Source organism: Bufo gargarizans, chromosome 3 (assembly GCF_014858855.1).
Source record: "Bufo gargarizans isolate SCDJY-AF-19 chromosome 3, ASM1485885v1, whole genome shotgun sequence".
Lineage (NCBI taxonomy): Eukaryota > Metazoa > Chordata > Amphibia > Anura > Bufonidae > Bufo > Bufo gargarizans.
This window is the reverse complement of record NC_058082.1, coordinates 565129453-565190400: the sequence shown is the minus strand read 5'-3', so window position 1 is coordinate 565190400 and position 60948 is coordinate 565129453. Positions and strand designations below refer to the sequence as shown.

The following is a 60948-nucleotide window of genomic DNA, read 5'->3' as shown; positions in this document are numbered from 1 at the left end:
TCCTGCTCTGACCTTGGATTGTTCCTTGACTACATTTTTTCCATGATCCCTTGGGACTCCGCACCTTTGTCATTTGATCCCCATGGGTCAACAATCACATGAACGGAGACTACGCCAGGAGGTTCTGGCCTGGTGGTTTCCCTGCAGCGAAGTCCATATTAATGTAGAGTGAATACCTGGAGGCTACTAAGATAATGCCCTTAGTACCAGCCCCGAGTCAAATCTGTTCAAGTGGCATAGCGGATCCACATCCTCTTTCATTACAGAAGGATTCAGGGACTCAATGATGACACATTCTTTAGTAGATGTAAATGGAATTAATATTTCAACCATTAAAAAAAACTGCTATGACGGTCACATGTAAATATAATGATAATGATACAATAAAAAGTAATAAAATATTAATAATATTTAAAAAAAATCCTAGTTGACTTTTATTGAGTAATGGGGTGGTGGGGGGGTGTAGAATCTTACAGACCTGATACGTACTATTCCTCAGATCAGTCTTTTCAAATGCACATAATTCTGAGAAAACATAAATACATAGATATTCATTCTTCCCCCAAATCGTTGTCTGTATTATAAAAATAGCATTCAAAAACTAGATTTTTGGGGGGTTTTCATTAAAAAATGTCCTGCAGTTTGCCTATTTAATGTCAGTCCTTCCTTTGCCGCTCCATAGAGCTTCTTATACAAAGGAATATTTGTGAGCTGGCAAGCTCAAGTCCTTAGAAGTCTCTGTCTTTGTCTTAAAGGTTCCTGAATTTTTTAGTCCAGTTATTAAATTTTCGTATATGTATTTTTTTTCGGGAGACATCCGACAATCTGGATTTCTGCTGGCCAGCTGCCATATCGGTTATTGTCACTGGCGTGGATAATCTGTAAGAGACAAAAGCAACAGTTAAAATCAATGGCATTTTATATGGAGTACATATAAAAGGTATTCACACCCCCAACATACCTCCCAACCATCCCATTCTGCAGTCCCGGGACAGCTGAGGTATATCCTGCTTTCAAGTGTATCTGCCTCCTGCTGAGAACAGGCCCTGGAGATGGCCCACTTATCTGAGACACGTCACCCAGAAAGACAGTGTGCCAAGCCGAGAGCAAGATGGGACAAAGTGTAAAACAGGATGGAGGCAAGATGTCAGGATCATGAGCCCCACAAACTGGTCCCAGATGTACTGGGGGAACTAACCTGAACTCCTAGACCTCCTAGAGGAATTGAACATTGTTCAGAATTAAAATCGTCCGTTATACCAACCACTAGACCCCACATCGGCCGGTGCGAAGGCCACAGCTGGAGCCCTTATATGACACCCCAGCAAGGAAGTGACTTTGCTTGTTTTATTACCTCGTCGAGGCCAAGGCCTTAGGCTTGCAGAACTTATAAAAGAGGAGATAAAGGCAGCATAAGCAGAGAAATCCTGGCAGGATCAGAGGGTGCTCCGAAGCTTTGAATACCCCCTGGTCGGGAACCACATACCGGAGCAGAGGTAGGGAACTGTGCTTTGGTTCTTGATAATCCACGGTTTTGGGTTCCTCCTAGATGATGACACTGCAGGGGAGCTTCTGGTACATCACCAGTAAGTCAAAAAGCTACATCTGTCCTAACACCTGCATAGTATGCATCTAGGGGAGAGGGTTGAGTATACCCCCATAGATGGTACTTTGCAGCAGGGGTCATGGGGCTACCCAGAACCCTAGCACCATCCGAAGCACCTGAGGTATGGGCGGAGAAGCCAGCTGGCCCATCCATAGCCTGAGGTCTGTATAAGATGCTGGAGGGTCACCTCAAGTATGGACCCATCTCCTAGACAAGAGTTCGTACCGAGGAGTACAGCTACCATGAGCTCCAGATGACCAGCCTGCTGGAACCTTCACTAACTACCATGGGATCAAGCAACACAGTAATGATTAGCCCAGTTATTACCATTTCGGTCAGAAAAAGCTCAGCCTATGTGGTGCCCTTGAAACTGCCCAAGGTTCAGAGTCGAAATGGAAGCATGCCACTCCGCCTTCTCCACTAGCAATCTTCATCCTGAGCTGGTACCCTCATCATCTACCACATGTGCTGCACCAATCCATTCCAGCGACGGTAAGGAAAATTTGCCCACTCAGCCGAAGCCAGAAATCAACCTGCCCACCAGAGAGCACTAGTGCTCTGCTGCCAGCTCACTATCAGAACTAACAGACATTACTGAGTTCTGTATTGGGCAGGAAAAAAAGGAGCCCGCCATAGAGGATCCTAAGGCCAGGAAAGAAAATAAAAATACATAAATCAAGGCCCAGGGCCTAGGGTAAGAGACTGGCTCTGTAGTACTTAGTTTCACGTTCTTCATTTGTCTGTGTGAATGAATAGTGGGAGTAAAGGGGTCACCTCGCTCAGTGAGGGATGAGGGTGGTGAGGCTGTCTGTCATTGTCATTTGGGCCACCAGCTGTGGTGCAAGACTGACTGTGTGAGGAAGCCTCTGCTGTCAGGCCACTTGAGATCCCCTTGTTTATTTTTATTTTGGGGAAAGGGATATGAATATATATATATATATATATATATATATATATATATATATATATATAGAGAGAAGGAAAGTCCGCAGCACTCCTTTAAGTAAAAAAGTGAATTTTATTCACACATGTCAGACTGACATGTGTGAATAAAATTCACTTTTTTACTTAAAGGAGTGCTGCGGACTTTCCTTCTCTACTGAATTTGTCCCATATCGAGGGACCACCGCGGGCACCTGCATTATTTCTGCACTAAAGGGAGTGCTGCCTGAATCTTTTTATGGATATATAGATATATATATATATACACACTGTATATATATATATATATATATATATATATATATATATTTGTATTTTTCAAAACTTTTTTTTTACATTTTTTTTTAAGTCATGCTAGATGACTATAACAAGTAATAATTAAATTGTCGTTTCTATTTTGTAATTCAAATTCAGTATATTCCGATGCAGTGCTGCCACCTACAGGCCTGTAGTGGAATATTCCTGTGATAGGGATCGAAGCCTCCAGCAGGTTCTGGCCTATCATTACAAGGTAACAGCTTTCCCGAGTCAAAGCTGTTACCGGCTCCCGCTTTTTCACCACTCAGGTGGCGTGTTCACTTTTAACCACAGCATCCGAGGGATTCAAGGACTGTGATCAGCGTTCATGGATCATGGTCTTTGGGCACCATGTTGCATTTGAAGAGGCCCTGAGGTAACACCACAGTGAAAACCCCCAAAAAGTGACCACATTTTGTAAACTACACAACCCAAGGAATTTTTAAGGGGTGTAGCGAGCACTTCGCTCAACAGCTTCTTCATAGAATTTTTAATACATTTTTTTTTTTTTTACAAGAAAATTGGGCTGTAGGCCCAAACTTTCTTTTTCATAAAAGATAACAGGAGAATACCCCCCCCCCCCCAATTTCCTACCCACTTTCTCCTGAATACAGTAACACCCCAATTGTGGTTGTAAACTGTTATTTAGGGATACGCCAGGGCTCAGAAGGGAGGGAGCGGCAGCTGGATTTTCTAACATGGAATTTAAGATCAATAATTTTTGATTTTGGGAGGTGAAGTCACAAAAAAAGCTGTTTGGTGTCATTTTTCTATTTTATTTTTTACACTGTTCACTTGATGGGATATTTTTTATAGATCCGGTCATTATGGACGCAACAATACCAAATATGACTTTTTTTTTTTTTTTACGTTAAACACAATAAAAAAAAATTTCGAAAAAATATCATGTTTTTATGTTGCCATTTTCTTAGAGCCAAATTTTTTCATTTTTCAGGCTATAGTCGTGTGTGAGGGCTTGTTTTTTGCAGGACGAGGTTTATTGCTACCATTTTGGGGTACACATGACTTTTTGATTGATATTATGTATTAGGTGAGGTGACTAAAAATCATGTGATATTTTTGTTGAACCAATTGTTACAGACGCGGTAATACCAAATATGTTTTTTTTTTTTTAAAGGAAACATTTACATTTTGCACAATAAGAGCATTTTTTGAAATAAAATGTTTTTGTGTTGCAATTTTCATAGGGCCATTTTTTTATTTTCTGGCTATGGTCTGGCTTATTTTTTGCGGAATGAGGTGACGTTTTTATTGCTACCACTTTGGGGTACATACGAATTTTTTATTGATTAACATGTTTTTTGGGAGGTGAGCTCACAAAAAATTCTGTTTTGGCGCAATGTTTATTTATTTGTTTTACGCCGTTCACCTGATGGGGTAGATCATATGATATTATTATAGAGCCGGTCGTTGCGGACGCGGCGATACCAAATATGTCTATTTTTTTTAAATTATTTTTTTAACATTTTTTAAATGACGGATTTGGGGAGAATTTTTTTTTTTATGTGAAACTTTTTTTATTTTTATTTTTTGAAAACACTTTTTTAAAAATATTTTATTTTACACTTTGTGTCCCCCATAACGTCATACAAGACCTCTGGGGGACATTTAACTTTTTTTTTTTTTAACCATTGATTACTGACAGTTACAGAGGAAATACACCCCCCAGAGAGGCTGTACAGCATAATACAGCACTGTACAGCCGAAGTGCAGGGCTGATCGAGGTCTGTGGAATACCCGACAGCTCCTGCACTCTTCAGGCCCCGGAGGTCGGGACAGGAAGCAGCATAGCGCTTCCTGATCTGTATACACATCGCTAATGTATATACAGCGATCTAGAAGGCAGGGACACCCAGGAACGGTCCCTGCCTTCTCTCTGGGGTGCCCTGCTGTCACTGACAGCGGCCCCCCCGCTTGGCAGCTGCACGATTAGCGTGCAGCTGCAATCTCTGAATGGACGTTCCAGAATGTCCATTCAGAGATAAACCGACCGCCCAAGGATTTTTATAGTCAATGGGCGGTCGGGAAGTGGTTAAACATGAAATGCTGCAATTTGAATCAGTGATGTAGGGGAATTTCCTTTTTTTCCATAAATGGATGCCCCAGTTAATGGTGCAAAATGCAATTTTTTTACCCACCCCAAACAATAATAATTGGGGGGAAAAAAAAAATCTAAAATGTAATAATAAACAACCCAATGGGGGAGATTTTCTGTACCAGAAAAGTGGTGTTAACAAGTCACAACCTGTGTGTTTGCAACGTTTTAATTGTGACTTTAAAAAAAAAAAAAATAGCATTTTTCGAGCTGCCCTTGCCACCATTTTGAAAGAGAGCGTGACAAGAATAGTTAAGGGGCATGGTCAGCCACCACAACAAATTTATCTTCATTTTTCTGAAGCAACTGAAATCAGAAATCTACAGCAGCTCAGAACTTCTGCTGATTTCTGTTTAGATTCGTGGACTACAGGAGGATGCGCCTAATATATGGCGAGGCCTGCGCTTGCTGCTCTTCAAACTCTGGTGCTCAGCATACAGGAGATGTCTGCTCAGCCAACCACTGGTCCACAGCTGTCTGAACTGTTTTGGGTAGCAACTTTAACCTGACTCACTTATAGGGGGCATAAAAACTAAAAGGGCCTAGGGCAGCTCAAGAGCTAAATACGGCCCTGTGTATGTCCCAAATGGTTATGTACTGGCAACAAGTAGTTAACACTGGCAGTCCTAGTTAAGGTGCCAGGGGAAAAGGCTCAACCTGCCCTCTGACTTTTAGAGTACAAAGTGTCTAGTCATAAAAGCTTGAGACTACATATGCATGTGTAAGCTCCTGAAAAGTAGGTCCAAAGAGAAGCCTCATCCAGGAATACACCATTCCTGAGACTAAAAAACTGACAGAGAATTCCTGGTTGAGAATCACATAAAGGATGTGCTGAAAAGACAGTAAGACAACGTTCACTTATGGCAATAGACTTTACTGCTGAGGAAAGGGTATATTGCTTCAGCACCTATCACACTTGTGAGACGGACTGGCAATTTAGAGCTAGGATCTTCACCCCGCAGACTGGTCATTGCAGAGATTGCACGCTTGTGGTTATTGGGGAAGATTGCAAAGTGCACTTTGCATGAGACTCGGAGGACTATTACTCATGCCTATGCACAGCTATTGGGAAAAGCCTACTCTGTAATATACCTTGGAACTGTGTTCTCTGTACCTCAACTCCCATCGTCTATTCAGTAAGGAGAGACTTTATTTATCGTAATAAAAAGGGCCTGGTTGTTGACTCTTACCATCATGTGCCGTCTCTAACTACTTCTGCCCTCCTGCCTTGCACCCATCTACCTAACATCAAGCCACCTCAACCACCACCAGGCAGGATCCCTTAGAATGTCCATGTAGTCATCTGAGGAAAGAAAGGGTGAACCTTTCAACCACTACACACATGGAGCCCCAGGGAGTGCTGAGGAGAGGTATTAGCCATCTTAAGGACTACAACTATCGTCATTGATACTGCCACCACTCTCGTCCTCTCCAGCTACTACTACCACCTTGCCTCCCCCTGTAGGCCAGCAAACTGCTGGGGCACTAAGGGGGCATTACTACTGTAAAGGGGCAGCACAGCTGTGAAGGGGCACAAAGGGGGAAGCACTTTTCTATGGTGGGCAGTAATGGGGTAGCACCTTTGTAAAGATGCACTAAGAGGGCAACATTAATGTTAAGAGGCACTAAAAGGGCAGCAGTGCTGTGAAGGGACACAAAGGGGGAAGCACTTTTGTAAGATGGGCAGTAATAGGGCAGCACTGCTGTGTGGGGCGCTAAGGGGTAATAACTACTGTGTCCCCATATTGAATAATGATGTTTTAATATATGCAAATGAGCCTGTAGGAGCAATGGTAGCGTTGTTGTTACAGCTAAAGACTCAGCTCCTCTGTAACTGCTGCACCCTCTCCACTTTGACTGACAAGAGTCGGGCAAAAAAAACGTAATCAAGCCTGCCTGGCCCTGTCAAAGTTTAGAAGACTCCACAGTTGCATAGAGAGCAGAGCCTCTAGGTGTAATAGCAACGCCCCCGTTGCTCCTAAGGCTCATTTGCATATATTGAAACATCATTTTTCTCAGTAATGCGGGCACATATGAACATGGGACCAACACAGATGTCTTCAGCTGCCAAGCGCACATTTACCAGGTCAGTCAGTATCATAGGTACAAAACTGCTGACAGATGCCCTTTAAGACAGCATCTGAAGATTCTCATATTTACTGAATTTTTCACTTTATAAAACACACCTAGCTTTTAGCGGAGGAAAATCAGAAAAAAATATTTTTCATCAGACCCTTGTATCAGACCTTAGATCAGACCCCCATATCTGGCCTTAGATCAACCACCCATATCAGACCTTAGATCAGACCTCAGATCAGACCCCCATATCAGACCTCAGATCAGACCCCCATATCAGACCTCAGATCAGACCCCCATATCAGACCTCAGATCAGACCCTTATATCAAACCTCAGATCACATCCCTATATCAGACCTCAAATCAGAACCCTATATCAGACATCAGATCAGACCCCCAAATCAGACCTCAGATCAGACCCCTATATGAAACATCAAATCAGACCCTAATATCAGACCTCAATATCAGACCTCAGTTCAAACCAAAAATAACTTCTCTCTGGACGTTGCTGCCACTGCACATCCAGCAGCTCTACCTGCACTCACCGCTCTCCGTTCTTCTCCGAGCCCGTGCTGCACTGTGACCTGACACGTGAGGTCATAGCGTGCACACTAAGTCCTGACACTGTACCCAGTCAGGACCGTGCAGCCTAGCGCCCGGTGGAAGACAAGGGAGCGATGACTACAGCCAGCTCTAGCAGCGTTGCATTCACCTCTCCCCCCAACTGCATACTAGGGAGCACTACCATAATGGAAGCACTCATTAGTATTCACTAGAGTTGTTGCGATACCAAATTTTTGATTCGGTTTCGATACCATGAAAAAGTATTGCGATACTCGATACCATTCGATACCACGCAAAAAAAATAAACAAAAAAAGCCACGTGCATTCCTCATTTTTAAAAATGGCGAATCGCGCAGTTTTTATTTTATTTTTTCTGTTCCGGCATTCACCACCTAGATTTTTTTTTATATTTTAATAGTTTGGACTTTTCTGACGTGGCGACGTAATATGTTTATTATTTATATATTTTATATGTGAAATTGGGAAAAGGGGGTGATTTATACTTCATATTTTAGTGTTTTTTTTTTTTTTTTTTACACTTTTTATTTAATAACTATTTCCCCCCCTTAGGGGCTAGAACCTGGGATCTTTCATCCCTTTTCCTATTCAGCCTGATAGATCTCTATCAGGGTGAATAGGACTTCACACTGTCCCTGCTGCTCTGTGCTTTGTGCACACAGCATCAGGGATGTTACCATGGCAACCAGGGCTTCTGTAGCGTCCTGGCTGCCATGGTAACCGATCGGAGCCCCAGCATTACACTGCTGGGGCTCCGATCAGAAGCTGCCACTGCACCACCAATGAGGGGAGGGGAGAGGTCCCTGATTTTAATACTGGGGGGTTGAGATGGGCCGGCGCACTGTGCCACCAATGATTTTAATGGGTTGGGGGGCACACTGCACCACCAATGATAATTACCCCTTTATACAGGAGGCGGGTACTGGCAGATCAGCGGCAGTTAACTGCCGCTGATCGCAGCTCCCTGTCAGGGGCAGGGTGCCGGCAATGCGATTCTGCTGCCAGCACCCGCCTCCTGTATGTGTTAAAGACTGACTACTATATGGGACTCCAGACTTTCACTATCAGGCCACACAGAGCGGCGCCCAGCGATGTCTCAGCACTCACCATTAGTCCTGGGCGCCGCTCCGTTCGCCTGCAGTGCTCCATTACTGTCTCCTCTCCTGCTCCACATGCTGCTGATTACTATTGGAGCGATGGGAGGAGACATCAGCTTCACTAGTGGGCGTTCCTTCTTCCTGGCTGTAGCGCTGTCCAATCGCAGCGCAGGGAGAAGGAACGCCCACTAGTGAAGCTGATGTCTCCTCCCATCGCTCCGATAGTAATCAGCAGCATGTGGAGCAGGAGAGGAGACAGTAATGGGGCACTGCGGGCGAACGGAACGGCGCCCAGGACTAATGGTGAGTGCAGAGACAACGCTGGGCGCCGCTCTGTGTGGAAATAAACCTATCATTGGTGGCGCAGTGCGCCCGCCCCTCTCTTCTCATTGCCGCCTTTCCTCCGTGGTGCCGCCCCTCCTCCGCCCCTCTCTTCTCATTGCCGCCCCTCCTCCGCCCCTCTCTTCTCATTGGTGGCAGCGGCAGCAGCACAGGGGGGAGGGAGGACAGCTTCCTTCTCCCCGTGCTGCTGAGAGAACATGAGCGCGCCGATAGCAGCGCGCTCATGTTCAGAGATACTAGACTGCGCAGAAGCGCAGCCCAGTATCGAAAAAACGGAAATCCCGGTATCGTATCGATACCGGGACAAAAGTATAGATTGGGTATCGAAATTTCGATACCCGCAACAACCCTAGTATTCACACTGGCGTTTTTCCCCCCGAGCGAGTGAGTCTTATAAAACAATACGGTAACATTTCTAGCATGTTAGCCAGTAAATAGAAGATAAGGTTCCTCAGTGGTTGATACCTTTTAATGGCTAACGAAAAAGATTATGAAAGAATTGCAACCTTTCGAGACCACTCAGGCCTCTTTTAAGACAATATCTGAAGATTCACATATTTATACTCCATAGTACTTAGGAATAATGAGGTGGACGAGACAAGTAATGTAAAGCAGATTAATATTAGCGGAGGAGGAAACAAACAGCTGTCGCGGTAAATTGTTGTAGCAATCAGGGAGGACTACTACCATCATTGCTGCTGCCAATACACAGCTACTGGGAAAAGACTACTCTGTAATACACCTTGGAAATGTACCTAGTACTGAACTCAATACAGACAGACTTTATTTATTGTAATTAAACATATTCATTGACTCTACCATTATCCGCCGAATCTACCTACTTCTTCTGTCCTGCCTGACATCCATCTACCTAACATCAAGCCATCTCAACCACCACTAGACAGGAGCCCCCAGAAAGTCCAGGGTGTTTTCCGAAAGGAAGAAAGGGTGAACCTTTCAACCACTGCATTCACAGAGCCCCAGGGAGCACTGGGGAGAGGTATTAGCCATCATGAGGTCTACAACCACCCTTATTGCTACCACCACCACCACTCCCCTCCTATCCAGATCCTGCTGCCCCCTTGCCTCCCTGTGGCCCGGCGCACTAAGGGGGCATGATTACTGTAAAGGGGCACTAAAGGCCAATCACTTGCCACTAGGTTCTAGTTCTTAGATTCGGAACCCTTTAAACTTTATTGATGACATTAAGGTTGGGCTCAAGAATAATTTCCTCTGGTGGGCCCCAGGAACCCCAGTATGACACTGCTGGCAGTCACTTTGGGAGTAACCCCAACTTTATTTGTTCAGCCACAAAAAGCCTCTGATCCGGTCACTGTATCCGGCATATATGCTGGAAAGTGGCCAGATCCCCACTGGATCCCATTATAGAGAATCGGTGGTATCCAGCTATGCCGGATACAGTGGACTCTGGCACTCTGTTCTGCTGCCCAAACCGACTTCTGGAGTTCACAGTGCAGAGCCTAATCTTGAAGTGGGGAGGTGTGAATACTTTTGCAGTAAACCATTTTATGTTATGCCTTTGATTGTAATGAAAGTAAATGACTTTGGAGAGATTTACTTATCTGTTCGACATCTTACGAAACTAGTGGGCACAATTTCCACCAGTAAATTCACAAATTGGTCTTTAAAGAACTAAGTTCTTCTCTAAAACACTTTAGAAACAGAAAAAATATATTTTTCATTAGACCTCTGGTCAGACCACCGATAAGACCCTTAATGTTAATCAGACCTCAGCTGACAGCCCCAATCAGACCCCCAATGTTAATAAGACCCCAATAAGACCTCAGATCAGACCCCCAATCAGATCTCAGCTCAGACACCAATGTAAATGACCTCCAATCAGACTTCAGATAAGAGCCCTATGCCTCTCATCAGCCCCCATAAGCCTCTCATCAGTTCTCATAAGCCCCCATATGCTTCTCATCAGCTGCCCATGTCTCTCACCATCCCACATTGCCTCTCATCAGCCCCTAGCAGCCTCCTATCAGACCCCCATTGCCTCTCATCAGCCCCCAGCAGCATTATATCAGCCCCCATTGCTTCTGACCAGCCCCCAGCAGCGTTATATCAGCCCCCATTGCTTCTCATCAGCCCCTAGCAGCCTCCTATCAGACCCCCATTGCCTCTCATCAGACCCCAGCAGCGTTATATCAGCCCTCATTTGCTTCTCATCAGCCCCCAGCAGCGTTATATCAGCCCCCATTGCCTCTCACTAGCCCCAGCAGCGTTATATCAGCCCCCATTGCCTCTCACCAGCCCCCAGCAGCATTATATCAGCCCCCATTGTCTCTTACCAGCCCCCGCCGCTCCTCTCCTCCAGCGCGATCCTCTTCATCCTGCTGCCAGCTGTGCTGTGAACTGGTGCGCACAGCGTGAGGTCACATAGCACCCGCACGCTGTGCGCAGCCACTGCACAGCCAACAGCCGAGGACCAAGAAGAGGTGAATATGGAGCCTTCACCGCTTACCGGTCTTCCGGTACCAATGAGTGATTCCATAATGGAAGTTCATTAGTATTCATCCCATAAGACACAGGGGCATTTTTCCCCCACCTTTGGGGGAAAAATGCATCTTAGGCTACATGCACACGACCATATGTGTTTTGTGGTCCGCAAAATAGCAGATCCGCAAAAAAAACTGATGACGTTCCGTATGGCATCCGGTTTTTGTGCAAATCCGTTTTTTTTTTGCGGATCCATTGTAATAATGCCTATCCTTGTCTGCAAACTAGAAAAAAATAGGACATGCACTTTTTTTTTTTTTTGTGTGGAGCAACGGAACGGACATACTGATGCGCACAGCACACGGTGTGTTGTCCGTGTTTTTTGCGGACCCATTGAAATGAATGGGTCTGCATCCTATCCGCAAAAAAAACGGATCGGACAAGGAAACAAAATACGGTCGTGTGCATGAGGCCTTATGGGGTGAAAAATACAGTAAATATGTGAATCTTCTGTCTTAAATGAGGCTTGAGTAGTCTCGAAAACTTGCAATAGCCATAAAACGGTATCAACCACTGAGGAATCTCCGTTTTTTTCTTCTATTTACTGGCTAACATGGTAGAAATGTATACCGTACTTTTGCTTTATAAGACACACTTTTCCCCCCCAAAACTGTCAGTGTGTCTTGCAAAGTGAATACTAATGACCACTTCCATTATGGTAGTGCTCACTAGCATCCAGTTGGGGGGGAGAAGTGAATGCAATGCTGCTAGAGCTGACTGTAGTCTTTCTCCGGGCGCTGTGCTGCACGGTCCTGATTGCGTACAGTGTCAGGACGTAGTGCGCACACTATGACATCACGCGTCAGGTCACAGTGCAGTGCAGGAAGAGCAGCTGAATGTGCAGTGGTGGCAACGTCCAGGGAGGCAAGTTATTTTTGGTTTGAACTGAGGTCTGATATTTGGGTCTGATCTGATGTCTGATATAGGGGTCTGATCTGATGACTGATATAGGGGTCTGATCTGATATCTGATACAGGGGTCTGATCTGATGTCTGATATAGGGGTCTGATCTGATATCTGATACAGGGGTCTGATCTGATGTCTGATATAGGGGTCTGATCTGATGTCTGATATAGGGGTCTGATCTGATGTCTGATATAGGGGTCTGATTTGAAGTCTGATATAGGGGTCTGATCTGATGTCTGATATAGGGGTCTGATCTGATGTCTGATATAGGGGTCTGATTTGAAGTCTGATATAGGGGTCTGATCTGATATCTGATACAGGGGTCTGATCTGATGTCTGATATAGGGGTCTGATCTGATGTCTGATATAGGGGTCTGATCTGATGTCTGATATAGGGGTCTGATCTGATGTCTGATATAGGGGTCTGATTTGAGATCTGATATGGGGGTCTGATTTCAAGTCTGATATAGGGATCTGATCTGATGTCTGATATAGGGGTCTGATTTGAGATCTGATATGGGGGTCTGATCTGATGTCTGATATAGGGGTCTGATCTGATGTCTGATATAGGGGTCTGATCTGATGTCTGATATAGGGGTCTGATTTGAAGTCTGATATAGGGGTCTGATCTGATGTCTGATATAGGGATGTGAAATGAGGTTTGATATAAGGGTCTGATCTGAGGTATAATATGGGGGTCTGATCTGAGGTCTGATATGGTGGTCTGATCTAAGGTCTGACATGGAGGGGGTCTGATCTAAGGTCTGACATGGGGAGGGGGGGGGCTGATCTAAGGTCTGACATGGAGGGGGTCTGATCTAAGGTCTGACATGGGGGAGGTCTGATCTAAGGTCTGACATGGGGGGGGGGGTCTGATCTAAGGTCTGATTTTCCTCCTCTAAAAGCTATGAGGGAAGGTGCTATTGTGAGCAGTCTAAGGCACACCTGTGCAATATTCATGCTGTCTAATCAGCACCTTGATATGCTACACCTGTGAGGTGGGATGGATTATCTCGGCAAAGGAGAAGCGCTCACTAACACAGATTTAGACAGATCTGAGAGTAATGGGCCTTTTGTGTATGTAAAAAATGTTTCAGATCTTTGAGTTCAGCTCATGCAAAATGGGAGCAAAACCAAAAATGCTGCGTTTATATTTTTGTTCAGTGTATTTACTGGCTAACATGGTACAAATACATTTTTCAGTTTCCTAGAAGTCTGGGCTGCAGGGAATGCTCCTCTCAGCTCTGGGGGGTAGTTGAGCATGCTCCCATATTTTGCATTCCTACACCTCTGATTGGCACATCAAAATCCCTTATAGTGGTAACCACTGCGCCCTCTAGTGTGTGTGTGAGAGGCTGCACCTTAGATTAGACTATTCTTTGCTGCAGACCTCAATACTATTATTCCCTGTTATCAATCCCAGCGATGCAACGTTCTTTGAATGGTTTCATTTTTTCTTATTTTACCTTTTCTTTTTCGATATTTTCAGGGACTGTGCCTCCTTTGATAGTCAGGAACACCCACTGTGAGCGGAATTTTAGATTTCGAACTTCTTTACTGCCGAGGCTTTCAAAAACTTTTTTGGCATCTTCGCTTAATCTGCAAATGCAAAAATATGGGTTAATCCTATCTCTGTAGATAATTCTGAATGTAGGAAGACATAACCTGCTAAAACGTTGCTCTGCGTGAGGAAAGGCCGAGCTATGGAGGTGCCCTGTGTACACAGACCTCGTGTATGCAGCGCACCTACAGACTAATTGTATGAAAGTGTGCCGCCCCCGAGATCACTGGGAATGAACCGCAGCATAGGTACAATAAAAAGCATCAGCGCTTTATAGACTGACATTAATATGTATCAAGTCTCAGAGAACCCCATTAAAGAGTCACTGTACTTTCACACAATTTTGAAGACTATAGGAGTCTCCTGTGTGACTGTAAGTGTGATTTCCCCCTCCTTATCTATTTTGTGAGCTCCGGAGCTGAAAACAAACAAAGGGAAGTAAGGGAAAGTACGTCACAGCAGTAGATTGCTGGCAGAATACACAGAAGGGCAATGCCCTCTGCTTCTGAGTGAAATGCATCTAGCTGTGCAGCTGAAACAGGGAATGATATGGCTGAAAGAGACATTAGGGAAGCACAAGAAAAATTGTTCCTTCACAGTTTTGATTGTACAATGAAGTACAGCCATTATGCAAACGTTTTTTTTTTTTTTTAAACTGGTACGCTTTGAGGTTCATGCACAAGGGTGTAATTAATGGTCCTAGTGCAAAGGTTTCGTTCGGCTCTCTCCTTCTGCAAAGCTTCTGGCTAAAGCTCACCTGTTACTTTCATCTGTATTACTGACAATGTTCCTTCTAAGCCTTTGTATGCCTGGTGATCCAGAGCAATAAGGGGTTAATGTTTGTATGTATGGAGTTCTATGGCAGGAGAGGTGCTAGTGCCAGCATTTCTGGTGATCCAGGCAGTGAATGTAGACTAATGCAGTGAAGGGGTAAATGTCAGTATACCATTTGATCTCGGACAGTGATGGAGTAAATATAAATATCTCTGGTGGTCTAGTGTCTTAAGGGGGCTATTGTAACTAGTGGTCTACAGCAGCAAAGGAGTTAATTCCAGCGTCTTCAGAGTTCTTGGTCAGAGAAGGGGTTAATTCCAGTATCCTTCCCTGGTGGTCTAGAGCATTAAAAGGTTTAATATTAATATTCCTAGTGGAGGGCAGTGGAACGGTAAAACCACATACCTGGTGGTCTAGGGCAGTGAAGGGGTTTAATGTTAATATTCCTAGTGGAGGGCAGTGGAATGGTTAAAACCACTTACCTGGTGGTCTAGGTCAGTAAAGGGGTCAATTGTTAAAATTCCTGGTGGAAGCCAGTAGACTGGTTAAAGCCACTTACCTGGTGGTCTAGGGCAGTGAAGGGGTTTAATGTTAACATTCCTGTGGAGGCCAGTGGACTGGTTAAAGCCACTTACCTGGTGGTCTAGAGCAGTGAAGGGGTTTAATGTTAATATTCCTGGTGGAGGGCAGTGGAATGTTTAAAGCCACATACCTGGTGGTCTAGGTCATTGAACGGGTTTAATGTTAATATTTCCAGTGGAGGACAGTGGAAAGGTGAAAGCCACTTACCTGGTGATCTAGGGCAGTGAAGGGCTTTTATGTTAATATTCCTGGTGGAGGCCAATGGACTGGTTAAAGCCACTTACCTGGTGGTCTAGGGCAGTAAAGGGGTTTAATGTTAATATTCCTGGTGGAGGGCAGTGGAATGGTTAAAGCCACATACCTGGTGGTCTAGGGCAGTGAAGGGGTTTAATGTTAATATTCCTAGTGGAGGGCAGTGGAATGGTTAAAGCCACATACCCGGTGGTATGAAAGGGTTCGCACCGAGGGGATCCGCACCGAGGTATGTGGCTTTAACCATTCCAAGGGGTTAAAGGGGTTTAATGTTAGGGGTTTAATGTTAATATTCCTAGTGGAGGGCAGTAGCAAATATGTAAGACATATTACTGATGCTCAGAGGATTGTCTAGACTGGATACTATTGTAGCGGAATGCCAATATACTGTACATGTTTTCAGTTTCTGGATGTAAACAAGAATGTTCCTATTCACTACCAGCAAGCAGAGATCTTGAAATCCATAAGGAATTGCAACACAAGTGTATTAGAAAGCTGCAGCCTGTAATCCCCCCGAGCCATCTGTAATTCTTTCACACAACATTGATTTATTCTTACTTTGAAGATGCATCGTCATGACTGACGACCAGGATGATGGAGCCACTGGCGATCTTGTTGATAAACTCAACCATTGGTCCAGAGAAGTCTGAAATGAAACACAAAATGTGGGAAGACAGCCATGTGCAATTCCGTTAGATGACTGCAAGCAGTTTCTAGCACAGAATCCCATTTATTTCAATGGATGTGCAACGCCCGTACATGCGACTGTAATGTAATTTTTTGTGACGCCAGTTGAATTTGAGTAACAAGGGATTAGATTCCCCTAAGTAGTTGTCACTGGTGGTACCCAGGTGTAGGAATGCCAGAGTGGTGTAAGGGTTGCCTATAGTGTCCCTTTAGGTGCGGCTTTTGCACTTGTCATGGTGCTCCTACTTGGATATCCAAAACCCCAGGCGTTGCCGGACGAAGCAGAGCAAATAGGGTAAATAGGTGGTGGAGAGGATGATGAAAGAGATCGAGTCCAGACTTTATATGTAGTTCAACTGCAGCTTTACTTTGCAAAAACGTTTCTTCAAACAGTTTACAGACTTAGTCTTGGTTTCCAGCAAGTTTTAGCATGAAGATGGCAGGCAAACACTCTCGGCTCTGCTACATCTGTCAGGATTTTGCTTTCTGCTGCAACTTCTGTCTTTCTGTCTGACTCTATGGCATGGCACAGGGCAACTTCTTCCTGGCTAATGAGACTTCTAGCAGTGGTCTCTCTGCTCAAGCAGGACTGGAGGTGTTCTGGCTGGTGTGGGCAACACACGTCCAGGAGGGACGATGCACTGCGACCTGCTTCCTTAGCAGGGGGTCAGCTAGCACTAACTGGAACTCACTGGTCCCCACTCTTCCTGCAGGACATGGGGCTTGCCCACTCCTCCACAGCGGGGGGTTAGAATGGAATGGAAGGTTCCACTCTATTCTATCTACTGCTCTGCCATATTCGCTGCCACCTGCTGGTGAACCTGGCATATTACATTTGAACAGAATTGCCGTTTTGGGGGTGACAGAAGCCCTTTAAGTCTTAAAAATAGATCTGCCTTGAAACTAATTACCCTTCGTAACCACACACAATTGAGCACACAATTGTCGGGAAGGAGGCGTTCCTTCCCGCCTTAACTTCTACAGCACTCTGATGAGGGTGGTGTAAAATGGCAAAAAAAGTTGCCAATTTTGGTGCAAAAAAATACTCGTACACCAGTGAAGTACAAAGTCAATTCACCCTATGTGAACAAAAATGATACAAAATATTCATGTAAAAAATCATGTTGCTTGCTCAATAAATAAAAAAAAAAGTTAAACTAATGCATACAAAAAATGTCTGGACCTGAAGAAATTACCCTGGTCCTGAAGTTGTACAAGGTGGACAAAACTTTTCAAACTTTTGAGAATACTTGTAGTAATGTCCCATGCCCACTAGGTGTCACTGTGCAAACACATAAGTCTGAATAATACAGCCCATCTATGGTAGCACAAACACTGGAGGCACAGGAGTAAATGACAGCACAATGCTGGGTGTAGTAATAAAATGCGCCGCGCTCACACAGAGCGGCTGAAGATCATACCTCCATCATACATGTCAAATGTCTTGGTGTCTGTGACCTTCATGGACTCCCCTAAAAAAGAAGAAGAAATATAAGACACATGGCAAGAATGTGTACAATATATCAGTATAGTATCATATAATATGTTATAAGCATCACTATCGAGCTACCTATGGTAGAGCACTAAATGGGGCACCTGGGAGAGGCACTAAAGGGGGAATTTGGGTGAGAGGTACTAAAAGGGGCACCTGGGGAAGGTACTAAAAGGGGCACCTGTCATTGCTGTACTAGAGGGGCACGTGACGCAGACACCTTGGACTGGGGCACTAAAAGTACATCCTGGAGCAGGAACTTAAAGGGGTTCGGTCTTGGGGCAGGAAGTAAAGGACAGCACTGCAGCAGAAAGGGCACATACCCTTAGCTGTGATAGGGAGAGAGCTGCAGCAGAAAGGACACACTCCATGAGCTATGATAGGGAGAGGGCTGCACAGAAAGGGCATGCACCTTGAGCTGTGATAGGTAAAATGCTGCACAGAAAGGACACACCCCTGAGAAAGGACACACCCCCGAGAAAGGACACACCCCCGAGAAAGGACACACCCCCGAGAAAGGACACACCCCCGAGAAAGGACACACCCCTGAGAAAGGACACCCCCCCCCCCCCCGAGAAAGGACACCCCCCAAGAAAGGACACCCCCCCCCCCCGAGAAAGGACACACCCCCCAAGAAAGGACACACCCCCCAAGAAAGGACACCCCCCCCCGAGAAAGGACACCCCCCAAGAAAGGACACCCCCCCCCCCGAGAAAGGACACACCCCTGAGAAAGGACACACCTGCGGAGCTGCCATTCTTTAGAAAATCTAGCAGAGCAATTGGAGCAATGAATGGTGAGATCTCTGGATCCATGTCAGGCACAGGGCTGGTTCTAGCTTTGTTAGAGATTGTCATGGGATAACCCCTTTAAGGAGGTCCCTGGGTGCATAAATCTCCAGCAGACTACAGGGCCACATATCTGCCACCATCATTCCACCCTGGGCCAGGAGGGGTTTGTTCGGTTCATTTTGTGAATCTTCCATTCTCATGATGTAATGTAGGATGACATCACTATATAGATGTAGGAATTAGGTAAAATCCACGTACAAAATCCACGTACAAGAAAGTGGACTAGAACCTATGTAGCACAACTAAGGGGATTATGTTTAATCAGAAAGGTGTTTTTTAAGGAGAATATAAAATAAAGTATTGCATTTTAAGAGTGCAGAGGATTTTACGTATTTTTGCGATTTTAGGAGTGTTGAGGCCAACACAGCAGGTTTCCTCTGGAGCACTTCTACTAATTGATTTGGATGGAGCGATGACCTGAAGCACCAAGCCCCTCTGCTGCCTGCTACTTTTTGTACTGCATAGATCTGCAGGAGAATGACTTACAGCTGACGACAGCGATGTTTATCCCTCTATCTCCTGTCTTCTTAATTCCACCCAATAATCTGAAAGACAATGAAAGCCACATGAGTCATTCATTTCACATCTCATTGTCCTAGAATTATGTGAAGTATCTAACTCTGCCCCTGTCAGTTCACACATTGAAGAAGTACTGTACCCAGGATGACTGTACCCAGGATGACTGTACCCAGGATGACTGTACCCAGGATGACTGTACCCAGGATGACTGCCATACAGATAGTCTAGAATGAAAGGGCCTCCCAGGAGTGAAGGAGAATACCATTCAGGGTGGACCTAGTGTTCTCCATGGCTAGAGCAGTCTGACTGGGACTCCATCAGGGTGGTGTCCCTTGGAGTCTTGGCCATCGGCAGTTGGTTTCAGTGTCCACAGTGACAATATTGGGGGAAATTTTATGCAGGCAAAAGGGGTCTTGTTCCCTCCATCTTATTTTTGCTCTCAGGGGTTAGGTATCATGTTAAGTGCTGCTATAATGAGCTGGCAAAGTGGTCAGAAAGTAACACACGATGAGGTACTAAGGGGTAATAGGATAATATATTGTAAGTAAACACTGTGCCAGTACAATATAATAAGGCACATGGGCATGATAACCATAGAGGAAAATGTATCTTTGTGGCACTGCCATGGGTACGACAACTATGCCTCATTAGCACCTGCAGCTGTGTTTCCTAAAAATCAGATCCCGATAATGTAACATCTACTTACATTTCATCTTCCAGACAGATATCGGGTAGAATATCCTTTCCGCCACCACTTCGTAGGCGGTACACAACCTCGGAGGAGGGGCAGGTTCTCCATGCGGCACACTTCTGTTTCATGGGCAGTGGAGCTTCAATATAAATATATATATATGTAAATGTTACAGTCAGGATAATCTAAGTAGTTGTCAACATGACCACAGACATTTCATTTCAGTAGGCAGAAGAGACTTTGACAGGATCAAGTGGTGAACAAACCAAGAGTCCTTCAACGTCTCCTCGTGGGGAATCAAGAATCAAACAAACTGGAGCTCTACCTGTCTGGTGCCATAAGCAGGGGGTTTATCTCCTGCATCCCTTATAGTCTACTTAGTCCTTCTAGTGAGTGGAAAAGTCATGTTATTAGGTAAAAGAAGAAAGTTATGCGCAGCATAAAGGGGTTTTCCATCATCACGAGTGCCCTCCATAGTGCAACCACTTCCTCAATAATGAGCTGCTTACCACGGGCCTGATGGGACAACCCTATTAATCAAGAGTCTCTAATAGTAGATGATAATATAATGCATATTAGTCTTAAAGGATACAGCTTAAGGGATCATGCACATGAACGTATTTTCCTTCCACTTCCGTTCCGTTTTTTTTTTTTTTACTGAACGTATGCGGAACCATTCACTTCAATGAATCCGCAAAAACAACGGAAGGTACCCCGTGTGCATTCCGTATTTCCATTCAGCAAAAAAGTTGTGCATGTCCTATTATTGTCCGCAAATCACGGTCCGAGGCCCCATTCAAGTCAATGTGTCCGCAAAAAATACGGAACGCACACGGAGCACATCCGTATGTCATCCGTATTTTGTGGATCCATACTGTAGAAATGCTATGCCCAGCCCATATTGCTCATGTGTTTGGTGATTAATCAGTTACTGTTTCCGTTTCCGATCCGCAAAAAAACGGATCGCATACGGAAACCATACGTATATGTTTTGTGTAATAACGGAACGGAAGAGGACTTTAATCAGAGAAAAAGAAAAAAAAATCTGATACGGAACAACGGATCTATGAAAAACGGACCGCAAAACAACAACGGTCGTGTGCATGAGCCCAAAATTCTAGAGTTGGAAATGTGGAGATTTGCTTGCAACATGGATGTGAATGTGAAGAAGGAAAAAACCTCCTATAATTCCAAGAATTGTATCTTTTTGCATCTCTGTATCAGAAAAAATAAAGGTATGGGTCTGATATCATTTAGGGGTCTGGTCTGGGGTCTGGATTGTGTGGTCTGGTTTGAGGTCTGATTCACTTAGTTGTCTGATCTGAGGGCTGATTTTTGGGATCTTGGGTCTGATTCATTTAAAGGTCTGGTATAATTAATTTTAGGGGCTTTTCTGGAGTCTGATAATTTTTTATATCTGGGGTCTGAAATAATTTAGGGGTCTGGTCGGGGGTCTGAATTGATTTAGGGTCTGCTCTATGGTCTGGATTAATTTCTGTGTCTGATCTGGGGTCTGACTTCATATAACGGTCTGGCAGGGAGTCTGAGTTCATTTTGAAGTCTCGTGTGGGGTCTGAATGAATTTATGTAGATTTGTGGTCTATGGTCTGCATTTCCTTTGATAGTATAGTGGGGGGTCATTATGCAGCATTGTAGGTACAGTATTGGTCGCATGTGGTGAATCAACAAGCACAGGGCTGCTATCAGTAGCAGGATGGCAATGTTGAAGGATGGAGGAGTTGTGTTGCCATGGAGGGCGGGGGCGGCTGCATAAAAGAGGGACCATAGACCTCTGGGCAGCCAACTCTGCAGTCACCAGGAGAAGTTGCCATAACAGTCTGGAGCAGATGGAGAGGGAAAGGAAACAGAAGGTCCTCAATCAGAGAAGACGTCACCTGTCAGTCACTGGGTATGACGGTAGTGCGTCCATTCATACAGTCTGTGTAGACCTGGTATCTAGCACTATACGGTCACTGTATGGCGGTAACACTGGTCTTTTGTATAGTACATATTACTTCAGTAACAGTATGGGGGTAATATGTGGTGATTATAAAGGTGATATTACATTGCATTTGACCATTGAATAGTCATATTAAGTGGTAATTTATGCACATGACCGAAAGGAATTTTGACGTCCGCATGATACGGATACGGACACCAACCAGATGCATCCCTCAATTTACATGGGTCAAAATGCCTATTATTGTCTGCAAAATGGACAAAAATAGGACATGTTCCATTCTTTTTCGGGGTGGTGGAACGGACAAACAGATGCTGACAGCACATGGTGTGTTGTCCTCATGTTTTGCGGACCCATTGAAATGAATGGGTCCGCATCCGATCCGCTAAATATGTGGATTGGATGCAGACAAAAACACTGCTGTGTGCATGAGGCCTTATTTAGAGGTGTACTACCAGATGCTGGGCAAATTACCCGGAGGAAGAACTTTTATGAACACAGGTTCCTGAACACAAGAGATTTTTATTACTAATTAGTATTAGATAGAAAAAGATAGATAGATATGAGAGATAGATAGATATGAGATAGATAGATAGATAGATAGATAGATATGAGATAGATAGATAGATAGATAGATAGATAGATAGATAGATATGAGATAGATGGATATAGATAGATAATGACTGCAGTGCATACAGAATCCGGACACCACCGCCATGTTTGCAGTCTATGGATTCGGAATGCGCTGTCCGGGCCCCTCGCCGCTCCTGTCTGTACCGTCTGCTAAAAGCTCTACCATGTAACATCAGTGCAGAACACCCTGAGTCCATTCCTAGGGTTCAGCAGAGCGCAGTGAGGAAAGGAAGAAGCCACAATGTGCAGCGCTCCTGCCTGTCCGCGCCGTGCTATGCTGAAACCTACGCATAGAACATGCAGAGGAAGGGGGCATAACTACTGTGAAGTGGTCAAAAGAGGGAATGACTACTGTGTGGGGGCACTAAAGGGGCATAAGTACTGGCTGGGGGGTTGTATGGCTCTAAGGGGACTTGATACTGTTGTGGGGGCACTAAGGGGGCATTATACTGTGTGGGGGCACTAAGGGGGCATTATACTGTGTGGGAACACTAAACAGGCATTATACAGTGTGGGGGCACTAAGGGGGCATCATACAGTGTGGGGGCACTAAGGGGGCATTATACTGTGTGGGGGCACTAATGGGGCATTATACTGTGTGGGGGCACTGAGAAGGCATTACACTTTGTGGGGGCACTAAGGGGGCATTATACAGTGTGGGGGCACTAAGGGGGCATTATACAGTGTGGGGGCACTAAGGAGGCATTATACTGTGTGGGGGCACTAAGGGGGCATTATACTGTATGGGGGCACTAAGGGGGGCATCATACTGCGTGGGAGCACAGAGGGGGCATCATACTGTGTGGGGGCACAGAGGGGGCATCATACTATGTGGGGGCACAGAGGGGGCATCATACTGTGTGGGGGCACAGAGGGGGCATTATACTGTGTGGGGCACTAAGGGGACTTGGTACTATGTGGGGGGGGGCACTATACAGTGGTTGGGGGAGTTGTATGGCGGGCATGGGTCTTGACTACACGCAGGAAGAAGGGTTGCGGAGAAGTTGCTCAGATTGCCCCATTTAAAACTTTGCTATGGGGTCCAACCTTTCCTGAGTATATGTGAATTATATTGGCAGCTGACATTTCTATGTGGCTCCAGGGTGAGTATGCCTTTAAGAATTCCGCCTGTTAGTAAACGCCACTTACGTGTCATCTTAATCTATATGAATAATAATTGTAGGACTCACCTTTAATAACAGGTTTGTCGACTATTTTCTGCATACTCCCAATGGCCGACTGTAACGAGTCCTCCGGTAATATCGCCGCAAAGACATACCCCAAATACCAGGCACCCAGCGAGGCGCAGATCAGGCCCACCACCTTCACTGAATCTGTAAGACAGCAGGAGTCGCATGTTTAGGTTCATACGTTGTAGTCATATGTACATACCATATACAGCTGCTGTGGGGCCCCCGGAGAGAAGGGGCCCCCCTGTTTAGTCTCATTCGCTTTGCAACTGGTGGAAGCACCACCATGTCCGGAGGAACTGGTCCAAGGGTCATTGAAAGTCAAACCTCTGACCCTTCTATCCTGGGTGGTAAAACCCGGCACCGTAATTGGGGCCCATTTCATGGCTATTGCAATGGGGTCCCCTCACCACTGCAGTCAGTCCTTCTTGTGACAGGGCACCAAGGGTCACAATCCCCAGCCATGCGTCACCTGCGCGACTCGATCAGGTATTTCCCCCAGTTTATTTTTGTAATGGTAAAATATTGGGAATGACAAAAAAAAGTTGCACGTTTCCTATTAAAATCATATGGGTGGAATTAAAAAATGAAAAAATAAAATAAATCGGTGTAATCTATATATCACCGAAATCAATGAGGAGATAGAAGGTCGGCTGTATAACCAAAGAGAGCCGGCGGCATTGGTGGAACTTACACAGCTCCATCCGTTGCGTAGTGGTTGGAGCTGGTTACTGCAGCAGTCACTTCAGGGAGCAGTGCTGCAGTGACCAGCACCGTCCACCACACGATAGATGGTAATGTGCAATTCCAGTCCCAGAGCTTCTGCAGAACAGCTGATCGGAAGCGGTGCAAGGTGTCAGACCTCTTCCAATCAGATACATCCCATCAAAGGGTTCTGTCATCAGATATGTCACAAAATAAAGCCAACTCTTCTGAGACAGCTGGACATTATGGTCTTGGTCTCATCTCCCTAGATGCCTGCTTTCTTGAGAAAATGTATGTTTTATAATATACAAATGAGCCCCTAGGAGCAACGAAGGCGGCGGCGTTGCACCTTATTGCTCCCAGAGGCTCCCCTCTCTGCCCTTCATGCCGCTCCCCACCAGTGTCTGACAGTCCTAGGCAGTGGAGACATACCCCCGTCTGGCCCTGAAGTCTCGCAGGAGCTGTACAGTGATGGAGGTGGTCCACGTTACCGGCAACACAGTGTGCGGACCCAACCAGAAGCACTCCATATCTCAGCTTCCTAAACACCTGTGCGCCTAACGTGATTGGATTAGGACACTTAAATGTTCAGGGTTTTGAAATGAATGGCCAATGAGGTGGCCTACGTTCCTTATGGTTCTCCAGTTGTGCAGCAAAAGGGTCGGGACTTAAAGGGGTTTTTCGGGAATCAATATTGATGACCTACCCTCAGGATAAGTCATCTATATCAAATTGCCGACACTCAGGAGCGCCACCAATCAGCTATTAGAAGAGGCAACGCAGCCTCTTCCTAGGCCACCACCGTCCATCGGTCACGCGGTCTACTTTCTTTCAATTCAATGAGGCTCAGCTGCAAAATCAAGCACAGCCCCTATACGATGTACGGCATTGTGCTTGGTAAGCGCCTGAGAGGTTGCGACGCTCACTAGAGCTCCGGTAAGTGCCGCAGCTTTCCAAAATAGCTCATCGGCGGGGACGCCGGGACTCAGACCTCACATTGATGACTTATCCTAGGACATAGGATATATAAGTCCAGCTCACCCAATATCCTCCGTGCACGGCTACGAGCCAAGGCCGACTCAATATACATAGGAAGCAAAGAAAAACAATCCGGCACTGGATAAACTCGTCGTCGCCGAGTCTTTATTTCTCATATTCGCGATACATAGTACATACAGCGGACATCTCCTCCCACCACCTCCGGTCAAGTTGACATGTTTCTCGAACCCTTAGGTTCTTAATCATAGCCTCGCGGTGTGCTCAGGTACAAGGGAATTTATGACGTTTTAAGATTTTCTTTGCGTGGAGGCATCAGTGATACCAATCATCCATGCGCCCTCCCTTGCTAACCTTATAATGACATATTGGGAGGAACGTTATGTGTTCTCTGAGGATAATCCCTTTGTGGATGCGGTGGTCTGGTATGGCAGATACATCGACGATTTGCTCATTATATGGGGGGGGGGGGGGGCGATGTGGCTGCCACACTGGACTTTGTGGCTTATGTCAATAATAACCCCTACAACCTTAAAGGGAACCTGTCATCGGGATTTGGGGTATAGAGCTGAGGACATGGGCTGCTAGACTGCCGCTAGCAGATCTGCAATACCCAGCACCTATAGCTCTGTGTGCTTTTATTATGTCAAAAAAAACTATTTTATAGATATGTAAATGAACCTTAGATGAGTCCTGTCTCCTCCATGCTTCAGAGATGAGTCCAGCGTTCTCTGACTCTGAGCCCAGCCACGTCCACTGTGAAGAAGCCCAGCACCGCCCCGCGTCCTCCGAATCTCCTCCTTGCTCCCCGACGTCACAAAGCTAGAGCGCCATAATCTCGCGATTGGCGACCTACCGCACACGCAGTTCATTCCCTGAGGCTGATGCCAGCACAGGGAAGGAACACTATGCCGACACTGCGCATGAGCTAGCTCGCGCATTGCGAGATTACGGCGCTCTAGCTTTGTGGCTCCAGAAACATTAGTAACAGCTCCTTGGGCTTCTTACTTGCATGATTTACATATATATAAAATCGTTTTTCTTTTACACAATAGAAGCACACAGAGCTATGGGGACTGGATATTGCGGACGTGCTAGCGGCCATCTAGCAGCCCATGTCCTCAGCTCTATACCCAAAATCCCGGTGACAGGTTCTCTTTAAATTTACACACCACGTGGATTTACGTACAGTCGGTTTTCTAGACCTCAGACTGACAGGTGTGCAGGACCGAAATATTTGTACCAAAACTCTTCGGAAAGAGGTTTCAGGGAATACCATCCTTAAAGGGGTTCTGCAGTTTGTTTAAACTGATGATCAGTTTGTTTAAACCGATCAGCTTCTGATCGGCGGGGATCCGACCCTCGGGACCCCCGCCGATCAGCTGTTTGAGAAGACAGCGGCGCTGGCCCAGTACCGCTGGCCCAGTGATGTCACGACTAGTATCAATGGCCTGGGCGGGGCTAAACTCCATTCAAGTGAACAGAGCTTAGCCCCGCCCAGGTCAGTGATACTAGTTGTGACGTCACTGGGCCTGCGGTAAACAGTGAGAAGGCCGCGGCGCTGCTGGAGCGCCACTGCCTTCTCAAACAGCTGATCAGCGGGGGTCCCGGGTGTCGGACCCCCGCCGATCAGAAGCTGATGATCTATCCAGAGGATAGATCATCAGTTTCAACAAACTGCAGAAGCCCTTTAAGGCTAACAGCCATCATCCTGCTCACACTATTAAAGCAATCCCAGTGGGGGAATTTATACAATCAGTGATACAGTCCTAACCTCAGTATCTGGGGAAAGGGATTTAGGGATCATTATTTCAGAAGACTTAAAGGTAGGCAGACAATGTCATAGAGCAGCAGGAGATGCTAGCAGAATGCTTGTGTGTATAGCAAGAGGAATTACCAGTAGAAAGAGGGGGGCGCTCATGGCGCTCTACAGAGCACTAGTGAGACCTCATTTGGAGTATTGTGCTCAGTACTGGAGACCATATCTCCAGAAGGATATTGATACTTTGGAGAGAGTTCAGAGAAGAGCTACTAAACTGGTACATGGATTGCAGGATAAAACTTACCAGGAAAGATTAAAGGACCTTAACATGTATAGCTTGGAAGAAAGACGAGACAGAGGGGATATGATAGAAACTGCTAAATACATAAAAGGAATCAACAAGGCAAAAGAGGAGAGAATATTTAAAAGAAGAAAAACTACCACAAGAGGTCATAGTTTTAAATGAGAGGGGCAAAGGTTTAAAAGTAATATCAGGAAGTATTACTTTACTGAGAGAGTAGTGGATGCATGGAATAGCCTTCCTGCCGAAGTGGTAGCTGCAAATACAGTGAAGGAGTTTAAGCATGCATGGGATAGGCATAAGGCCATCCTTCATATAAGATAGGGCCAGGGGCTATCCATAGTATTCAGTATATTGGGCAGACTAGATGGGCCGAATGGTTCTTATCTGCCGACACATTCTAGGTTTCTATGTTTACATTGGCAGTACCAGCAGACAGTTTAAAGTAAGATTACGGGAACACCTTAATTATATTGACAATCCACAGGCAACAGGTATTTCTAAGGCAGAGACCCATTTTATAACAAAACATAATCGTAGTATAAATAGTTCATGTACTTTTGCTTTTGAAAAAGTGATGGCCCCATCGAGAGGAGGTAACATCAAGAAAAAAATATTGCTACGTGAGGCACATTGGATTTTGAGGTTGAATACCTGGTTTCCATCTGGATTAAACCTGAAAAAAGAATGAATGCATTTTTACCAAAAGCTTCATAATGTACAATAATAATATTTATTTATTCTAAAAGGCCATTTTGAGTGTTTGAGATGTCCCATGGGAGATTTGGGAGATTCCCCTCTCCTGGGACTTGCTTCCAAGGTTTTTTAAGTGTTATTTTTTTTTTTTTTGGAACATATACACACTGTGCGGTTTTTGGGAATATGACTTAATTGTCTTGGATGTACAGGGGAATATTTAGATTGATTTGATCCCCGTCATTCCATATACATATATATATATTTTCAGCAGATTATATGTATGTGGGTTATTAAGTCTTGTGGTGTTACAAGTTTTCAGGTGCGAGGTGCCAGACTCGGGGATTGCTTTTCCCTCCGCCTTCTCCTTCTTTTGTTTTTCCTCTCGCCTGTTTTTCATTCCCCCCCTCCCCCCCTCCTTTTTTCCTTTTGTGTTGTTCTATTGGAGACGGAGGCTCATAAAATCCCTTGAACCTGAGCACACCGATGATTAAAAAGCCTTAGGGTTCGAAACATGTCAACTTGACCGGAGGTGGTGGGAGGAGATGTCCGCTGTATGTATCGTGAATATGAGAAATAAAGACGTGGCGACAACGAATTTATCCAGTGCCGGATTGTTTTTCTTTGCTTCCTATTGATGACTTATCCTGTGGATAGGTCATCAATATTATTTCCCGGATAACACCTTTAAGAGGAGCTAATTTCTTCAAATTAGTTTCGGGTCCGTTTCGTCTGAATTGACCATGTGATACGATTCTACCCAAACGGAAAGTACTTTGAATGCCTGGAAAAGTCTCTCTCCCTCTTGCAACTTGCCCTAATCGAATCATAATAAATTTGGATCCTAACTAATCCAAATGTTTTCAAAAATTTGGATTCCAATTTGTAGTGGGGACTTACGTAAATTTTCATAATTAGGCAGAGGCCATTAGTCAGGCCTAAAATGGTCCATTCCTGCCTAATCGGCAACATAACCTGCAACATAGGGATTGACCCTACAGGAACCACCTGCTGACGGTAAGTAAAATGTAAGCAGCAGAAGCAACAATACAAATTTGGGGAATTTATCAAAATTGGTGCTAAGGGAAAAGTGGAGCAGCTGCCCAAACGACAGTCAGGAATTATTTGGGTGTGTATTGGAGAATTGCTTCAAGCACATTAGGCTTTGTTCACACGTCAGTTATTTGATCAGTTGTTTCCATCAGTTTTTGTGAGCCAAACCCAAGAGTGGAGGCTACACAGAGATAAGGTATAATGAAAAGATCTGCAACTGTTCTGTGTTTTTGACCCGCACATGGTTTTGGCTCACAATAACTGATGGGAATAACTTATCAAAAAACTGATGTTTGAACAAGGCCTTATGTAGACATTATATCTCAGCGTCATGTGTACATTGCCTTGACTTAACACCAGGAAGTCACACACCGGATTTACACAGATAAACTAAATGGCCTTCAAACATCGAGAACATTGACTATTCCTTCTTCACATTTGCATCCCATGACGCCCAAGTGATAGGAAAGGTCTGACTAGGTAACTGCGGCTCATATAGGATAGTATAAAAGAATAGAAGATATGTAGACTAATCACTATATAGGATCGGGACAAAGATGGTGTCTTGACCCACACTGCACCAGACAAGGTGGCTAAATCCAGATACAGATTGAATGGAAAGGAAGCCTCCAATACTCTCTATGGATGGCCAGCTCTCCATTCATTCTCCACCTAATTGCTGGTGGTTAGAGAAACCGGACCAGCTGGTGGATGGTTTCATTCCAAAAAAGGGTTGCCCAGACAAGACAACCCCATTGGCTACTTTCACACTCGCGTTTTGGCTTTCCGTTTGTAAGATCCGTTCAGGGCTCTCACAAGCAGTCCAAAACAGAATTGCCTTAATGCATTCTGAATGGAAAAGGATCCGCTCAGTTTGCCTCCGATCAGTCTCCATTCTGCCTGACGAAACTGAGCCAAACTGATTACACACAATGTAAGTCAATGGGGACGGATATGTTTTCTCTGACACAATCTGGCACAATAGAAAATGGATCCGTCTCCCATTGACTTACAATAGAGTTCATGACGGATCAGTCTTGGCTATGTTACAGATAATGCAAACGGATCCGTCTTGGCTATGTTACAGATAATACAAACGGATCCGTCTTGGCTATGTTACAGATAATACAAACGGATCCGTCTTGGCTATGTTACAGATAATACAAACGGATCCGTCTTGGCTATGTTACAGATAATACAAACGGATACGTTCATGACGGATGCATGCGGTTGTATTATTGTAACAGATGGCGGATCCACCCAAAACGCGAGTGTGAAAGTAGCCTAGATGCTTATATGGCCAAAAATGAAGTTGAAGATGGTCAAGTCCACTAACACTTTGAAGTGAGGGGTTCCAAGGGTCCTTCCACATCCATGGAGCAGATTGGGATATCTTTGAATCAATTAGATGTCTCCATCTGCTTTTCCTTGGCTCTAATTCTGCTCTAGAGCTGGATGGCACAGTGGAGGTTAACAATCCTGGCTTAGGCCGAATGCACTTCTGCAGTTTGTTTAAACTGATGATCTATCCACTGGATAGATCATCTGCATCTGATCGGTGGGTGTCCGACACCTGGGACCCCCGCCGGTCAGCTGTTTGAGAAGGCAGCGGCGCTGGCAGTAGTGCCGCGGCCTTCTCGCTGTTTACCGCTGGCCCAGTGACGTCACGACTAATATCAATGGCCTGGGCGGGGCTAAGCTCTGTTCACTTGAATGGAGCTTAGCCCCACCCAGGCCAGTTCATACTAGTCGTGACGTCACTGGGCCGGCGGTAAACAGTGAGAAGGCTGCAGTGCTCTTGGACGCCGCTGCCTTCTTCTCAAACAGCTGATCAGCGGGGGGTCCAGGGTGTCGGACTCCCGCCGATCAGATGCTAATGATCTATCCAGAGGATAGATCATCAGTTTAAACAAACTGCAGAACCCCTTTAAGTCAAGAGAGAGACGTTTGTTCTGTTGCCTCTGGCCTGGTTACCGACTCCTGCACCATACGCCGCACTCTACATGCCGCATCTTGCACCCATACAAACACCCTAACTGATACAGATAAATTGGTGGGATCTGGTTTAATTTCTCGATCGTATCTTACCCAGAGAGGAATAATTATCTATTAAGTGATTGAGACCTTTTATCAGATAAAACTAAACTTTTAATGAAATTTGCTAATAAAATAAAGTGACAACGGTGATATATGATACTAATTAACAGGGTCTGTAGTCTAGGTTCAAAGGAGGCTAAGCCGGGAGGCTAATATTGCCAAATCGTTTATGGCCGGTGCAAATAGGATAATTCAGCTCCATACATCATATCAAAGTTTTATGACATGGAAGACTACTAAACACTAAGCGCTCCCTCGTCTAAACGCTGGCAGTCTCTTTCCGTTTTAGGCTCTAGATTGCAGTGGGGAGGCACCCTAACTGCCATCAGGCAGGGGTCTCAGAAGCAAAACGTGCCCCGGGCCTCCTTTCACTACACCGCCCTACAAAACAACGATGTGAGGAAAGCCACTGTGACTGACTGTAAAAGGCAGAGCCACTAGCACTCCCATCCTCCGCTCCAGCTCTTCCTGGGCTTGCTGTACATCCTACTCCTACTCCCTGTTTACTATTAGTTTTTTACACTAGAAGGATGTTTTGGGGGCCTGAGGAGGTTTAGGAGCCTGTAGGAAGTTAAAGGAGAACTACAGGCTTCCTTCTCTGCCTGAAAGTGGCCAACTCGTCTGGTGGAAAGTGGGGTTCTTAGGTGGGTCAGGGTAACCAGAGGTGACGGCCCCTAAAAGGAAGGCTAAACCAGACAACCTGCGACAACCCTCTAAGTTTAAAGGTCCAAAGAATGAGGGCTAAAGCTGGGCAACCGCAATGGACTACCTACAGTAGACTTTAAAGAGAATGTGTCATCAGAAAAAGACCTATTGTTCAAATCATGTTTTTATGTTTAACATATTTTAAAGACTTTTTAGTTATGTTATTTTTAATATTCCATGTCAATATCTATATTTAAACAAAACTGATAAATTCCAGCAGTTTTCGCACTGGGCATTAAGCCTAATAATTGGCACCAGTTCTTGGTCTCTACAGATTACTTTACTGCAGTTACCTGCTTATCTGTCATTCTAATCCTGCCTGTAATTATATCACCTCTGAGTATAGATAAGACAGGATCCTCCATTCACAGTAGGTGATTATCAAATCTTATCTATTCCTTCCTTGTATAATGAGGTCCCAGAGCATGTATGGAAAACTCTCCCATAGAAGTCAATGAGGTCCCTCCTGATCATTGTGTCTATGGACCATGGGGCTGCCATAAAGTAATTTTCCTAATACTTTGTAAATCCAGTTAAGAACAGCTCAGGCAAGATGGCCGGCCCCATAATTATGTTAAGGAAATGAAATTTTAAAATCTGTAATCACAAAATAAAAATGTAGTGTCCCACTAGGTAGGAGTGGGCACTACACAAGGGTCAATTGGGTAGCGTGTACTTCTACTCACAAGGGACAGTGCTATTGTATTGATCTATGCATTTAATGTAATTGACTGTGTGTTTTACATGTATGATTTTCCCCTGTCATGTGCTTTGCAGGCCTAGTGGGGTGTAATTTAGCCTCCCAGACACTAGAGGGAGATAGGGAGCTCCTAGTATAAATGTCCAGGCCCAGACAGGGAGTGGTGAGGTCATAGCCAGGAGTCTGTGGAGACAGAAGTGAGAAGGCACCAGCCCAAGAAATGCTGAGGGCCTCCTCCTGACATGCAGCTGGTTTCTAGCTGCACCAGGAGGCTAGATGAAGTACAGCCTGCTTGGAGACCGGAGTGTATTCCAGGGGACTAGAGGAGTTACCTCGTCAGCCTGAAGCTCCTGAGGCTAAGATTAGCTCAGTTGAGACACCCCAGTGGTAGGACAGGACCTCCTGGGAGAAACCTGCAGTCATTCTCAAGTCAAGTAAGGATATTTACAGCCAAGATAAGTACACTAATGGGCATAGGAACTATAAAGCAAAGCAAGGATTAATACGGGAGGAAGATATATATTTACCAAGGATTTAAGCCAGCATTCAGGCATCCGGGCCTTGGGATTGAAACCAGACAGGAGTTCTAAAAGAACAGTGTACTCTATTTCTGAGGAAAGGTACAACCTGATTCTGAGTGTATTGTGGATTTACCCTCTGAGTATCTTGCACCGAATTATACCTGCCAGTATTTGTATTGAAGCCTGCTTGTAAAGTACTTGATATAAAGAACTGCACTACTCCCTTGATGTATAAAGTTGGACTGTTAAGTAAAGCAACGTTTGGTTCACTATACCACCTGTGTACCTCACTTATTCCAACCATAAACCGGTGTGCCACCGTTAAAGGCGCTGGCGTCACGAACCTTAAAGGGACCTTGCCCCAGGCACTCAAAATACCCGTAACATCCAGGGCACCTCATCCACCATCAGGCCTGGTCCCTACATACAGAGTGTGCCCCAGAGGAACCGTGTCTACCTCTCCTTCACTGCCACATGCCTGCCCAGGGTTCTCCAATACAGTGAGCAACCCTCGATTGCCCATAACCGTGACCTCACTTCGCTATACCCTGCAGGTCTGGCGTGTTGCAAAAACAGATAAGAAAAAAGGAGATAGCACACTGACGAGCAAAAGGGTAACAATGTTTTGAACTTTTGACTTCCATATCTCACCATCCACTACAGCTTGGAACGTGAGACTACCATCATTTTATAGATAATCATCTCGGCTATCTCATACATAAATTGGACTTGCAACTATTTAGTATATGATTAGTTCTGCAGATTCTTGTCGTGCAACTGCATTGTTAATGTTTTGCTCCTGGTGGTGGAACAATCTTTTTCTTCTTAGATACTACAAATTACAACCTATTCTCACATTCCCTAATAGCTCAGTGTGTTATTAGGTTTATTCCCAAGCAAAAAGTCACTGGTTCTAATCAAGGAGCAGCCATGAAGAAGATTTCCCAATAAAAGAGACACAGCATCATCCAGCTCATCGATAGCAATATCTTGGCCAAGAAAATTGCCACACTGCATCATTTGTGCCATGACAGTTGGATACGAAATGAAGACCATCCATCCATTCCAAAGCCAAGAGGTGGACATCCAAGCAAAATATCGGAGTCAACAAGTCGGCTCATCACAAGGTCTATCAGTTTTGGCGCAACAAACACGGCAGTGGAGATGGCTCGCTTGCTTCGTAATAGTGAGATCACAGGTGTCCATGGAAGCACTGTGCGACATGCTTTACACATGTCTGGAATGGTGGCCAGAAAAAAGGTGAAGAAGTCTCGACTTCAATATCGTCATAAGAAGAGTCGGCTCGAGTTTGCAAAAAAATATGAACAGTGGACAGTAGAAGATTGGAAACGGGTGATTTAGAGCGATGAGACAAAAGTCAATAGACTGGGGTCTGATGGGTGCAAATAGGCCTGGAAGAAACAAAGGAAAAGGGGGCTAACGCATCGAGAAATTGAAGGAACTGTCAAGTTCAGTGGAGGAAACCTGATGATATGGGGTTGTTTTACAGCCAAAGGAGCTGGATACTTGACCAGGATCGATGGTGTTCTCAATGCTGAACTATACAGTATGTGAGTATCCTACAAGACGAGTTACTTCTTACACTCAAGTACTATAGGTATAAAAAGGACGACATAGTGTCACAGCAGGACAATGACCCAAAGCATACGTCCAGATTGGTAAAGAAATGGTTCAGTGACAATGAAGTAGAGGTGCTGGATTGGCCCCCACAGTCCCCAGACCTCAACCCAAATGAACACTTGTGGACAGAGTTGAAGAAAAATCTGGTTTCGTACCCAAGTGAGTTGACCAGTATGCACCAACATTGGGAACATGTAGAAAAGACCTGTGAACAGATTTCGGTCGAGACATGCTTGAATCTGATCAACAGCATGCCCAAAAGGACAAAATAATAGAAATTAAAATTTAGAATTTTAAGAGCAAAACAGTAACAATGCAGTTACATGAGAAGAATCTGCATAACTAATCATATGCTAAATAGTTGCAAGTCCAATTTATGTATGAGATAGCCGAGATGATTGTCTATAAAATGATAGTAGTCTCGTGTTCCAAGCTGTGGTGGATGGTGAGATATGGAGCCTGAAAGTCAAAACTTCAAAATATTGTTACCCTTTTGCTCGTCAGTGTGCTATCTCCTCTTCTTATCAATTTTTATTTTGTGATTACAGATTTTTTAATTTTATTTCCTGAACATGATTATGTATCTGGCTAAGGCTACTTTCACACTAGCGTTCGATCGGATCCGTTCTGAACGGATCCGCTCATATTAATGCAGACGGAGGCTCCGTTCAGAACGGATCCGTCTGCATTATATTGGCAAAAAAAAGCTAAGTGTGAAATTAGCCTGAGCGGATCCGTCCAGACTTTTACATTGAAAGTCAATGGGGGACGGATCCGCTTGAAGATTGAGCCATATTGTGTCATCTTCAAACGGATCCGTCCCCATTGACTTACATTGTAAGTCTGGACGGATCCGCACGGCCAGGCGGACACCCGAACGCTGCAAGCAGCGTTCAGGTGTCCGCCTGCTGAGCGGAGCGGAGGCTGAACGCCGCCAGATTGATGCAGTCTGAGCGGATCCGCATCCATTCAGACTGCAACAGGGCTGGACGGAAGCGTTCGGGTCCGCTCGTGAGCCCCTTCAAACGGAGCTCACGAGCGGACAGCCGAACGCTAGTGTGAAACTAGCCTTAACTGGTAGATAACATTTTTGGTGATGCATTTCCCTGTAGGGTGTTATCCCATGCCTAATGTAAAAATTGGAAATCAGACATCACATAGGACATGAGCTGTACATGGATCCTGGGCTTCCCCCATAGTCATCTAGCATTTCTAATATATTTTAGTACTTTGACCAAAGTTGAACTCTTTATGATGTACATTTATCATGACAACATCAGTAAAGTTCAAAGTCCAGTTTTATTTTTTATCATCGTTCAACTGGTTCTTCAAGAGGTGAACTACGGTAAGTCTAATCCATATCATGCCTAAGACACAGTGATAGTCACCAAATAACAAAGGATAGAGAGCGCGAGCAACACTGGTGGTTTCAGGAACATTTTCTAAACCTTCCGCATTTTTCCATTTTTCCAATTTTTTTTTTATATATTTTCATTTTACAAGACTAAGCGACTGCATCTGCACGAAGTACGTCTGCACAAGGCTTGATACATTCTCCGGCGTTTCTCCAAGGGTAAGGAATGCTTACAATGGAGTAGTGATCCCTAATATACAGTGCTATATAGGGAGTAGTGATCCCTAATATACAGTGCTATATAGGGAGTAGTGATCCCTAATATACAGTGCTATAAAAAATAAAATAAAAAATTATATATAACGGGAGTAGAGATCCCTATACGGTATTTGCCTCCCCCCTTCGTGTCATACTGAATGATTCTAAATTCATGTCACGGATAACAATGCACCCTGGGCGCTGGCGATCGGTTGAGAAAAATAATCCCCCCCCCCCCCCTCTCTAACTGCTCAACATTAACTCTTGCCTCTAAGAGGTTAAACTTCCAGAATCTGAGATATCTCTGATCCAGGGAACGAGGATGGGGGTGCCAACTATATAATAAAGTGGGCTTCTGCAAGTGATGGCGCGGGAAGAGCTGCTGCGCCATCACTGTGCCGTCACAGCGTGCCGGATCCTGCTAACTGGCTGCTTGTCATGACTGTTCTGGGGCAGGGTGGGAAAGGGTTAAGGAATGTTCTGGTGAAGGGCAAAATTCACGAAAAAGGTACTTGGGACCCACATTTATGAGCACATATCCCCTGCAAAGAACAGTACTACAGAGAAAATGAGGGGGTGCGTGGAACGATAGGTCCCTATGGACCAAACGTGAAGTGGAAAGTAATCAATTCACTTCAGCAAATAACATTTATCCCATAGAGCAGGCATCCTCAAACTGCGGCCCTCCAGCTGTTGCAAAACTACAACTCCCAGCATGCCCGAACAGCCTACAGGTATCAGCCTACAGCAGGGCATTGTGGGTGTTGTAGTTTTACAACAGCTGGAGGGCCGCAGTTTGAGGATGCCTGTCATAGAGGAAGTTAATACAAGGCCCTTCCTAATGTTTTGCGATTGTCCATATTGCTTCTTTATACACATTGTACACTGCTCGTTTCCAGGGGTTACGACCACCCTGCAATCTAGCAGCGGTGGTCGTGCCTGCACAGTATAGAAAAAAGCACCGATCCCTCTGGTGGTCGGGACCACAGGAATGCGCATTGGCTAGTGCTTTTTCCTATAGTGTGCAAGCACGACCACAGCTGCTGGATTGCACGGTGGTCGTGACCATGGAAACGAGCAGTGTATACTGTGCGGGGAAAATGAATGAAGCCAGCAAAGGAGGCAATATGGACAATCGCAATACATTAGTAAGTGCCTTTTATTAACTTTCTCTACATGATAAATGCTATTTGCTGAAGTGAGAGAACCCCTTTAAGTAGAATTGTGCCTCCCTGAGCCAGTAGATGTCCCTTCTTTCTCTTCCTTTTCTCTTCTCCCTCCTAGGGCTCATGCACACGACCATGACGTCCGTATGCATTCCCTATTCTGTGGAACGGAACAGCCGGCCCCTAATAGAACAGTACTATCCTTGTCTGTAATGGGGACAATAATAGGACATGTTCTATTTTTTTTGCGGAACGGAATGCATACAGAGTAACTTCCGTTTTTTTTTGCAGACCCATTTAAAAATGAATGGTTCCGCATTTGGTCCGCAAAAAAAATTGGAACAAACATGGAAAGAAAATACGTTCATGTGCATGAGCCCTTATACTGCTTCACAGAAACAGAGGGAAGCCGCAGCTGCATTTGCCTCCTGCCTCTCCATTGTTAATCCATGTCTAGACTGTGTGGCTTCTGCAGCTTCTTTGTTTCACTTTACATAGCAGCTGCAGAAAGTCACTGTGTAAAAAAATCCATCAGGGAGCTCATCTGATGAATCTTCCTCCAGCACCTCTCTTACCTCTCATGAACAGTCTTCTAAGATTATTTAAGATTATATCAAATTGAACTTTGCCAGCTTAGTAGATCATTGGGCAGAGGCAGTGTCGTAACTAAAAATTACTGGGCCCCACAGCAATTTTTTGAATGGGCCTCCTCAACTTTTTTGCAATCCCCTCCTCCCCTGCAACCCCTACTCCTATGGCTAGTCAAGATCGCTGTCTCAGACCAGGCCCAGCAGTCGTGGAATCCGTTTCCTACACGTACAGTATATACTGTATGAAATGTCACTGTATATAATGTCATTGTATAAAACTGTTGAGGTGGCCCCTGACAATAAAATCTTTTAGTGATCACCCTGGGTGGGCCCCTTCTGAGTTTTGGGCCCCAAAGCAGATGCTTCCTCTGCTTCCCCTATAGCTACGCCCCTGGGCAGATGTTAGAGAAGGGCTGGAGAACAGGCCATTGGATAAGCTGTCTGACGATTTATCACAGGAAGGCTTTCTGCAGCTGCTATGTACTGTGAAGCAACCAAGATGCAGAAGCCAAGTAGAGCAACATAAAAAAAAATAAAAAAAAATATTACAAAAATGTTATTTTTGCCCAAACGGCATGGAACTCAAAAATGTTTTAATTCATGTGCAAATCTGGAGGTTGTTAAACAATCTCCTAATATTACATGAATTATCCAGCAGTGTTACATTTTTTTTGATCTTCACACTCAATGGTTTAGAAATTAAAAAAAGAAGCCACACTGTCTGATGGCCGGGAGCCCAACCACTGTAGCCCTTGCCAATACTTCTGACAATAAAAGCTCCCAAAAAAGTATGTCTGTCCAGCACCTCGAAGCTCCTACCTTCTGCTGTCAGCAGCATGGTCAAAATTACTGACAAATCCCCTTTAAGCAATGAGCACTGATTTGTTTTTACCATTTATTCCTGACTTGTAATGATTTAAGTAGAATTTAGGCTTTAGCCCAGGGATGGCCAACCTGAGGCTCTCCAGCTGTTGCAAAACTACGACTCCCAGCATGCCCAGACTGCCTAAAGATAACAGGCTACAGCAAGGCATGGTGGGAGTTGTAGTTTTACAACAGCTGGAGGGCCACAGGTTGGCCATCCCTGCTTTAGCCCAATGCCCATGAAGAATCTGAAGAACTTCCAGACATGGGATGTGGTAGGAGAGGGTAAATATATGTGTTAAATGAACTCCAGTATCATTTCCGTCTGCAGTCTCTTATGTTCAGGATTGAAACTTCCATAACTACGTGTTCATTATAAACCAAGATCAAACATTAAACTGCACACGGAAGTGAAAGTAACTGGTGGATGAGGAATGTTTTATTGTCTTGGTCACAGGATAAACAGAGCACTTGCCCTCATACATCATCTCTGGATGTTCCACCCTTGATTCCACATGCGGAAAAAAAATCTATCTTTTCTATCATGAATTTAAAGGGGACATCCAACTAAAATATTTTACAAAAATCTGATTAATACAGCAGTATGAGAAGAAACTGGATTTGCACCTAATATATTTTACAAACATCAGATTAATAAAGAAGTAAGAGAAAAAATGGATTTGCACCTAAAATATTTTACAAAAATCTGATTAAAGGCCTCATGCACGTGACCGTTGTGTGCTTTGTGGTCCGCAAATTGCGGATCCGCAAAACACGGATGGCGTCCGTGTGTGTTCCGCAATTTGCGGAACGGCACGGACAGCTATTGATATAACTGCCTTTTCCTATCAGAATAGGACAGGTTATATTTTTTTTGCGGACCACGGAATGGAGCAACGGATGCGGACAGCACACGGAGCGCTGTCCGCATCTTTTGCAGCCCCATTAAAGTGAATGGGTCCGCATCCAAGCGTCAAAAACTGCGGCTCGGATGCGGACCAAAACAACGGTCGTTATACAGCAGTAGGAAAAAAAACTGGATTTACAGCAGAAAACCCTATATCCTGGGTGATATAGCACAAAGTCTTTTCTGGTGAGTCCCTGCCTCCTTTTTTACCTATACGCCATTAGATTCCGGCTATTTGATACCTGGTTACTATTGGGGTTTGCTTCTACCTGGTTTATGCTGCACTTGCATGCAAACCCTGTCCATTGTTGCCGTGTAGGTATCTTTTTGATTGCTGACTCAACCGATACCTATGTTGTATTTTTGGTCAATGGCCGGTCACTGTACCATATATAACCTATTTCATTGATCGTCATGTTTTACATTTGACACGTGTGCTATCCCAGGGTGGCGTTCTATTTTCTGCTTCCTTTCACTTTTTAACAGTATATTATTCATTGTTTTATATTTTAACCATGTCATAATAAAATTATATATTTTTATACATGGTACTATCTATATGAGCTCCATTTCCTTGTTTTCTTGCTTAATATAGCAGTAGGAGAAAAAAAACTGGATTTACACCTAAAATATTTTACAAAAATGTGATTAATACAGCAGTAGGAGAAAAAAGCCTGCTCTAAGCACTGTCTAATCTCCTTCTCTGCTCTGCTTTGTGCATTGGAGGGATTTAGAAGAACACAGCTGCTTTTGAGATTTTGATCAGTTTACACAGGGTTTGTTGGTAGTCTGTTACCATGGAAACACATAGGCCTGCATAGGAGCTGTTGATACAAGGCAGTTTAAGATTTTTAATTAAAGGGGTTTTCTGAGACTTGTATACTGATGAGCTATCCTCCAGATAGTTCATGAGTATCTGATCAGTGGGGGTCCGACACCCGGGACCCCTGCTGATCAGCTGTTTGAGAAGGTACCAGAGCTTGCAGTAGCCTGGCGACAAATGCGTTGGCAAGGTCCGAGAGGTATGTGGGGGTGGAAGATACGGGGGGTCCCTAATTTTTTTTTGCTATGGGGCCCAATGATTTCTAGCTACGCCCCTGTACTGTACAATGTATGGCGCTGTGCTTGGTGAACTGAGAGAAGGCTGCAACGCTACTACAGCTGATCTGTGGGGGTCCCCGGTGTTGGACCCCCACCTTTCAGTCTAAAAGTTTTAGAAAACCGCTTTTAAAATTTTAAAAGTCTCCATGGTAACAGACTACAAACAAACCCTGTGTAAACTGAGCATATAGATGACAAAAACTGCCATGTTTTTCTAAATCCCTCTAATGAACAAGGAAGGACAGAGAAGGGGTAATGAGGTTTGGCAGTGCTCTGATTAATACTTCTGTATTCATCAGATTTTTTTAAAAATATTTTAGGTGGAGATCCCTTTTAAATTCATGACAGTCCACAGATAATGGAAATTAATGGATTTTTTTTTTTTTTTTTGTGTATTTAGAATAGAGAGCAGAGCGTTTGGCATCCCGCAACACCACAGTGCCCCAATATAAGTGACTCCCACGGTGCCTCCATAACGGTTACTGTATATTGTTCTCATGCCAATAAGAAACCGCTTCATAACAGTGGCAGCCATGAGTGCCTTCATAACTGTCAACATAAAAGTGCTCCAATAGCCAAAGTGACTCTATAAAAGTGGCAGCTACAGTGCCAGACAAATCCCTGGTTGAGCAGGACAGTCTTAACTGCTGGGAGGTGAAGAAGGCTCCACTTATTTTTGAAGACTCCTAGATATTTTGTCAGAGTAGAGAAGTACAGATGTAGCAGGCGTTAAAGTAATTCCTGGCGCATTAACACACAAGCTTACCGAGTGCAAAGGTTTCTAAAGCTTAAGGTTTTGGGATAACGCAGTAACCCACTGATCTGTAAGTGAAACCTGATTACGGTAAGCCTGCCCCTTGAGCGGTATAAACTGGCAATGTGACCAGAAAGCACAGGCACAGAGTGCTGGACTATGTGGACCAGTGTGTAGGTCGAGCTCCTCCATGGACACAAGACTACTCGGCCATGGACGGTTGTTCAAACTGACCATACACGTTCAAAAAAACCAGGGGATGGACGAAACATCTTTCTTGAAACTTTCTTTCAAAGGAAGATCTTTCATTCGCGAACAATCAATCTTTGAATGAATGTGCCATCAGCTGTCCCCCAGTGCCATCAGCTGCCCCTCAGTGCCATCAGCTGCCCCTCAGTGCCATCAGCTGTCCCCCAGTGCCATCAGCTGTCCCCCAGTGCCATCAGCTGCCCCCCAGTGCCATCAGCTGCCCCTCAGTGCCATCAGCTGCCCCCCAGTGCCATCAGCTGCCCCTCAGTGCCATCAGCTGTCCCCCAGTGCCATCAGCTTCCCCCCCAGTGCCATCAGCTTCCCTCCCCCAGTGCCATCAGGATCCCCCCAGTGCCACCAGCTGCCCCCCAGTTCCACCAGCTACCCCCAGTGCCATCAGGTTCCCCCTAGTGGCACCAGCTGCCCCCAGTGCCACCATCTCCCCCTCCTAGCCATGTCCTCAGCGCCAGTGAAATAAAATACTTACCTCTCCTGTAGGGGCGCCACTCTACAGCTCGTCCATCTTCTTCTCCGCGCGCTGCACTGTCGTACTGACATCACACAGCGTCAGGTCATAGTGCGCGCTTACGATGTGTCAGGACCACAGTGCAGCAAGCGCTTCATTCAGCGCTCCGTGGTCACAAGACACAAACGAATCCTCGATGCTAAAAATTTGATTCAATCGAGTAATTGTTTCAGCCCTAGTTAAGGTACTGGCTGAATTATTATCCAAGTCATGTCTCAAGACCTGTTTATAGGATAGCTGCCTGACATCTGGTGGCATCAGAGGCAGACGACTGTGGGTGTAACATGAAGAAATGCGGAAAAGTTAAAGGGGAATGAATACTCTTTCAAGATAATAGCCACAATCGGCTCTTCCCTGGGTGTTTTGACAGTAATCCTTTAATATTTAGGAATGTACGTTGCAATAACAGGTAATCAGAATCATCAGCCAGAGGGGAAGATAGATTTAAAGGGCGTTAGGAGGAGCTGCCCATGATGCAGATATAGAGCACACATCTCAAGGGAGCGTCACTATGAATGCAACTGGACTTTCAGGTTCTGCAGCATGCCTGGCTCTATTATTATTATCTATATATACAAAGAAGGACATATACACTCACCTAAAGAATTATTAGGAACACCATACTAATACGGTGTTGGACCCCCTTTTGCCTTCATAACTGCCTTAATTCTACGTGGCATTGATTCAACAAGGTGCTGATAGCATTCTTTAGAAATGTTGGCCCATATTGATGGGATAGCATCTTGCAGTTGATGGAGATTTGAGGGATGCACATCCAGGGCACGAAGCTCCCGTTCCACCACATCCCAAAGATGCTCTATTGGGTTGAGATCTGGTGACTGTGGGGGCCATTTTAGTTCAGTGAACTCATTTTCATGTTCAAGAAACCAATTTGAAATGATTTGAGCTTTGTGACATGGTGCATTATCCTGCTGGAAGTAGCCATCAGAGGATGGGTACATGGTGGTCATGAAGGGGTGGACATGGTCAGAAACAATGCTCAGGTAGCCCGTGGCATTTAAACGATGGCCAATTGGCACTAAGGGGCCTAAAGTATGCCCAGAAAACATCCCCCACACCATTACACCACCACCAGCCTGCACAGTGGTAACAAGGCATGATGGATACATGTTCTCATTCTGTTTACGCCAAATTCGGACTCTACCATTTCAATGTCTCAACAGAAATCGAGACTCATCAGACCAGGCAACATTTTTCCAGTCTTCAACAGTACAATTTTGGTGAGCTTGTGCAAATTGTAGCCTCTTTTTCCTATTTGTAGTGGAGATAAGTGGTACCCGGTGGGGTCTTCTGCTGTTGTAGCCCATCCACCTCAAGGTTGTGCGTGTTGTGGCTTCACAAATGCTTTGCTGCATACCTCGGTTGTAACGAGTGGTTATTTCAGTCAACGTTGCTCTTCTATCAGCTTGAATCAGTCGGCCCATTCTCCTCTGACCTCTAGCATCAACAAGGCATTTTCGCCCACAGGACTGCCGCATACTGGATGTTTTTCCCTTTTCACACCATTCTTTGTAAACCCTAGAAATGGTTGTCCGTGAAAATCCCAGTAACTGAGCAGATTGTGAAATACTCAGACCGGCCCGTCTGGCACCAACAACCATGCCACGCTCAAAATTGCCTAAATCACCTTTCTTTCCCATTCTGACATTCAGTTTGGAGTTCAGGAGATTGTCTTGACCAGGACCACAACCCTACATGCATTGAAGCAACTGCCATGTGATTGGTTGACTAGATAATCGCAGTAATGAGAAATAGAACAGGTGTTCCTAATAATTCTTTAGGTGAGTGTATATATGTATGTATGTATGTATGTGTATATATATATGTATGTGTTTGTATGTATGTGTATATATATGTATATGTATGTATGTGTATATACAGTACAGACCAAAAGTTTGGACACACCTTCCCATTCAAAGAGTTTTCTTTATTTTCATGACTATGAAAATTGTATATTCACACTGAAGGCATCAAAACTATGAATTAACACATGTGGAATTATATACATAACAAAAAAGGGTGAAACAACTGAAAATATGTCATATTTTAGGTTCTTCAAAGTAGCCACCTTTTTGCTTTGATTACTGCTTTGCACACTCTTGGCATTCTCTTGATGAGCTTCAAGAGGTAGTCACCTGAAATGGTTTTCACTTCACAGGTGTGCCCTCTCAGGTTTAATAAGTGGGATTTCTTGCCTTATAAATGGGGTTGGGACCATCAGTTGCGTTGTGGAGAAGTCAGGTGGATACACAGCTGATAGTCCTACTGAATAGACTGTTAGAATTTGTATTATGGCAAGAAAAAAAGACGCTAAGTAAAGAAAAACGAGTGGCCATCATTACTTTAAGAAATGAAGGTCAGTCAGTCCGAAAAATTGGGAAAACTTTGAAAGTGTCCCCAAGTGCAGTCACAAAAACCATCAAGTGCTACAAAGAAACTGGCTCACATGAGGACCGCCCCAGGAAAGGAAGACCAAGAGTCACCTCTGCTGCGGAGGATAAGTTCATCCGAGTCACCAGCCTCAGAAATCGCAGGTTAACAGCAGCTCAGATTAGAGACCAGGTCAATGCCACACAGAGTTCTAGCAGCAGACACATCTCTAGAACAACTGTTAAGAGGAGACTGGGTGAATCAAGCCTTCATGGTAGAATATCTGCTAGGAAACCACTGCTAAGGACAGGCAACAAGCAGAAGAGACTTGTTTGGGCTAAAGAACACAAGGAATGGACATTAGACCAGTGGAAATCTGTGCTTTGGTCTGATGAGTCCAAATTTGAGATCTTTGGTTCCAACCACCGTGTCTTTGTGTGATGCAGAAAAGGTGAACGGATGGACTCTACATGCCTGGTTCCCACCGTGAAGCATGGAGGAGGAGGTGTGATGGTGTGGAGGTGCTTTGCTGGTGACACTGTTGGGGATTTATTAAAAATTGAAGGCATACTGGACCAGCATGGCTACCACAGCATCTTGCAGCGGCATGCTATTCCATCCGGTTTGCGTTTAGTTGGACCATCATTTATTTTTCAACAGGACAATGACCCCAAACACACCGCCAGGCTGTGTAAGGGCTATTTGACCATGAAGGAGAGTGATGGGGTGCTGCGCCAGATGACCTGGCCTCCACAGTCACCGGACCTGAACCCAATCAAGATGGTTTGGGGTGAGCTGGACCGCAGAGTGAAGGCAAAAGGATTTCTCTGGGAACTCCTTCAAGACTGTTGGAAGACCATTTCAGGTGACTACCTCTTGAAGCTCATCAAGAGAATGCCAAGAGTGTGCAAAGCAGTAATCAAAGCAAAAGGTGGCTACTTTGAAGAACCTAGAATATGACATATTTTCTGTTGTTTCACACTTTTTTGTTATGTATATAATTCCACATGTGTTAATTCATAGTTTTGATGCCTTCAGTGTGAATCTACAATTTTCATAGTCATGAAAATAAAGAAAACTCTTTAAATGAGAAGGTGTGTCCAAACTTTTGGTCTGTACTGTATAGATATATATATATTAGACTTCTATATATATATATTAGACTATTATATATAGACTTCTCGACTAGATTATACAGTTTCTGAAGAATTACTTCATAGCTGTCAGGATTATTATTGGCACGCCCCGGGCGTCAATGTGAAACACTGTAGCAAGATCTACAAACATCACAAAAATTAGATACAACCTCTAAGAGATATCTATCGATCTGAATTATAAACCAATACGATAGATGAGGGTGAACACACCGATAGCTAAAACCCTATAGAAAAATATACACCAGTAACTTCATATATATTTATATATAACCAATATTATAGAATTTAGCCCAGTTGCAAAAATATCCAGACTTTAAAATCGGCAAATGAAGAATTTTTAAAAGGGCTTTTCCAAGCGCAACAGAGACAGCACGCCTGTCCCCGCACCACCCCGATTATAATTACCTCATTAGCTTTCTACGTGTACCTCATCACACATTTTTACATAGGGCAATTTAACCTCTTTAGGACACAGGGCGTACAGGTACGCCCTGATGTCCTGGTACTTATGGACACAGGGCGTACCTGTACGCCCTGTGTATTTCCGATCACCAATGCGTGGCAGGTGGTGATCGTAACCCGGTGCCTGCTCAAATCATTGAGCGATCACAGCAAACCGCAGGTCAATTCAGATATTGATGGTTATTGGGTAAAATGTAATATCCCTGGTGGTCTAGGATGGTTATAGGTTAATATCAAATATCCCCAGAGTTATAGGATGGTTTTGAGTTAAAGGGAACCTGTCATCAACTTTATGCTGATCTCACTGAGGGCAGCATAAAATAGTGACAGAAATGCTGATGTCAGCGATGTGTCACTCAAGTAAGTGGTTGCCGAGAACCAGCATCATAATCATTGTAGCCCAGGCCTTGAAAAGAGTCAAATCTACCTGAGAAGAGTCCTGGTTATTCCTAATCTCCTGCTCTCTCACCATCTGCTGATGATTGGCAGTTCTCTCCTAGAGAGAAAGAGAAAACTCGGTAGAAGACGGTCAGTCACCAGCAGGTGGGCGGGAGAGCAGGAAGTCATGAATAACCAGGACTCTTCTCAGGTGGCCGTGACTCTTTTCCAGGCCCAGTCTGCAAGGATTGTGATGTTGGTTCTCAGCAACCACTAACTTTTAACATTTAAATGACAGACCGATGAAATCAACTCAACTGTCTCTACTTTATGCTGCCGTTAGTGTGGGTAGCATAATGTTGATGACAGGTTCTCTTTAATAGGAAGAAATGTGTATAGCAGCACAACGAAAAATTAAAGTCTTATCTTGTGGTGGTGCCAGCCGTGTTGGGAGCCAGTCAGAAGTTCCCCCTTGGATGCGTCATATAGAAGAAACCGCAGCACTCTCCTGTCTTCAATTCAGTGGAATTTATTTCACCAGCAAAAAAAGGCGACGTTTTGACCGCAAGAGAAAGACCTTTACGGTCGAAACGTCGCATTTTTTTTTGCTGGTGAAATAAATTCCACTGAATTGAAGACAGGAGAGTGCTGCGGTTTCTTCTATATGAGGTTCTCTTTAATATCTCTGGTGGTCTATGATGTTCATGGTATCCCTGGCGGCTTTGCATAGTTTATGGGCAATATATAATACCCTTGGTGGTCTAGAGTGGTTTTGGGTTAATATGGTCAAGGGAGGTTTCATGGGGAACACTTATTCTATTATAATATTGCCCCTGTATTTAACTTTACTTTAAATACATCCAAAATTCTGGATATTGGAGCTCTGTATAAAAAAACAACCATCATCTGCTTTCCGTCACACGACTATCCAGATAACTGATAACATTCTGTCTACCTGCAGCCACCACGAGAGAGCTCAGTGAACAGGGATACAGGGATGTATACCCTGCAGTGCCCCCTCAGGAGAAATGAAGTATTACACCACGTAAACAGTGAACTACTGACCCACAATCCAAGCGGTGCCAGGGTCTGAGGTCTGTATTCCAGGGGAGTCTGATCTGTGGTTGGTATTTTGGAGGGGTGACAGCCTCTACTCTATGGGAGCTGTGATGGCGACCATACTAGATGTCACCCGGCTTTTCCACCAGGAGGAGCTGTACTGAACAAGTTGGGTGACAACGATGGATCTCTCTTGGTAATTATAATGGGAAATTTCACTTTTTCCTGGACTTTCCCTTTAAGGGCCCATGGACACGACCATACCCAAATTGTGGGTCCGCAAAACACGGATTACGTCACATTTTGCGGAACTGAACTGTCCTATACTTGTCCGTGCAACGGACACGCCATGTGCTGTCCGCATCATTTGCGGTCCCATTGAAATGAACGGGTCCGCATCCGATCTGCATGAAATGCAGACAAAAGTAATGGTGACAGTAATGGTGTTGGGACTAAGACGCCCTATGATCGCCGCCGCCGCGATGGAGCAGCAGATCAATCGCGCGTCCTGTTGCGCCTCTCACTCAGCTATTTCTGTCAGTCCCCTAGAGCAGTGTTTCCCAACCAGTGGGCCTCCAGCTGTTGCAAAACTACAACTCCCAGCATGCCTGGACAGCCTTTGGCTGTGCAGGCATGCTGGGAGTTGTAGTTTTGCAACAGCTGGAGGCACACTGGTTGGGAAACACTGCCCTAGAGAATGAATGAATGGAGTGTCAGAGTTTCCAGCAGGACTGGCCATATGGGACCCCTGTTCTTGGGATTGGTGTGGGGTCCCAGCAGTCGAACTGCCACCGATCAGTTGTTATTCCCCGTCCAGTGGATAGGGATAGGAAATAATACTGAAATACTCCTTAAAAATTTAAAAATAATATTGTTACTACTGGTAGCTACCACTAGAGGGAGCTCAGGAAGTATCTGCACACTGTGTTACTGTATAGATGACGGTATAAACAGTATGCACTTAGCTCCTAAGCTCCCCCTAGTGATGGCTGCTGGTAGTAAGATTTTTATCATTTGCTTCTGTGTCTGTGCAGGGGATTTGGATCTCTGTACAAGAGAAACGGATCAGCACAGATGACTGGAGCCGCAGATCTGACACCTTATCAGGAGGCGTGCAATGATCTGTGAGGTGCAGTGCCTCAGGTTGTCAGCCAGTCTGACATTAGTACCTGCTGTTAGGTTTAATGAGCAGTTCATGGAGCATGGCCAACAGGATGTGCCCGGAGACAGGGCTTTTATAGCTGCATCACACCATTTATAAGCCATGGTCTACGTACAAAGCAGTGAGCCTGACCCTCTATAAACTGTGGTCAGGGGATGCAAAGCCGCAGCAGAATTACAGAATCCATAGGCAACTGTCTAGCAGTGTCCTGATCTTCTACCCCCATGCTTTACACTACAGCTCTGCTTGGCTGCTATGAATGAACAGAAGATTCAGATTAAGGGCTCATGCACACAACCGTACAGGCTCCGTGCCTGTGCTGCGGACCGCAAATAGGGGTCCGCAATACATGGGCGCCGCCCGTGTACACTCACATTGACTAGAATGGGTCCGCGATCCGCAACATACGGCGAAAGATAGAACATGTTCTATATTTGTGTGCGGAGGCGCGGACCTGAGAGACCACGGAAGAGCTTCATAACTTGAAGTCCTATCTTCGGTTGTATCTTGCGGATCGCAGAGCCATTCCAGTCAATGGGTCCCACCGCAGCACGGAGTGCACATTATGGGCGGCGATATGGCCACTGAGCCAGTACCGTCGTGTGCATGAGCCCTAGGAGGACGTCTCCATTCTAGCAACAAAAATGGGGGCAACTGGTTTACGTATAAAGGTCCTGACAACTATAGTGTAGCTGCCGGCAGCACAGGTCATGGTCCTAAATTCTGAAACCGGACCTCAGTCACTCCATGTCTGTGGTATGTACCATGTAGGTGTGTAGACATGTACAGTACATGGATCACACATGACACATGCTGTATAGTATGTACAGTACATGGATCACACATGGTATATGGTATATCGTATGTACAGTACACGGATCACACATGACACATGGTATATAGTATGTACAGTACATGGATCACACATGGTATATGGTATATAGTATGTACAGTACATGGATCACACATGATACATGGTATATAGTATGTACAGTACATGGATCACACATGGTATATAGTATGTACAGTACATGGATCACACATGGTATATAGTATGTACAGTACATGGATCACACATGGTATATAGTATGTACAGTACACAGATCACACATGATATATAGTATGTACAGTACATGGATCACACATGACATATGGTATATAGTATGTAGAGTATATACAGTAGATCACACAGGATACATGCAGTACACACAGTAGATCACACAGGATACAGTAGATCACACACAGTACACACAGTAGATCACACACAGTACATAGAGTAGATCACACAGGATACATGCAGTACACACAGTAGATCACACACAGTGCATACACTAGATCACACAGGATACAGTAGATCACACACAGTAGATCACACAGGATCACACAGAATACATGCAGTACACACAGTAGATCACACAGTACATACAGTAGATCACACAGGATACATGCAGTACACACAGTAGATCACACAGTACACACAGTAGATCACACAGGATACAGTAGATCACACACAGTACACACAGTAGATCACACACAGTACATAGAGTAGATCACACAGGATACATGCAGTACACACAGTAGATCACACACAGTGCATACACTAGATCACACAGGATACAGTAGATCACACACAGTAGATCACACAGGATCACACAGAATACATGCAGTACACACAGTAGATCACACAGTACATACAGTAGATCACACAGGATACATGCAGTACACACAGTAGATCACACACAGTACACACAGTAGATCACACACAGTAGATCACACAGAATACATGCAGTACACACAGTAGATCACACACAGTACGTACAGTATATCACACATGATACAGTAGATCACACACAGTACACACAGTAGATCACACAGAATACATGCAGTACATAGAGTAGATCACACAGTACACAGAGTAGATCACACATGATACAGTAGATCACACACACAGTAGATCACACAGTCCGGTATCTCGGGCTCACACTTACTTGCGGACAGGAACCTGTAGTTCACCATGGCTGTGACTGTGAGCAGCAGGGCACAGGTGAGCAGTGAGAGGAGAGTCTGCGCATGCTCCGTGCACACTCCCAGCCGCTCTTCCCTTTCCACACCCCGGAGTGACAGGTCTGACAACTTGTGCTGGGGACAATGCAGGTGTCGCCTCCTCCTGAATAGCAGAGGCTGCCCGACCTGATACTGCCCCCAGCGACACACCTAACCAGGGAAACAGGGAGATCCAGGGGCCCCAGTCACATGTAGGGGGAGGGGGCCACAGCTGACGTCCACAAGCAGTGGCAGAGCCCCCCCTCCCCCCCCCCTCTAGTTTTGGGGGGCCCCATAGGGTGTACATAAGCCTTTATAGTTCACCAAGACCACTTCATTCCTCACTGTAGGTAGCGCTGCCCTATAGTGCGCGCCGCGATGAGGAGAATATGTCCCCCGGTATTAGGGCTCATTCAAGTCAGTGGCTGGTGCCTGTATATTGCAGACCCTCGGTTTTCAGTCCGCAATTCGGGCACAGTCGCATGAATGAGCCCTTAGGCCTCTTGCACACGGCAGTATGGCTTTTTCAGTGTTTTGCGGTCCGCAAAAAAACAGATCCGCAAAAAAATATGGATGACAGTCGTGTGCATTCCGTATTTTGCAAAACAGAACAGCTGGCCCCTGATAGAACAGTCCCAGCCTTGCCCGTTATGCGGACAGTAACAGGACGTGTTCTATCTTTGAACGGAGCGGAAAACCATAAATGCAGAAACGTCATCACACCTGTTCCTGTCAATGAAAGTGCAGAGGACACGGAGGTTGCAGAGAGAGCAGAGCCTCTAGGTGTAATGGCAACGCCCCCGCTGCTCCTAAAGACTCATTTGCATGTAATAAAACATCATCTTTCTCAGCAGTGCGGACACATATGAACATGGGACCAACACAGATGCCTTCAGCTGCCAAGTGCACGTGTAACAGGTCAGCCAGTGTCATAGGGACAAAACTGCTGACAGATGCTCTTTATTGTGCGGCATGAGACTCGCCTGTGACTCGCCTGTGACTTCCTTGTGTTTTTTCAGCTCCCAAACAGCCGTGCGACGACAAGTTGCAGACAAGTCGTTTTTATTTACCATGCGACACACGCCGTCCTGTAGCCGCCGCCGCCTTAGGTCTGGGCTACACTGCCACTTTTAGTAGTGCTGCTTATTGATTATAGCGCTGCATTCAACCTAATGTATTTCTTTGGACTGCAGCTCCATAGTTAGGGGGGGTTATAGGTCATCAGTATCAGATTGGTGGGGGGGGTGGGGGCTGACACCCTGCAACCTCACCGATCAGTTGTTTCGGACAGCTGCTGGAGTCAGATTTTAAGTGGGGCGTTGTGGTTGGTACTGCTATGGGCTCATTAGGATTGGCACAGTTGTGTTGGCACTGGGGTCAGTACCGAAGCCAGACCTGTAATTGGAGCAATATATGTGGCACTGTTATGGGTTCCTGCAGTGTGCTCTGTGCCTGGCACTACTATGGGCACACTGTGGTTGTCACTGCTATTCTTCCTCTATGGCTCTGTTATGGGGTTACTATGGTTGGTACCACAATGGGGTCACTATAGATGGATTCGTTTGGGGGTTAAAACGGTTGGCACTGTTACAAGGGTAATGAAGGCACTGGGGATGGCTCCGTTATGTGCAAGGGATCAACGCAAGGGTCATGGACGGAAATGGAGACAGATAAGAACCACCAGAAGGGGGCAGCGTTTTACTCCTTGCTCTGGTATTTGCCTTTTTTAAGTAGCTGCTGCCTTGGTAGTGTCATGTAGACATTTTGTTTTTTGTTCCGTCATTTGGCTAAAAATAAAAAAATCTAGTAAATCCGGTAAAACAAGTAAATCCTCTCCTGACTGTAAGAGGGTGTACAGGGAGGTGGTGACGCAGGTGCCACGGTGACCACACACAGCGACTCCTATTAGATTCATTCATATGCGAGTGACCAGGGTTTTATTACTAAGGCCCCTTTCACATGAGCAAGTTTACCGCGTGGGCGCAATGCGTGGCGTGAACGCTTAGCACCCGCACTGAATCCCGACCCATTCATTTCAACAGGTCTGTGTACATGAGCGTTTTTTTTCACGCATCAGTTCTGCGTTGAGTGAAAAACGCAGCATGTTCTATAGGCCTCATGCACACGACCGTTATTTGCTTTCGCATCCGTTCCGCCGATTTTAGCGTTTCAGGTGCGGATCCATTCACTTCTATGGAGCCGTTGAAAATGCGGATAGTGCACCGTTTGCCATCCGTGTCCGTGATCCGTGGTTCCAGTCCGTCCAAAAAATATAACCTGTCCTATTATTCCAACGGAAAACGGTTCGCAGACCCGTTCAAGTCAATGGGACAGCTAAAAAACACGGAGGCACACAAAATTGTCATCCGCGTCCACGTCCGTTTTATTCCTATCATTTGCATGGCAAACCTGTCTTAGACTTTTTTTTACATTCCTTTATGTCTGGTGATCCTCCAAAAATACAGGAAGACGCACGGAAACAAAAACGGAAACGGATCACGGAACAACAGAACCCCATTTTGCGGAACGGAAGACAACAACGGTCGTGTGCATGAGGCCATATTCTGTGTTTTTCACACAGGCCTGGCCCCATAGGCCTTCTTCACACGAGCGTGACGGATTAGGTCCGTATACGTTCAGGGTGCGTTCAGTGAAAGTCGCACCATTTGGCAAGCAAGTTCAGTCAGTTTTGTCTGCGATTGCGTTCACTTGTTTCCGGATGCAATGCGTTTTTCACTGAAGCCCCATTCACTTCTATGGGGCCAGGGCTGCATGAAAAACGCAGAACATAAAACATGCTGCGTTTTTCACGCAACGCAGAACTGATGCGTGAAAAAAAAAAACTCAGACTCTCTCGTGTGCGGAAAACTCGCTCGTGTGAAAGGGGCCATAGAAGTGAATGGGGCTGCGTGAAAAACGCATTGCATCCGCAAGCAAGTGCGGGTGCGATGCGTTTTTCACTGATGGTTGCTAAGAGATGTTGTTTGTAAACCTTCAGTTTTTTATCACGCGCATGAAAAATGCATCAAAACGCATCGTACCCGCGTGGAAAAAACTGAACAACTGAACGCAATCGCAGACAAAACTGACTGAACTTGCTTGCAAAATGGTGCGAGTTTCCCTGAACGCATCCGGAGCCGATCCGTCACGCTCGTGTGAAAGAGGCCAAAGGGTTAACCGAAAATACAGAGGGGCTCAGATGTGCCCTTTAAAGGGAATCTGTCCACTCCTAAGGCCTCTTTCACACGACTTTTTTTTTCCGTGTACGGGCCGTTTTTTGCGTTCCATATACAGTCCGTATACGGAACCATTAATTTCAATGGTTCCGCAAAAAAAAATGAATGTACTCGCATGCATTCCATTTTCATTTTTCCGTTCTGTTGAAAGATAGAACATGTCCTATTATTGCCCGCAAATCACGTTCCGTGCTCCATTCAAGTCAATCGGTCCGCAAAAAAAAAGTAACACATACGAAAATGCATCTGTATGTCTTCCGTATCCGTTCCGTTTTTGCGGAACCATCTATTAAAAATGTTATGCCCAGCCCAATTTTTTCTATTTAATTACTGTATACTGTATATGCCGTACAGAAAAAAGGAACGAAAAAACGGAAACAAAAAACTAAACAACGGATTTGTGAAAAACGGACCGCAAAACACTGAAAAAGCCATACGGTCGTGTGAAAGAGGCCTAATCCTTCTGTGGTTCCATGTAGTGTTTGTCTTGACAGCAGAAAGCACGCTTTTCACTTCTTAATGTTCTGTCCCCACATGAAGGCGAATGAAGGTGTAACTGATGATGACCTTGTGACTGTCCTACCTTCGTATCCAAGCAGTGGAGCAGACCGGACCGGCAGATGCTCAGGTTAGATGGACCCAGACGCAGACATGAGGATGCAGTCAAATGTGGGTTTATTTGATCCAGAGCAGCAACATACAGTGATGCAGTACAGGAATGCTGTGATGTGGGTGTCTTTCCTGAGGCTAACTGCTGAGGCAACTGCTGGTCAAAAACTGATGCCTTCACAAGCCAAGATGTGAGTCTCCAGTCACAAGGAGTGCAGCACTGAAAATGGCTACAGGAAGTGACCAGGACCAAGGCTGCAAAAACCACGCCCAGCAGAGAAAAACTTTATAGATAAGGAACAAGGCGTGCAGCATACAAATTCCGGCCAGCAGATGGCAGCAGAGAAACAATACGTAGAAACAACATAGTAAAAGGAGATATAATAATACAGTGCATTAATTAAATTTGAAAGAAACAGCACACTCCCCGTCTGAAATTCACTTTGGGGATTTCACTATGACGAATGTCCATAAAATATAAACAACCTGTAAAAAAAACATGTTAGAATGCAAAACATAGATAGTCCTGTTTTCAACTTGGAATGGAGAAGATCTGCGAAGCTAAATACAGTCCTGTTCACCCGTCAGGGACGTTCTCGATGGGTAGTATTTGGCCTCATGCACACGACAGTTTTTTTTCACGGCCCGCAAAAACGGGGTCCGTGGGTCCGTGATCCGTGACCGTTTTTCCGTCCGTGGGTCTTCCTTGATTTTTGGAGGATCCACGGACATGAAAAAAAAGTCATTTTGGTGTCCGCCTGGCCGTGCGGAGCCAAACGGATCCGTCCTGAATTACAATGCAAGTCAATGGGGACGGATCCGTTTGATGTTCACAATATGGTGCCATTTCAAACGGATCCGTCCCCATTGACTTTCAATGTAAAGTCTGGAGTTCTGTTATACCATCGGATTGGAGTTTTCTCCAATCCGATGGTATATTTTAACTTGTAGCGTCCCCATCACCATGGGAACGCCTCTATGTTAGAATATACTGTCGGATATGAGCTACATCGTGAAACTCATTTCCGACAGTATATTCTAACACAGAGGCGTTCCCATGGTGATGGAGACGCTTCAGGTTAGAATATACAAAAAAACTGTGTACATGACTGTCCCCTGCTGCCTGGCAGGTGCTGCCAGGCAGCAGGGGGCAGACCCCCCCCCCCCTGTTTTTAACTCATTGGTGGCCAGTGGCCCCCCCCTCCCCTGTTGTTAACTCGTTGGTGGCCAGTGTGCGCACCCCCCTCCCTCCCTCCCTCTATTGTAATAATAGCATTGGGGCCAGTGTGCGCGCCCCCCCAACCCCCCCCCCCTCCCTCCCTCTATTGTAATAATAGCATTGGGGCCAGTGTGCGCGCCCCCCCAACCCCCCCCCCCTCCCTCCCTCTATTGTAATAATAGCATTGGGGCCAGTGTGCGCGCCCCCCCAACCCCCCCCCCCCCCTCCCTCTATTGTAATAATAGCATTGGGGCCAGTGTGCCCCCCCCCCCCCCCGATCATCGGTGCCAGCGGAGTAGAAGATTCATACTTACCTGGCTGCTGGCTGCTGCGATCTCTGTGTCCGGCCGGGAGCTCCTCCTACTGGTAAGTGACAGGTCTGTGCGGCGCATTGCTGTCACTTACCAGTAGGAGGAGCTCCCGGCCGGACGCAGACATCGCAGCAGCCAGCAGCCAGGTAAGTATGAAAATCTTCTACTCCGCTGCCACCGAAGGTGTGCGCACACTGGCCCCAATGCTATTATTACAATAGAGGGAGGGAGGGGGGGGGGGGGTTGGGGGGGTGCGCACACTGGCCCCAATGTATTAAAACAATAGAGGGAGGGAGGGGGCGGGGGTTGGGGGGGCGCGCGCACACTGGCCCCAATGTATTAAAACAATAGAGGGAGGGAGGGGGGTGCGCACACTGGCCACCAACGAGTTAACAACAGGGGAGGGGGGGGCCGCACAATGATATTCAAACTGGGGAGGGGGGGGGTCTGCCCCCTGCTGCCTGGCAGCCCTGATCTCTTACAGGGGGATATGATAGTACAATTAACCCCTTCAGGTGCCGCACCTGATGGGGTTAATTGTACTATCATATCCCCCTGTAAGAGATCGGGTGCTGCCAGGCAGCAGGGGGCAGTCTTGTACACAGTTTGTAGTGTATTCTAACTAGAAGCGTCCCATCACCATGGGAACGCCTCTGTGTTAGAATATACTGTCGGATCTGAGTTTTCACGAAGTGAAAACTCAGCTCTGAAAAAGCTTTTATGCAGACGGATCTTCGGATCCGTCTGTATGAAACTAAAACCTACGGCCACGGATCACGGACACGGATGCCAATCTTGTGTGCATCCGTGTTCTTTCACGGACCCATTGACTTGAATGGGCCCGTGAACCGTTGGCCGTGAAAAAAATAGGACAGGTCATATTTTTTTCACGGCCAGGAAACACGGCTCACGGATGCGGCTGCCAAACGGTGCATTTTCCGATTTTTCCACGGACCCATTGAAAGTCAATGGGTCCGTGAAAAAAAACGGAAAACGGCACAACGGCCACGGATGCACACAACGGTCGTGTGCATGAGGCCTTAAGATGAGTTCATTGATTGGTCTTGAGAACGTTTTAAGCTCGCCTTTCCTGAAGATCTTCAACTCCACCTTCCGGACCTTACCATCCTTGCTAGGGAAAACCTTTGAAATTAGCCCAACAGGCCAGTCAATCCTTTCGGTTTGTTGCTCTTTCATCAATACAAGGTCTCCTTCCTTCAAGTTTGGTTTGTGGTGTTGCCATTTTCTTCTTCCTTGAAGAACACTGAGGTACTCCTTTCGCCACCTGTTCCAGAAGTAATCTGCTAGATATTGTACACGTTTCCAGTGTTTTTGATAGATGTTCGCATGAGTGAATTCTCCACTAGGAATAAGCGTACTCTCAGTTTTTTGGGTAAGTAGAATAGCCGGAGTCAGAATGGCTGGTGTCTCAGGATCCATAGACACTGGCACAAGGGGTCTTGAATTGATAATGGCTGAAACTTCAGCGAGAAGAGTAACTAGAGTCTCATGTGTGAGTCTAGACGAGTTTACATCCATCAACATAGAATTTAAGATGTTGCGTGAGATGCCGATTATTCTCTCCCAGGAGCCCCCCATGTGGGAACTGTGAGGAGGGTTGAAAATCCAGGTGCAACCTTTTTCCGCCAACTGATCTTGAATGGACTTGGTGTCGATGTTAAGTTCTCTACAGGCTCCGATGAAGTTGCTTCCCTGGTCAGACCTCAATTGTTTTACTGGTCCTCTGATTGCGAAGAACCGTCTTAAGGCATTAATAAGGCTGGATGTGTCCATAGATTCTATCACCTCTATGTGAACTGCTCGCACACTCATGCAAGTAAATAGTACAGCCCAACGCTTACTGTTTGCGTGACCGCCGCGGGTCCTGCGTGCGGATACCATCCATGGCCCAAAGACATCTAGGCCAACATAGGTGAAAGGCGGCTCTGTACATAGTCTATCTGCAGGCAAGTCGGCCATTTGTTGGTGTAGTTGTTTTCCTCTTGCTTTACGACAGTGCACACACTGATGCAGTACTTGGGCCACACGTTTTTTCATACCTATTATCCAAAGGCCTGCAGACCGTAATTTGCCCTCAGTAATTTGCCTGCCTTGGTGTTCGGCCCTTTCGTGGTAGTGTCGGATTAGCAAGACGGTGATATGGTGTTTGCTGGGAATGATGAGAGGATTTTGTTCTGCAATTCCCAGGTGGGCTTGATTCAAACGACCACCAACTCTCAGCAAGCCAAAATTGTCGATAACTGGATTTAAGTTGGCGAGAGGACTTTTTAAAGAAATCTGCTGTTTGTCGTACAAGCACTTCCATTCTATGTTGAAATTTTCCTGCTGGACGTGACGTATTATGAGGTACTCACTATGAGAGATGTTCTCAGCAGAGAAGGGTTTATGGCAGGCATGCCAACCATGACAATCTTTATCTTGGTGAGTATTATGATAACATCTTGCAATGTGCACTAACCTTGCAATAGTTCTGACAAGTCTCATCCAACTGGAGAAGCGCTCAAAGCGCTGACAACCAAAGCTGGCTGTTTGCTTAGTTCCAGTGACTAATGCGCTAACTTCAGCACGGATTTCTGGATCATTTTCCGGATCCTGGATGCTGAAAGCTTCCTGTACATATTTGTCCGCCTCTTCAAGCAGAAACTCTGGACCTGTAAGCCAAGTAGAGTTAGTAAAAGAACCTATAGACATAGGCCTAGTGGCGTGATCTGCTGGATTAAGTTCGGATGGTACATAGTGCCATTGTTCAGGTTTGGAGGATCTCCTGATTCTCTCTATGCGGTTACTAACGTACACATAAAATCGCTTGGTCCGATTGTGGATGTAACCCAAAACGACCTTACTGTCGGTGTAATACTGGACTTCAGCTATGTCGACACCCAGTTCTTGTTGTATGAAATCTGCAATCTCCACTGCCAACACAGTCCCACAAAGTTCCAGTCTGGGAATAGTATGATCGGGCTTAGGGGCTAACTTAGCCTTACCAAAGACGAATCCAACGTGATTCTGGTTGTTGGGTTCTGTCACCTTCAGATAGGCAACCGCTGCGATGGCCTCCGTGGAGGCGTCTGAGAACACATGGAGTTCTTTCTTTATGCTAGAGGAAAGTGAGGTTTTAACATAGCATCTCGGGATGTGGATCTCATCCAAGGCACACAAGGATCGCTTCCAGGCTTCCCATTTTTGCTCTTTCTCAGAGGGAAGTGGGGTATCCCAATCCTTGACTGTTTCAGAAAACTGTCTCAGTAGAGATTTACCTTGTATGGTGATGGGCGCTAAAAATCCCAGCGGATCAAATAGGCTGTTTACCACTGATAGGACGCCTCGTTTTGTAAATGGCTTGTCTGCGCAACTTATCTGAAAACCGAAGGAGTCAGCCGAGAGATCCCATCTGAGGCCCAAGCTCCTCTGCACAGGTGGACTGTCCAGTCCCAAGTTAATGTCCTTGAATCCTGGTGCATGATCGCCTGATTCGAAGGCCCTCATAACGGCCAGGCTGTTTGAGGCAATTTTGTGTAGTCTAAGTTTGGCTTGGTACAACATACTTTGAGTCCTTTTGAGCAGATCGATGGCCGCTTCTTCAGTCGGTAGTGATTTGAGTCCATCGTCTACGTAGAAGTCCTTTTCTACAAAGTCTCTGGCGTCTTTACCGTACTCGGATTCTCCCTCTAATGCAGTGCGCCGAAGGCCGTAAGTTGCCACGGCAGGTGAAGGGCTGTTTCCAAATACATGTACCCTCATTCGATATTCTGCCATCTCTGCGTTGGTGTCATTATTCTTGTACCACAGAAACCTGAGGAAATTCCGGTGGTCCTCTCGGACTACGAAACAGTGGAACATCTGTTCAATGTCGGCGGTGATGGCAACAAGCTCTTTTCTGAACCTCATCAGCACTCCAACTAGGTTATTCGTCAGATTAGGACCTGTGAGAAGGACATCATTAAGAGATACACCTTGATGTTTGGCGCTTGAGTCGAAAACAACCCTAATTTGATTAGGTTTTCGTGGGTGGTACACTCCAAATGAAGGCAAGTACCAGCACTCGTCGTTCTTCCCTAAGGGTGGAGCTGGTTCTGCATGGTTGTTGCGGAATATTTTGTCGATAAAGGCAACAATGTGTTCTCTCATCTCAGGCTTACTGTTCATGGTACGCTGAAGAGAGTTAAATCTAGACAGAGCTTGTTCTCTATTGTTCGGGAGTCTCACCCTGGTAGCTCGGAAGGGTAATGGAGAAACCCAGTGATTGGTTTCGTCTTTAAGGAACTCATTGTCCAT

General features: G+C 45.4%; 1 protein-coding gene across 1 annotated transcript; it reads right to left on the bottom strand.

Annotated features, from left to right (window-relative positions):
- Positions 1-332: 332 nt before the first annotated feature.
- On the bottom strand, positions 333-51336 carry FAM3B (FAM3 metabolism regulating signaling molecule B). Its single transcript, XM_044287483.1, has 8 exons — positions 51223-51336; positions 23680-23823; positions 19912-20035; positions 19173-19231; positions 17765-17815; positions 16215-16302; positions 13954-14086; positions 333-879 (listed from the first exon to the last, which is right to left on the bottom strand). Exons 1-8 carry the CDS (start codon positions 51248-51250, stop codon positions 781-783), a joined length of 726 nt encoding a protein of 241 aa, XP_044143418.1. The 5' UTR covers positions 51251-51336; the 3' UTR covers positions 333-780.
- Positions 51337-60948: the final 9612 nt, after the last annotated feature.

Excerpts from the sequence above, each read along its gene's own strand:
- FAM3B (XM_044287483.1), bottom strand. The coding sequence starts at position 51,250 with ATGGTGAACTACAGGTTCCTGTCCGCAA. Across the intron at positions 14,087-16,214 it reads CATGACGATGCATCTTCAAA|ATTAAGCGAAGATGCCAAAA; the intron begins GTAAGAATAAAT and ends TTGCATTTGCAG. Across the intron at positions 880-13,953 it reads AAAATATCGAAAAAGAAAAG|ATTATCCACGCCAGTGACAA; the intron begins GTAAAATAAGAA and ends TGTCTCTTACAG.